This window comes from Arvicanthis niloticus, chromosome 21 (assembly GCF_011762505.2).
Source record: "Arvicanthis niloticus isolate mArvNil1 chromosome 21, mArvNil1.pat.X, whole genome shotgun sequence".
NCBI classification, from domain to species: domain Eukaryota; kingdom Metazoa; phylum Chordata; class Mammalia; order Rodentia; family Muridae; genus Arvicanthis; species Arvicanthis niloticus.
The window spans coordinates 51,785,137-51,856,485 of record NC_047678.1 but is presented as its reverse complement, the minus strand read 5'-3'; the positions used below and the strand labels follow the sequence as shown (position 1 = coordinate 51,856,485).

General features: G+C 43.0%; 2 protein-coding genes across 12 annotated transcripts in view; one reads left to right on the top strand and one right to left on the bottom strand.

The window, feature by feature from the left end:
- Positions 1 to 7,321, bottom strand: part of Rab31 (RAB31, member RAS oncogene family) — a 129,038-nt gene extending 121,717 nt beyond the window's left edge. The window contains exon 1 of one of the 2 annotated variants that reach the window (XR_013105716.1): positions 7,122 to 7,321. Coding sequence is in view for 1 of the 2 variants with exons in the window: in XM_034484175.2 (XP_034340066.1) it covers positions 7,122 to 7,160 (39 nt within the window). In the remaining variant the exon portion in view is untranslated. The remainder of the gene's footprint in view (positions 1 to 7,121) is intronic. The other variant, XM_034484175.2, reaches the window with a different exon arrangement.
- An 8,206-nt stretch (positions 7,322 to 15,527) lies between these two features.
- Ppp4r1 (protein phosphatase 4 regulatory subunit 1) lies at positions 15,528 to 69,870 on the top strand. 10 transcript variants are annotated; one of them, XM_034484034.2, is made up of 20 exons: positions 15,528 to 15,621; positions 16,208 to 16,252; positions 34,963 to 35,047; positions 35,823 to 35,929; positions 41,569 to 41,711; positions 42,987 to 43,133; positions 45,129 to 45,236; positions 45,358 to 45,423; positions 45,952 to 46,110; positions 47,123 to 47,250; positions 54,623 to 55,152; positions 58,884 to 59,056; positions 60,473 to 60,568; positions 62,309 to 62,494; positions 64,158 to 64,319; positions 64,986 to 65,086; positions 66,518 to 66,638; positions 66,726 to 66,860; positions 67,579 to 67,720; positions 68,292 to 69,870. In XM_034484034.2, exons 3-20 carry the CDS (start codon positions 34,989 to 34,991, stop codon positions 68,453 to 68,455), a joined length of 2,727 nt encoding a protein of 908 aa, XP_034339925.1. In that variant the 5' UTR covers positions 15,528 to 15,621; positions 16,208 to 16,252; positions 34,963 to 34,988; the 3' UTR covers positions 68,456 to 69,870. The 10 variants fall into 10 exon arrangements, with proteins under 10 accessions (XP_034339925.1, XP_076774007.1, XP_034339924.1 ...); XM_076917892.1 differs by having other exon boundaries at positions 15,533 to 15,621; positions 34,912 to 35,047; XM_034484033.2 differs by lacking the exon at positions 15,528 to 15,621 and adding an exon at positions 15,628 to 16,033.
- The last annotated feature ends 1,479 nt before the right edge of the window (positions 69,871 to 71,349 follow it).

The window sequence follows — 71,349 nt, the reverse complement described above, 5'->3', positions numbered from 1 at the left end:
ACAAAGCATCACATAAGGCAACAGCCTCAGTTGCAATGGAGACCTCAGGATGTTGGAGCTGCTAAGGCCGGGGAAAGATAACCTAGGACAGCAAAGGGTTATATGTGCAGCCAACCTAAGCCTATGAAATGAGCTATTTATTACACAGATGTCAGAGCTGGAGAGGCAGAATTGCCCAAGCCTTTTGGAGCCAGGTAAGTTCCAGAATCTGAGGTACAGAACATGGATTATGGTTTAGTTTTTTGTTTTGTTTTGTTTTTTGAGACAAGGTATCTCTACATAGCCTTGGCTGTCCTAGAACTCACTATGCAGGCCAGGCTGGCCTCAAATTCAGAGATCCACCTGCCTCTGCCGCTTGAACATTGGGATTAAGGGAATGTGCCACCATAACATGCTTTAGTCTTTTTTTTTTCTCATTGCAGTTTTTTTTTAATTTTATTTTATATTTTATTTACATTTAAGATGCCATCCCCTGCCGGGCGGTGGTGGCACACGCCTTTAATCCCAGCACTTGGGAGGCAGAGGCAGGCGGATTTCTGAGTTCGAGGCCAGCCTGGTCTACAGAGTGAGTTCCAGGACAGCCAGGGCTACACAGAGAAACAGAGAAACCCTGTCTCGAAAAAAACAAACAAACAAAAAAAACAAAACAAAAAAAAACAAAACAAAAAAAAAATGCCATCCCCTTTCCACATTTCCCCTCCCTAGAACACCCCTGTCCCATGCCCCCCCCATTTCCTTTTTGCTTTTATACGATTTTTTAAAAATGTTAATCAAAGGATTTATAAGTTTGGTAATGCTCAATCAGAAGCGTAACCCAATACCCAACCTAGATATAAAAACTATCTTTGACTGGTGGAGACATGTGAACATCTGCTTCCATGACCCCTCTCTCTTTCTCTCTCTCATCACCTAGCTTCTCCTTCATCTTCTCTCCTTGTTCCATCTCTTCCTCTCAGTACTCCTTCCCACTTAGCTTCTCCTACATATCACTCTTCCTGTTAAAGTAAAACTCTTCTCTCAAAATACAATTAGAGCATACTTATTCCTAATTGTACCAGTGAGGTACAAGATAGTCCTAATACCCAGTCCATCATTTTGTTGACTAACCAGAACCTCTGTTATCTCTTCTAACTAAAACACTTACTTTTGATCCTGGCTTTTTTGGCTTTAGAATGAATGTCATCTGAAAACCATCTACTCAGATCTTTTCTCTCAAAGTAAATAGCCAGGATTGGCTATGAGACTATAGGTCTTCAACCCCATCAGAAATCCAGAATGACTGAGTTAACTGAAGTTATGGGAAGCACTAAACATAACTTCTAAAACTTAGCCAATTTATAGAGACCGCTGAACACCTGAAAAGCTCCTATAGTACCGAACGTTGGAGCATCAAATCTTCAGCCTTCTGGCCCAGAATCATCTGCCAGACCTTAGTGATGCAGGATTATTAAGGGCTGATTACTCTGTCTAGGCAGATATAATCAGTCGACTATTCTGCATGTGTGTCCTTTTCTGGACAGTAATTTGTCTGTAGATGGAGAGAGGCAATTCTTGCCTAGTGGCTGTCACCACACAACTGGAGTAACTCCAAGGATGCTCAATTTCTTCTTAGAATCCACGACAGGAAGCTGTCAGGAGCAGACAGGTCTCTAATCAAAATGAACATTAATATATAAATATTTGTAGCATCAGTTCTATGGACTTCTGATGTTTTGAAAATCAACTATCCATGTAAGGTAACCTGGACTGTTGTCTGTTCACTCCTCTCAGCTATTTCTAAATAAAATATGGAAAACACCCTAACAATAAACTCAAAACCATGAATTTGCTATAGTCCCTTAACTCATAGGTTAACCGTCCCAAATCAGTTAAAAAAGTTAAAAAAAAGGGCTGGGTCTAGGCCTTGTATTCCTAAATGTGTTATACAGGCACAATGCCCATGAGCGTATCAATATTCATCTCATTTTTATATTAATAAGAGGCTCGTACTAATGAAAACCTTAAATTTGAAATCAAAGTAAATTTTGTACCATTTAAGAAATTATAACTTCATCTTGATAATAATTATACAGATTTCTACCAATAGGTTATGGCTATGCATTAAGTCCTAGCTAATCCCCCCTGTTCCAACAAAACCACTACTTTTCCCTAGAAAGACAGACCATTATTAACCACCTTAGTCCCCGAGCTCAGGGAATAGGGGCGCTGACTCTTCTTTAACTTCTTCAAGCTGATTAAGGGCGTTGAGATTTTAGAAGAGGGGTGGGGGGAAGAGTAAGTTGATAAGCCTCTGACCCTGTGTCTTCACTGAATCCAGATGGAATTCCAGGACATCAGAGGTTTGGGCAGGTCTGCTCAGTATGCTTGATGAGTAGATACACCAAGGCTGTGTATTCTAAGATACTGCCCGAGTTAGAGCGCCTGGGATCCCCGCTTCCTCTGGGTTCTTGGAGGTTGGGGGCAGAGCTACCACCCAAGATCTGCTGAGTGCTCTGGCCCAGACCGGAAGGGCCATGCTTTAGTCTTAATAGGATTCTTCTTATGCCCTGGTTCTTCCATTTGGGGATAAAAAGTATTGACTTCTTGAGTTTGTTTGTTTTTTTTTTTTCCTCTCTTTCTTCTTCTTTTTATTTTATTTTATTTTATTTTTTCCATTTTACAGGAGCACACAGATTAGAGATTTTGTTTTTTTTTTTTTAAGAGACAATAATGAATTGACCTGCACCCCCCCAATCCCTTTCTTCCCCAAATTGCTTGTATTCTTATCACAGCAACAAAATGGAACTAACACAGGGAGATAAGGAGAGAGGCCAGTAGTAGTGTGTGTGACTCTCTTGTGTGACTCTGCTATGTGTCTGTCGATTATCTCCCTAAACAAGAGGACACATGAAGAATAGGTTGCTTGCTGCGGTCTGTCCTGAGTACCTGTCGAGGCAAACTGCTGCACCAGCTCTACTTGAGGGAGCAGGTAAGATAAAATCTGGCTGCATCCCTGGTAGAGAGGTCCCTCACTAGGCAGCAAGGATAGCTGTGTGCACACAAAGTGGTACTCATAGCTCATACTGATGGTGTGGTGCTGGAATTGTCACCCGATGCACTGAGAAATACGGGGGTTAAGGGAGATACATCAGAGGCTGGGGGGAAAAAAGGAATCTAGACATTCTCTCTGATTGGAAAGGATCTGTTCAAGCTCTTACTAAAAGGCTTTGATAGGAAAGAATAGCGAGTCCACCCCAATGCAACCTCTCTCCCACAGACCATGCCACATGGTTTGTAACCTCTCATCCCTACCTTTTTTACACCAACATTTGATGCACTCAGAGGGCCAGTTTGGTTTGGGGGAACTCTATAGACACCAGAACAATAAACCAGATCTTCTCTGTTTCCCAAAGTAACCAGCCTTGAGTATTTTGTTACATTGAAACAGAAAACAGACTAAGATTGTTGCCTATTCTAACCTATGGTCATATGCATTAACTCCTGGTAACTCCCAACAAATTTGAAGAACCTTATCTGATGCTTTCAATATCAGAGGGCTTGATACCTCTCAGAGCAGTCCACTTGACATCACACGGCTCTCACTGCTGTACTTGGAGGTAGATGGTGTGCACTATGGGTCCTAATGCCCTTGAGATCACAGAGCCCACCCTGTCACAAATATACACTCCCACCGCCTGGATGTCTCACGAAATCCTGGGTGTGTGCATGCTCTTTGGTGAGAAAACATACAGATACTAACAAAGGCCACGGAAAAAGGTTTCTACCACTCCCCAGCAGAAGCAGGGAAGCCCTCAGCTGTACTCTAACTACTGCTTGGCTGCTAAGGAAGTAGCAGAAGTCTCTAAATTGTTGTCAAGACAACCAAAGCACAAACACAAATCTCTTTGGGATCCCATCAGGAAGCAGTTTTTTAGCATACATGCCCAAAATAAATAAGCTACTCCTCCCCCTCCTCTTCTGTCTCCATCGCCTGTTCTTGCCACATGGCGGTGTGTGCTAAAAATGTGTACTGGGAAGCTTTCCACCTTTGAGGTTAAGACAGCTGCTGCAATATTGTTTTTGCTCGTGTTTGAAAATGTACATGGGGTGGTGTTGTTTTTAAGTATCCTGTTTCATAATACTAGTTCAGATTCCATAATGTGATGACCTGGCACATTACTGGCAAAACTGAGACTTACTAGGTATCCACTAACCTCTGCCTGGTGTAGTACAGCATGCTAATTTTCCATGGCTAGCTTCCAATATGCCCACTGACCCCAGGAAGAGAACATTCACAAGGCTGGCTGCACTGTCTCATGTGGCATAAAAAGGAGAAAACCCACACATGTATAACAGGTTAAAACAAACAAAACAAAAGAAAACCTCAATGTTCTTGAGTCCTTGACTTTGCAAGATCACGAAGCTGTAAGGATTGTCCCACAGGACAGTGTTAATTCCATCAAGGAGAGCTCATCAAAAGAAACAGAGTCAGACACACCAAGAACACAGAAGGAGTGCCAAGGTTGTAGGCAAGGTTCATAAGGACAGATAAAGAGACAATGCCATCTGACCCATTCTCACTCTACCTGTCTCAATGACCTTAATGTCAGAAGATAAAGCCTCCAGGCCAAAGGCAGGAACCTGAGACTATAACAAAGAGTCACCAGCAGGGATCCAGCCTAAAAACAGCCTGTACCTTGAGCAGGAAACGTGTCTTCCAACAAGTGACCAAGCACAAAGAAAGACTAGCCACCAAGCCTCTCCAACAAGAATAAGACTTTGGCATGCAGTGAATACACTCTGCCACTTTCTAGGCAATAGATGGTAAAGCTGGCAGGGTATAGATCATACTAAGGCTTCAGGGCTATGTGACATAGCTTTAAAACAAAACAGGAAGCTGAGTGTCAGCTACATGCCCTACTTTACCCAGAGCAGATGTGCCTGACAATGACACAGGGGCCTAGGATAATCCTAAAAGGACCATAGGGTTCATCGTGGACTCCATCATCAGGCCCAGAGGATCTCTCAAATCCAGAGAGTACACCAAGGTCATGGACCTCCTTTAAAAGCTATCTTAAGCATACAGCCAGCTTATGTAAAGAGGTAGCTAAAGATGCACCCTGTCACACTGTCACATCTGGCCCAGAAAAAGAGCAGCCAAGAGAAGCTGGGGAACCTAAGGACTAGTACTCAGTATAGACAAGCTCACTTGCTCTTTGAAATAAAGTATCTTCTGACCTTGGTAACACTAAAATGTGTAGCTACCTTCAAAACAAACTTCTTTCTCTGTTACAGCATCCTCCACTCCCAGTTCAAATTCCTACCTGTAGGGCCATCACAAAGGGACCAAAATCAGAATAAGGCGCCTGCATTACCTCTAGGAAGCCTGTAAAGATTGTTTTGTTTGTGGAGATGGAGAGAAAAAGAAGAGTTTCTCTAGTTACCTCATTTCACCCAGTCTTCTCTAGTGTCACAGACCAGCAGGAAATGGTTACACACACACACACACACACACACACACACACACCCCTACACACCTTAAGAGACCATCGAGTACAGTTCTCTGCCTTCAAAGAGAAGGGCATGATATGTCCAGTCTACAATTAAACCACCTATTCAGCCCTTCCAGGCCCTGGGGCAGAAGACAGGCCAGGACTCCTGACTCCTGGTTCTGAGCCCTTCCCATCCTCATCACTGTCCTGATAGGACATTGAAACTAAAAATTAAAGGTGATGTCAATGGGACTGTGCCTGTGCATCTAGGTGAATTGCAAAGGAGGTGTAACTCACCTCCAAGAGCCAAAAATGTTTCCTGTTTCATCGTTCCCCATAGCTAACTGTTACATGCCCCTCACACCAACGGCTTCCTCTTCTTTAGGGTCTGCCATTTCTTTGAAATCTTCAAAGGCCTTTCTCCAGTCGGATTCCTAGGTCTAGACTATTGGATAGCCCCGCAGACAAGAAGCTTGCTCCTATGACACCAAAAGTTCAAAAGAACAGCATCCTGCCCAGCCTCCTGGGTGAGGAGCCCTGGGGAGGCCTTGCTAGACACTTAGAGGAAAATGGGAAGTGCTGAGGGCAGTGTGGGGGTCAGTTCCCAACACTTCCTTCCACCAAAGGCCCCAGATGAAGCCACAAGCCCCTAGTGCAGTCTATCCTAATCCACAGTCATAGCCTGTACTCACCTCCACATTCATCCTGACAGACCCATTAGCATTTCTTTGAGAAGAATGAATGTGGCCCTGTTCTTTTATTTAGGAAATACTTTTCCTTGCAGGGCCAAATCTGCCAACTTCAAGGGCGGTATGCCCGGTGCTAATGCCAAAGACTACAGAAAACATGGTTTAACATCAGCTCTTATTTGGGAAGACTTCCTGAATTTGATGTGGGTAGCCCCAAGGAAATGACCCCCAAACACTGAATCCCCCGGGGGCAGTTTTCAAGGGACAGCTTAGTGTGGCGGAATATGTCAGTCTGGCCCCCAAGTCTCAGGGTTTGGCTGCTGTTTCTTTGTTTCTGACTGCTTTTATATTTCTTGGGACTAACACTCATTTTGGAAGAGGAAGGATGATAGGGGCGGGTGTTTCTCATCCTGCTTCATTTTCATCCGCTGCACGAAAAGTGTGCTTCCCAGACCAAAACCCCGGTTCTCCCACTCTTGTTTGGAAGGATTGGTTTGTTGGTTTGTTTTCTGAGAGAATAAAGCAACTGCCACCACCACTCCCTACCCACCCCCGCAGGAGGCAGAGGAAAGCCAAGTGCCTCCTCAGAGTAACTTAAACATTCCTCAGTGAGGGAACCGCCAGGGGCAGAGGCAAAAGCCGTAAGGGTCCGGGGGCTGCAGGACCCACTGTTGTCTGATCCTCAACAACCCCCCCCCCCAACCTCCCACCCACCTCCACCCCTCCCTGCTCGACCCGCAGCCTGGAGAGCCCCAAGGTTGCCAGGCGCGCGGCAGTAGATGCAGCGATCGGAGGCGCTCGGGAGCATCTGGAACCAGGCGCATCTGGAACCAGGCGCCAGTGCGGGGCGCGGAATGGAGCGCGCGGAACCCGGGGGAGCGCGCGGGACGCGGGCAGTGGGCAGCGCGGGGACAAAGGCGCGCAGGAGGCGGGATCCCCGTAGGACGGGACCAGGACTCACCCCGAGAAGACACACTTTGAGCTCCCGTATCGCCATCATGTGCTCTGGCTCGGGCCGGGCCGGGACTCAGCAGCATCGTCCGGGCCGCACCGCGCCCAGCCTGCGTCCTGCGGTCTCCCAGAGCTCTCGCTGGCCGCGGGGCGGAACCACCGAGGCGGCTATTTCTGGGCCGCGGCCTCCGCTGTCGGTCACGTGCCGCCGGCCGGCTCCTCCCGACGCGTCTAGTCTAGCCTAGCCACCGGGCTTTAGCTCCGCCCGGGCCCCTGTCCGCTTCGGCCTCCGGTGACCACCCTACATCCGACTTGCGGTCAGCTCTGAGCCCGGTCAGGCACCACTTACCCTGGGAGACCTGGACACAAGACCCGTCGCGTCATAAAGAAACATTCGTACAGTTTATGCTGTTGACTGTGGTCCCAAAGAAACACTTCCAAGTCCCTTGGTAGTCCCACCATAAAGTGACTCTGACCTCTAGATGAAAGAAACAGCGCGAGGGACCGGGATGAGAAAGGTATAACTTGTCCCTTCTAATACCTAGGCTTCAAATCGCTTCCTCCCAACACTTCACTTTACTCTGCGCACATTTTTCTGTATGCAGCAAAGGATGATTCGAGAAGCAGCCAATTGTTTCTGCTTCCAGAACTGAAGCACCAGGGCCTGGGAAAGGAAAGGTGCACTCTGGAGAGGAAGCCCCCTTTCTCCGTGTAGAAAATTCTACAGCTGTGTGGGCAGGAGCCCAGACACAAGTGCAGCCAGAACTCGGGGCTGGCAACCCTTCTGCAGACTCCTCTCCTAGGAAACCCGAGACTACGTGCGGTTTCACACATGCCCTCTGGTCTTTGTATGGCCCAGTGTTTCTCCAGCCTCAGGAATGACTTCATTTGTTGCTGTATAGAAATGACAGCTTTTTGGGAGTAATGTGAATTTACTGGTACTTCTAATTGTAAGCATGTGTTTTAAACAACAAGACTGGATATGGCTCAGTTAGGAGAGTGCTTGCCCAGCATACCTGGGTTTGATCCTCGCCCCCCGCCCCCCGCAGGCATGAATGGCTGTTAGAAACGGATTGATCCAGGCAACCTGGAAATAAAACAGACCATTACAGAAGCAGAACCACCCTTTAATGAGAACAATGAAGAACAGTAGGCTCTCTGGCGGTGGAGGTGAAGTTTTAGCTGACAACTTTATCAGCAGTTCTCATTACCTGGCTTTCTTGTTAGGCAGGTGTTCTTATCAGTATGCTGAGTCTGGAGTTCCTCCTCGGAGTTGAAGTTCCTTGTTTTAGGTCTTTAACCCTTGAGAGGCATGTGCCCATAATTCTCAATTCTCAGCAGGAGGAGGATCAGAGGTTCAGGATTACCCTGAGCTACCTAGAAAGTTCCAGGCCAGTCTGGATTACATGACACCTTATCTAAAAAAAAAAAAAAAAAAAAAAAAAACAAAAAACCGCCAGTTTAAAGATGTGATTTGTTTATGGGTTTCAAGTATATGGATATTTTGTTTGCATGTACATCTGCACACCAGAAGAGGGCATTGGTGAGCTACAGTTGAGAGCTGCCACGTGGGGGGGGAGGGGGAGAAGTGGGGAAGAGGCAGGGAGGGGGGGTGTGGGGGGCGGGGGGAGGGCGCAGATATGGGACCTGGGATCTGAACTCAGCATCTCTGGAAAATCAGCCAGGGGTCTTAACTGCAGAGCCATGTCTCCAGACCACAAAAGCAAGTTTTAACAATTTTGCATTTCCAAGTTCTCTAGCCTCTCTCATAACTTGTCACTTCTGATCAAAGGCTCTTGCCAATTTTCCCAGCAGACCGTGGTTTTCTGGCAAGCCAGATAGAAAGTCCTCAGGCCTGAAGTGGCCTCTCATGGTGGGAAATTCCAAAGTAAGGTCCACAAAAAAGAACTCTAGAACCCTGAAGTCAAAACAGGGCCGAGGACAAACTTGCAATCAAAATTCCCCAATGTAGCAGGAATTTTGTGTCAAGGTACGGGTTCATAGAAGTCTACTTGTCTGGACTGAATTGATCAAAAAGTAGCCATGTGAATGCAGGTTTTATTCAAGATCTCTTTTGTGACAGTATCTCTCCTTGATTCGGCATCCAAGGACAGCCAGTTCTGTGTGGGCAGATTGAAGACAGGCTACCCAACATTGCCCAGGCCCGGCACAATACCTCCTCTATGCTTGGGTTTGCTTAGCTGACAACTGTTAGACACAGTTACAGACACCTTGGCCAAGGCTTCTTCCTGCCTTCACTGGTACCTACACGTTCCACAACAAGTAGGATTTGACCCTCCATATTAAAGTGTGACCCTTATAAAGCTGAGGTTGTTTTCCTTTTATTACTTCCTGTGGACTTGAGGGTGACTCATAGAACTGTGGTGCCTGCTGACGAGTGTGGACTATGCCCAGAAGGATATGTACAGACAAAATGACCTCCTGTTCCCTTCATCTTTCCAGCACTCCTCTTGTTCTAGTCTCTCCTCCACTACTCTGAGTGTCTGAAATATGTGTGTGGTTTATGTGTGAAATATGTAAAAGGTCCTCTGCCCAAGCTGGGGGCCTCACTGAGAATCACTCCAGCATGTTTGTCTTCTCAACTCCTGGACCCACTAAAAACTACTTCCATCCTAACTCACCTTAGTCAAGCTTCTTGGGGGTTGGGAGTATTGTTTGGAGTTTGTTTGGTTTTGTTGTTGTTGTTGCAGCTGCTGCTGTTTGTTTGGGACACAGAATCTTGAGTAGTCAAGGGTGGCCTCAAATTCACTGTGTAACTGAAACTGGTCTTGAGCTTTGATTGTCTTGACTCAGCTCCTCAGGTACTAGAATGGCAGCATGTGCCATACCTGGCTTCCTTGTGATAAAGTCTTGCTTTCTGCTTTCTGTGGCAACACTAGTCTGTCAGTCAAACATGTTCATGGGTTTACTCTCTTCCTTAGCAGGATCTTCCCATGAACACATTGCCATGGCCTCATAAAAACCAGAGATTCCTGAGATCCAGCCAAGGACATGCGCAAAGCTGTAACCGGAAGGAGGACAGATGACTGTGGGGAAACAGTTTTAGGACATTTTAGGAATGACCAATGTTAAAGAGCTTCCAGGTTTTTAAGAGCACAATGTACTCTATTGTGCTCTGTTTACTTTAATGACAGGTTCATGTTTTGTCACTGAGGTACCCAGACCTTATAAAAAGAGGTTTGTTTAGCTCTTAGTTTAAAAAGCTTAAAAGTCTGGAGCTGGCCGGACAGTGGTGGCGCACGCCTTTAATCCCAGCACTTGGGAGGCAGAGGCAGGCGGATTTCTGAGTTCGAGGCCAGCCTGGTCTACAGAGTGAGTTCCAGGACAGCCAGGGCTACACAGAGAAACCCTGTCTTGAAAAAAACAAAACAAACAAACAAACAAAAACAAAAAAACAAAAACAAAAACAAAATCAAAAAAAATAATTTAAGCAGGGATTTAAAAAAAAAGCAGTGGTATTTTAGTTGGGGTTTTGTTGGACATTGGTTCTAATGTTTGATTCGATTGAGAATCTACGTGTTCAAAACACTAAAGGTCTTTGTCCCCAATTGGTTTTTGATTGATCACTAAAGATGCTAGTGGCTAATGGCTGAGCAAAGGGAGACAGGGCAGGACCCTTAGAGTTGTGTGAGTAAAGACACAGCAGGGAGGAGACAGAGGATCACCATGATTCAGTGGGAGATGGAAGACATTGAGAGCTGCAGGAGAGAGCCAAGGAGCCTTGCAAGAATTCAGGTAAGTAGATACTGGCCACTTCCCCTAATGGGCCTGGAGTAGCAGGGAAGGTTTAGGAGTGCCCAGCCTTTGAGGTAGCCAAAGCATTTTAAAATTAACGTGTGTGTGTGTGTGTGTGTGTGTGTGTGTGTGTGTGTGTCTTCCATTCAAGAATCCAAAGAGTTCCTGGGCAGGTGGCTGGAAGCACAAGACCTGCCACACATAAAGCCGAGTAGCTAAAACTCTTGCTACAGGGTTTCATTGCTGTGAAGAGATATCATGGCCACACCAACTCTTATCAAGGGAGACATTTAATTGGGGCTGTCTTACAGTTTCAGCTGTTTACTCCATTTTCATCATTGTGGGAAACATGGCAGCCTGCAGGCACACATGGTGCTTGAGGTTCTCAGAGTTCTACATCTGGATCAGCAGGTAGCAAGGAGAGACTGTGTTCCACACCAGGTGTAGCTTAAACACAGGAGACCTCAAAAACCCATCCCCACAATGACATAATTCCTCCAATGAGGCCACCCACCAAACAAAGCCACACCTACTCGAACAAGGCCACACCTCCTAATAGTGCAATAGTGCCCTCCCTGGGCCAAGCAGCCAAGCATTCTTTTTTTTTTTTTTTTTTTTTTTTTTTTTTTTGGTTTTTCGAGACAGGGTTTCTCTGTGTAGCCCTGGCTGTCCTGGAACTCACTCTGTAGACCAGGCTGGCCTCGAACTCAGAAATCCGCCTGCCTCTGCCTCCCAAGTGCTGGGATTAAAGGCGTTTGCCACCACCACCTGGCTGGCGGGGCCAAGCATTCAAACTGAGGTCAAGCCTAAACAACCCACCACTGACAATGTGCCCAACAGTGGATCACAGCATGCAAAGTACTTTGTAAAATGAAAAGTCACTGTGTTAAAAATAGATTTCATTTCTGTGCTGCTTCAAGGTCTCTGGACCTTGCCCCGCAAGGCTTTCCTCCCTGATCGGAGCTGTTTTCATAGGACTTAGACACAGATAACCAGGCTCGGGTTTTAGTAGCTTCCTCACAAGCTTGCAGCATCTTCCTCAGTCTCCACGAGTGCAGAGGGCTTAACAGACCCCTTAGGGGACAACTGTGAGCCATGTGCGGTCTGCCATCTTTCTGGACACTAAGCACAGATGAACCTAAGGGCACATAAGCAGATCTTGCCAAGCACAGACCTCAATGCTGAGAGCAAAGACAGGGCAAACCGTGAACAACAACAACAACAAAAAAATCTGGTACTGTATACAACAGCCACATTACACCAGTATAGGAACACCAAGCAGACTGTAAACATGCTATAATAAATAGCCTTCCATCCTGGGAACCCTTTGCTTGGTTGGCACTGCTTGCTTCTTGATGACTTCTAGTTCATATTGGGCTGACTGGGTGACCTTCTACAGGGTGAAATCTAAACTTCCTGACAGGCTTATCAATGCCCTCATGCTAGAAGTCTCAGCCCAGCAGGTAAAGCCCAGAGCTACTCAGATTTAATCTCCACCACAAAGCCTTTGCTCATAACTCAGGATGAAGAAGTCTGTGTTCAGTGAACCTAGGGCTGAACAGACACATGTGTAATCATCTGACCATATGAGAAATTGAAAGACCTCTGTTTCAGAGGTTTTTAAATGATCTGATACATTTTGAAGAGACTCCTCCTGTGTATAGCTTGTACAGGCCTTGTTTTTCACCCAGAACCTTCATACACTTTATGATGATGTCCAAACAACACTGAGGTTCCATAGCTCTGGAGGGTTCAGGAGATCAGAGCTTAGTTTTCATAGTATGGCATCAGAATTAGGAGCTGTTTGTATGGCAGGGCTATTGAGTCTTCTAAGCCATGGAAGAGAATTTATCTCAGAAGATCCTGTGTGGGAATTTGTTCCAGCAGGAAAGAGTAACTGACCAGGTCTTTACTACTAAAGAGAAAAGTTTCTTTCATTGTCTCAAAGCTGATAAGAGGCAGTAAAACCCACAAAGCTGATCCTTTTTCTTAATTCAAGAAATTCTAGTTTGGACCATAACAGACCAGAGTGAACAATAAAGCTGTCTGTTGGGACCACTGAAGTGGCAAAACAGGTAAAGGGTTTGCTGCTAGATTTGATAACCTGAATTTGATTCCTGGAATTCACATGGTGGAGGGAAAGAAATGACTCCTGTAAGATGTCCTCTGACTTCCATATGCACACCGTAGCATGTATACGTGCTTGAGCACAGGCATACACACACATGCACACACACACACACTTGCTCATACATACACACATACTAAATGTAAAAATACTAAAGCACATCTGTTTGTGCAAAACTACATACACATAAAAATATTTTAGTGAAGCTGTTGCAGTGGGGTCTTGCTCACACTGGAGCATACCAGGAAGTGGAGAAAAGAGGGAACTGCTAGTGCTTAGCTCCGGATGGAGGAATGGCACTGCCCACATTTAGGGCAGGCCTTCATTTCTGATAATCCAGCTCCTATAATAGGAGAAAGAACATCCTGAAAGTTAGCAGGACTAATCCTGGGCAGAACTCTGTTCTCTGCTTTTGTCTTCTCTTTTCTGCTGCTTCCCGGCTCTGTCTTCATTTGTTGCAGTATGGAGGGCAGAATCCAGGGCCCCAGGCCTCCGGCATTTCACTTTCTGATTAAAAAAATAATTAAAAAATGATGTTTTCATAAATATGTATTATATACTCTGCTCATGTCCACTTGTTAACTGTTTTGAATTATTTTTTTAATCAGAAAGTGAAAAGTACATGATAAAAATGCTTTTTAAAACAATCTCAGGGCTGGAGAGATGGCCCAACGGTTAGGAGCACTGACTGTTCTTCCAGAGGTCCTGAGTTCAATTCCCAGCAACCACATGGTATCTCACAAACCATCTGTAATGGGATCGGATGCCCTCTTCTGCTGTGTCTGAAGGCAGCTATAGTACTCATATACATAAAATAAATCTTAAAAAAAAAAGAAAACATCATACCAATTTGTATAATAAATATACACTAATAAAACTTTTTAAAAGGAGGGCCAGGCATAGTGGTGTACTCCTTTAATCCCAAGTACTTTGAGACAGATGAAAGCTAACCTGAGTTCTAGGCCAGCCAGAGCAATGTATTGGGTCCTTATCTCAAAACAAAACACCCCCTGAAAGAAATCAAGGTCTGAGGAGACAGATCAGTTGGTGATGTGTTTGCTTTGCCTTATGAGGTCATAAATTTAGTCCCTTAAACTAGTTTTCAATTCCAGTGCTGGGGAGGCAAATCCTGGGGCTTTTTTGTTGTTTTTGTTTTTGGGGAAAGAAATGCATGTGCAAGTTTGGTCCTGATCTTGTATTTGGGAAATTAGACAGGTTTTGGAGCTACAGGATTTGATTTTCTTAATCTCTTAGAATTTCAGTTCATATTATACAATCTGTGTTTTATCTGTTAAGTAATATCTAACAGGGCAAGGTGTTGGACTAACTGTGGATATCTCATTTCCCTAAGCAGATGTATGCATTCCCAAGGATCTGATTACTTGGTGTAGTGAGACTTTGGTTTCTTTGAAAAACACAGAAATTTTTTTATGGGAATATGTGTTTGTTTTAATCCCAGGTGTCAGATATGGGGCTGCTGCAGATTGTCCACAGAAGCTGACTGTGGTTTGCCTTGTGGTCTAACAGGGGCATGATTTTGCCAGCTGCAAAGAGTTTCTGACATTTGGAATTCTGGAGACTTTCCAGGGGGTATATAAATACTAGGGCCGGAGAGGTGGGGTTGTTGGTTGCAGTTTGTTAAATAGTTATGAGCAAAGAAACAGGAAGAAGAAATTAGATATACCTGATAACGAAGATCAAACTTGCTCCAAGAAGCTAGGTACTCCTAATCAGTAGGAAGTAGTTCCATAATAATGATGGCCCCTTCCACCCCTACCCTTTTTCTCTATTTAGTATTAGGGAGCTGAAAGGGTCAAAGAAGAGAGGTGGAGAAGGGTGGAAGAAAGAACACACAAAGTAGCCAAAGATCACCTACAACTTCTTCTGATCCCCCATGTTTTAAAATGCCAATGTGTTGTCTTGAGTTAGGACTATGATGCAGAAAGGAACAAGCTGAGCCTTTAAAATTCTCCTTTTTCCTATCAGACTCGAAAACTGACATCATGTACCAGACTCGATTTAGGGGATGACCATTCTGGAGACCTCACTGGTGTTGGATCTAGACTTGAAGCTCATAGAAATGGGACAACGACCTGGAGTCAGATAATCTGGATTTTGCTCAACTTTGACTTGGGAACCTACGAGAATCACTTAACTCTCTTCAAACAAAGGGAACAGTAAAATGTGTGACAGTTCACTTGAGAAAAGCGCTGCCAATCCCAGGCACCCGGCAACCGGACTCCCGAGGTAGCTGGATTCCTGACAATCTGCCATTCCCCCGAGAGGCTGAGGGGGCAGGTATCCTCGGCGATCCTCCCCGCGGTCACAAGGCTAAGAACCGCGGAGTGACTGGACTCGGCCTGGCCCGCGCGCCCGAGCCGCTCAGGGTCAGCTTGGGCGGGCGCCCGGGGGCGCGCGGGCTCGGAAGCCGGTGCCGCGGCTTTAACGTGCCGCACGGGAAGGCCGGCTGGCTGGGCCGGCGTAACTTTTGTCACTCAACTGTCGTCCGGCTGGGGCCTGGGCTTTGTTCAGTCACTCGCGAGGCCTGAGCGCGCGGGCGGAGGCGGCGCTTCCTCCACACGGAGGCGGGAGGCTCGGCCGCGGACCGTCGGCGACGCACGAGCAGGTCTGGGAGGGGCGCGGGCGACGAGCGGCGCGCGGCGGAGCGGGCGGCGGCTGGCGGTGGGCGAGGCCGGTGACCCAACAGAGCTGCGGGCCGTGGGGACCCCGCCCGCCGGGCTCGGGCACACGCTGCAGGTCCCCGGCGGGCAGCTCGCGCCGCGCTCCGCACGCTCGGCGCCAGGGCGCCTATAGCCGCGGGTGGGAGCGCGCCTCGGGGCCGGGCCGTCCGGGCGCGGGAGGCGGGCGGCGGGCGGCGCGCGGGGCGGGCGTACGGGAGCCGCCGCCGCAGGCCCGGGCCTCGGCCCGCCCCGCGCGCGCCCCCGTCGGCCCGCGCGCGCCCACCGGCTCCCGGCTCGCGCGGCTCGCGGAGCGGGATCCCGGGAGACGAGGAGGCGGGGGCGAGCACAAGATGGCGGGTACGTGGCCCCAGTTCCCCGGGCGGCGGCGGCGGCGACGGCGGCGGCTCCCCGCGCTCGGCAGCGCCCGGGAGAGGCCGGCGCGGGGAGGCGCCGCCGGGCGGGCGGCGGGCGGCTGGGGCGCGGCGCCGGCCCGGGACGCTGACCCGGCCTTTCTTCTCTCCCTCGGCGCAGACCTCTCGCTGCTCCAGGAGGACCTGCCGGAGGACGCGGACGGACGTGAGTGGCGGGCGGCCGGGCAGCGCCGGAGGGCGGCGGGCGAGCGGGTGGACTCGGGACCCCGCCGCGCCGGGGGCGCCCGCGTGGCCCGACCTCGGCCGCCGCCCGCAGGCTCGGCCGCGGGGCGGCTGTTGGGGAAGCAGAAGCCCGTGGGGCGGAGGCCGGAGAGGACATGGGTGTGTTTTTCCTGAGTGTCTTCCGCACCCTCGCCCCGAGGAAGGAGGCGGCGGGCGCCGGGAAGTGTTTCCGCAACGCTCGGGGACTGCGCGGCGGCGGTGCGGTGCTCGGCCCGCCCTCTGGGGTTCCCTCGCCCCAGTGTGTGCAGATTACATACCTGTGTTTTACTTGAGCTCTGAGCCTTTGGGTCCCCACCACCACTACTCACACATTTGATTTCCGATTTTCGGGGAGGTTAGAAGGTGTGGCCTTGTCAGGATGCAGTGCAGAGAGCACCTTTTTAAAATTGGGAGTGTTCAAAGCTCATTCTCATGCTAAAATTGCAGGTTTCCGTTGAGATACTAAAGTTTTTAAAGAGTTGATTCTTTTTGTACATTAAAAAAAACCTGCTCAACTTGGGGACATTGTTTCCATGTGGTGAAGGAAATGAATTATTTAGAAAGATGTCTTTCATTTTGAGTGTGTTTGTGTTTTTCTAATCTTCAGAAAATAATATGGGTTGGAGACAGAAAAGACTATGACTTTAGCTAAGTTTATATGGGAAGAAATTGTAAATTACACTTAAGTAGAAATGATTTCTACTCCTGTTAATATTTCCAGATACAGTGACCAGTGAAAAATCAATTCAGTAGATTCTGAAATGCATTTTAGGAATAAAGTGTGCACAAAATGTATTAAGTGTAGATCATGGGAGGCTTAAGGAGACCAAGTAATATGCAGAGTTGAGCTGACTATCATGATAACCAGATGTCTGGTTAGAGGAGAGCCTACCCAGACTGGGGAGTGTGATTTCATACCTGCCCAGGTAATTCAGAGATGCCATCGTTGAAATGCTCTTCCAGATACTATGCAGATAATCAGTAGCATTGTCTGATGTGATTATCTTTACTCCATTTAAATACCTGTTCTGAGCAAAGGGAGTTATTGGGTTGAGAAAGTATCTTAGTCAGCACTTCTGTTGGTATGATGAAACAAGGTGACAAAGGCAGCTTGAGAAGGAGAGGTTTGTCTCCCTATTCTTATTACAGTTCGTCATCATCAAGGCAGTCTGAGCAGGAGTTCACACAGGGCAGGAACCTGGAAACAGAAGCCGATGCAGAGGCCATGAGGGGCGCTGCTTACTGTTTTGTTCCTCCTGGCTTGCTCAGCCAGCTTTCTCAAAGCACCCAGGATTCAGAGATGGCACTGCCAACAACAGGCTGGGCCCTCCCACATGGATCCCTAAGAAAATGCCCTCTAGGCTTGCCTAGTGCCAGATAAAGAGGTTTTCTCCTCTCAGGCAACATGACCTGTGTTAACTTGATATAACACAAACCAGCACAGAAGGCTTCTCTAAAGAGTATTTTTAAAGCAAGTCATATCAGACCTACCTGTTGCTAACTCAATCTGCATGAGGACAAGGGTGCTCTTCTTAAGTAGTTGTCTTAAGGGAGCAATACATACAGTAAAACACAGCTTCTGCATTTAGTTTTTTCTCCCCTTTGGTCCCTTAATGGCTTAGTAGTGTGTAATCAAAGCACCTGTTGGTTTACATCTCTCCCAAAGTTAGGATTGGAGATGTTGCCCTGATTGTAATTTTGAGGCCCGAGTCTTTGAGTCTGGCAGTGCACCCCGGAAGAAGGTGCAGTGCAGTCTCTGCTTGGCTCTTGGGGAGCACAGTCTGGAAGGAAGTGTTTCACAGTTAGCTGGGGTAGGCTGGGTCTGAAAGGCAGCATAGACCCAGTCACAGTTCGAGCCCTCTAAGTGGTTCTATGGCAGCTCTCAAGAGTGCTGTCGGGAAGGTGTCAGCTGCCTTGTTGCGAGTTTTGGCAAAGGGCACTTTGTATCAACTAGGATAGCTCCCTTAGCTCTGTCATGCCTCTGTCTTGTCACTGAGACAGGTATAAAAAACCCCTACTTTATGTCATCATTCCTATCCTAACATGAATTGGTGTGTGTGAACAGTGCTGCTATGAGTCATGAGCAAAGGTGGCTTCAAGAAGCAGGGCATTGACATTATGGAGTCTGTACTTAGAAAGGTTGCTAAATGCTTGCAATTTACCTTTAAGGTTTAATTCTCTGTTCAATTTATGTTAAAACATTTGAAGGCGTGAATAGTTTATAATTTGGTTGAAGACATTCTTAGAATAATTGCTGGTTTTTCTCAGTTGCTGAAGTTTAACAGGTTAATACCTTTACCAGAAGTGTTCAAAATACAGAGTATCGTTGACTACTTTGATCTCTCGTGAAAGGAGAAAGAATGAGGAGAGAATCTAACTGTAGTGTCCACATGGAAAGCACGAAGGTTGGTAAGGAGGTGCAAAGGCTGTTCATACCCTAGAGCAATGGTTCTCACAACCTTCCTAAGGCTGCCACCCTTAACACAGCCCCCAACCACAACCTAATTTTTGTTGCTACTTCATAACTGCAGTTTTGCTATTGTTATGAATTGGAATACAAATATCTTTGTTTCCTGGTGATCTTAGGATCTTAGATCACTCCTGTAAAAGGGTCATTCAATCCCAAAGGGATCGTGACCCACAGGTTAAGAAACCTTGTTCTAGAGATAAGGGATAGTAGAGGGCCTGGGGACTGTGGAACACAGAACTCCGGCTGCCCTTACAAATGAACTTACCAGTTTGTGAGGGTGACTTTCTCTTTTATGGAAGGCAGCCAGAGTTTACCCAGAGTCCTCCCTGTACCAGCTGTGTGCCCTCATGATAGGGAGAAAATGATTTTGTGGTCAGGCCCTAGAATCTTGGTTGTCTTTTCTAGATAAATTGCCAAGGCTATGTTGGAAGGGAGGGTAATTTCCTCTGTGCCCAGGGAGACAGAGGGCACAGTGGGAACCAGATCTTGACGAGGGTATTACAAGGTCTGATAATTGGTTTTAAGTCCCAAAGGCCACAAAGGTAAATATAGAAGTACTAAAATTATTTATTTATTTATTTATTGGTTTTTCGAGACAGGGTTTCTCTGTGTAGTCCTGGCTGTCCTGGAACTCACTCTGTAGACCAGGCTGGCCTCGAACTCAGAAATCCAGCTGCCTCTGCCTCCCAATTGCTGGGATTAAAGGCATGCGCCACCACCGCCCAGCAGAAGTACTAAAATTAACTTTAGGAAAGTAATAAAATATTTTGAAATTTTTCAGTACTGTATTGTGTAAAACATTTTAAATTTCAAAGTGAAGGCAAATAAATGACTCCATTTGAATAGCTGTCTCAGCAGATTTCAGAGTAAAAACCCTTTGCAATTTTGATTATCTCGACTAATGGAGTTAATACAGATTTTTTAGAGAAATGCTTCAGCATTGTATTGTCAGTTTTCCAAAGCTACAATTCAATGTTGTAGAGTTTCTGGAATGGATGAGCTAGGACTGACTTACGGATACAGTAAGAATAGTTTGTCTGTAGAACTTCTCTGTGGGTATTTGAGTAGAACTTAAACTTATTAAAGTAACACACTGCAGATCTTACTTGAAGAGTGGGTCCCAGTAGCTCAGAAACACATGTTCTTCCACTGTGCTATGGCTGTCTACTTCTGTCCACCTTAACCACAGAATTCCCTTAGTGCAGGTGGAACTTGAAGTACGCCTCTTTTTTTTAAATATTGTAGCTGGGCAGTGGTGGCGCATGCCTTTAATCCCAGCACTTGGGAGGCAGAGGCAGGCAGATTTCTGAGGCCGTCCTGGTCTACAGAGTGAGTTCCAGGACAGCCAGGACTATACAGAGAAACCCTGTCTTGAAAAAAAAAACCTAAACAAACAAACAAATAAATAAATAATGTATTTTGGGCTGGAGAAGTGGCTCCGAAGTTAAAAGCATCCTGCTCTTGCAGAGGACCCAGGTTCAATTCTCAGCATCCACTTAATGACTCTGAATTGGCTGTAAGTCCAGTTCCAGGGAATACAAAACCACCTTCAGACCTTCATGGCCACCTGGCATGCTGTACAAAGACATACATCCAGACAAAACACTTAGACACATAAATTCAAATAAATAAAATACTGTGATTTAGATTTTGTCTTCTAAATTGCCTAGTTTACAACATAATAGCTGTATAAGCAATCTGTTGGATGCCATGCTTGAAACTCTTTTGAAAGTTAATCTAGATGACACCTTGGATTATTTTTTGGGGGGTGTCCTGCCTCAGTGTTTGTTTGTTCTTGTTTTAACAGTGACAAAGTATGATGCTGAGCTTCGGAAGCTGGTTGTGTTGTATACCATTTCCCAGTTTCCATTCCTAAGGTTTTAGAGTCCTGCCACATGACTGGGGGCTTGTGGGGGACTGTTAAAGCAGAGGACACAAATGCTGGTCTAGGAGCTGAGCTTGACAGCTGAGGCTATATCCCTTTCAGACTCCATTTCCACTGGCTGTCTTTTTTTTTTTTTTAAATAATTTTTTATTGTTAGGTTTCATATATGTGTGTGTGGATGTGTTTATGGGTGCAAGTACCCATAGAGGCCAAAGGCCTCATCTCTCCTGCAGCACTTCTGCTTTTGAAAACCAACCCTTAGGAGGTTCGTCAAAGGGAGGTGTAGCAAATAGTTAGACAGTGGGGCTCTATCTAGTAACATTCAGGGAGTCTGTGGGTAGGACCTCAGAAGGAGTATTTAAGTGTTGTTTTATGAGCTTTGGCTGGTTTAGTAGGAGCTGGAGAGGTGGGTGAGCAGTTGAGAATGCTTACTGCTATTGCAGAGACCTGGGTTCAGTTTTCAGCACCCAGGTTGTGGTTCCCAGCCACTTGTATGTAACTCCAGTTCCAGGGAATCCAGCATCAGGCCTCCAAGAGCTCTGTACTATACATGTGGTACACATAAATCCACACAGACTCACTTTGTCTTTTCAAAACAAAGAATTTATATTTGCTTATTGAGCAGTTGTATCTTAATATTTTCTCATTTTGAAGTAAAAATATTTTTCTCCTCCTTCAGTAAGCCTTTTTTTGCCGTCAGCTACCTGGCAAAGTTAGAAGCCCCTAAAATTGAAGTTAGAGTTTGTTTTGTTTTTGCCTTGTGTCTGAGAATAAATCTAAGTTAACATCTAGGGTACAAGAGTAGGTGATACTCCTTTGGGAGTTTGACCTTGGGGATGAAAGCTTGGTGGAGTGTGAGACTTTAAGGGTGGACGGGCTTTGAGTGGTCACCTCAGGCGCACTTTCCAAATCCATCAAATCCATCATGGCTCTTAGGTGCCTTAGTTCCTTCCCTCCCTGGAGCCTCTGAGCAGGTTGGCATTCAGCAGTTACCACACAGACTCTTTAAGTATCCCTTGTATAGGAAGATACACCAGGGCTTCTAAGCTGTTAGGCCCACCTCTACTCTTGATAGTCTCCATCAAGATCCTGGACTTTTCTTACCAGTTTGTAAGCCGGCTTTCCAGTTTCACATAAGTCTCTTGACCACCTTTTTCCTGAGTTTTCTTACTGAGCTCTGAGGATCCCTTCATTATGTATTATAGATGTATAATTAATATATATATATATATGTATATATATATTATATGTATAATGTATGGATATAGATCCTTTTTCAGATGATGGTTGCAGCTGTATTTCCTATCTGGTCTATCTTGTCTTGTCATTATCCCCACATTGTATTTGGAAGAGGAAAATTTTGAATTTTGGTGTTTATTATTCTCTCACAGATAACCCTATATCAGGTGAAAGTTTCTGAAGTTTGTTAAGAGTTTTTTGGAAACTAGAAATAAGTGTTAGATTTTTGTCACATAATAAGATTCTCACTATGATTTGTTGATTTTTTTTTTTAAACCACTATTTTAGGGTGAAAATGTGAACTTACACAAAAGCAGATGAATTCTCATGTCCCTTTGTCAAGTCACCTAGCTATAGGTCTCACTCACTCTCTGCTGTGTGCTCTCCTGAGGGAAAGGAAGGGAGGCAGGACGTGTGTAAGTCCTCCATTACAAATGTTACTACTGAGGGAGAGGAGGCAGGCAGGGCCTGTGTAAGTCAGCCATTGCAAATGTTACTGCTGGAGCTGGAGAGGTGGCTCAGTGGTTAAGAGCACTGAGTGCTCCTCCAGAGGTCCTGAGTTCAATTCCCAGCCACCACATGGTGGCTCATGCACTCTTCTGGTGTTTCTGAAGAAAGTGACAGTGTACTCACATAAAACAAATAAATAAATCTTTAAAAAACCAACCAAACAACAACAAAAACATGTTACTGCTGAAGGAGAGGAGGTAGGCAGGGCCTGTGTAAGTCAGCCATTACAGATGTTATTGCTGAGCTGCACCTTTATAGTCACAGTCTGATTTTAATATAGACATTTTTACATGCAAATACGTCAAGTTTGTTTTGGTAGAAATAACTGATTTGTTTAACACTTGACTTCCTGGGAATTGATGGTAATATGGACTGGGTTTGTTCACATTTTTTATTTTAACTACCCATGGAAAACTGATTAGTATACAAAGTAATTAGGTTAATAAGACTGTGGGGGGATGTCTTCTCACTGAGAGAAAGCAATGGAGACCCATTCCCTGGGAGAACTTTTTGGGAGCTATGTGTTTCTCTGTCCAGCAACAGTTACAAAGTGTGGTCATGGTGAGACAGGGTTTCTCTGTGTTGTCCTGGCTGTCCTGGAACTCACTTTGTAGACCAGGCTGGCCTCGAGCTAAGAAATCCGCCTGCCTCTGCCTCCCAAGTGCTGGGATTAAAGGCGTGCGACACCACTGCTCGGCAGGAGTGACTCACTTTCTGACTTAGTTTTCAGTATTTCTAGGGAATTGGTTCCAGAACCGCAGTACCAAATACTGCTTGGCATATGAGGGAGTCCCTTTACTAAACAGCATCTTTGCTTATAACTTATGCATACCAAATGCTCTCTATATTTCTTATATTATCTAATACAGATAGTCGTGTGTTATTTAGGGAATAATTACCAAAAAGTATGTATGTGTTCAGTATAGAAGCAAGCTCCTCTCTCACATTTAGTTATATTCAAGGATGCCAAATCTGTGGCCCTGGAAGGTCCATTAAGCCATAGGCGAGGGCTGGAAGGTAATGAGTTTGAGGCAAATTCTAGACCTAGGCTTTGTCTTAGAAACCAGAAATATGGTTTATCTCTGCTGAGATAAATCAGTGGTAAAGACCATTAAGCCTGGCGACATGAGGTAATCTCCAGGACCCACTTGGTAGAAGGAGAGAATCAATTTCTACAAGTTACCCTCTGACCACCAGACTCTCATGTGCATATACATATAAAAAAATAAATGAATAAATGTAGAAAAGCTTTTAAAAATCCAGAATTACAGAAGTCTTGCCTCTGTGAGCTGTGCTATAGGACGTTATGTCAATTCCTCATAAATCCATTCTACAGGACAACCTGTCAGTTACAAGTCATTGGATAGGGCAGTGTGTCAGTTACAAAGCCATTCTACAGGACATTGTGTCAGTTACAAAGTCATTCTATAGGGCAATGTGTCAGTTACTCGGAAACACTCAATGACTTGGTGCTTCAGTGACTTGAATGTGTTCTAGTAACTCCTTACATGCTATTGCAGAGCACACATTCAAACTTGGCTTCTCTGTTGCTGAGGATATGTGTAATGATTGAATTATGTGCTTTTCAGATTTGCCTTTTTATAGTATTGGGTTAGGCAATGGTAGAACACTTGCTTAGCATTTGCAAGTGTTCTGGTTCCATCCCCAGCACACACATGCAGGTAGGTACACACATGCACACCCCCCCCTGCCCCCACAAATGTACTCCAGGCATGATAGTGCACACTTTTAATCCCTACACAGAGGCAAGTGGATCTTTCTAGAGTTTGAGGCCAGCCTGGTCTACATAAGAGTTCTATGACAGCCTGAGCTAAATAATAGAGTATCTCAAATATAGATAAATGAGTATTTTTCTTCCCCAAAGTGGCTTAATTATGTCTTTGCTACAGCACTAGGCTAGTCATTGGAAACTTCTATAATGGATCAGATGGTATAAGCAGTAGGTTTTGTTAGCTTGTAACTGCTTTTGTACCTGCCCAGATCTTCCAATGAAATAATAAATATGTATTAACATATGTATTTTTCAATAAAATTTTATTTATATAAGTTGAAGATAGAACTGTTTTGGCTTGCTGGCTGTAAAAATTCAAGGTCTGACACATTTTTATTTTTACCCATAGTTAGTTTCTAGCACATAGTAGGCCTTTGATACCTTTGACAAATATACTGAGATGGACCTTTACTTTTCTGAGCAAGTTAAATTAGGCCAAAATCCTAATTTGTTTTATATGATTTAATTTAAAATTAAACTTAGTAGTTTTAAGTCTTCACTCGCACACAAAAGTAGCAAAAATATCGTGACTTTCTGGACTGAAACTCCATTGCTAACATTCTTCCAGTTGGCTCTGCCTTGTATGTAATTATACAAATATAGACAAAATACAGTATGTTTTAATCTTAATTTCTACAGTGAGCCTTTTGAGGATAAATTGTTACATTTAGCCCTTGTGTCCTAAGAGCAAAGGTATTCTTTACTAGATATAGTCACTTCACTCTGAACAATTTAGCTAGTAAAACTCTGTTGTGTATGTGTAGTGTGTACTGAAACATCTTCAGGTGTCCAGTACTACCCATCCTCCATGGGAAGAACTGTCTTGGCTAATTGAAATTCACACATTTTACTTGTCATGTCTCTGTTTTCCCCAAATTTACCTCCTGTGATGCTACATATGCTTTATTCTCAGTGTAGTATACCTGGTTTATTTTAGACAGGGTTTTCTATATAGTGTAAGCTGGCCAGAACTTAAGTAAGTAGCCCAGGTTGACCTCGAACTTGCAATCTTCCAGTCTTTGGTTCTAGAGTACCTTATTGCAGGCAGGTAAGCACTGTGCCCAGAGACATGTTTTAGAAGGGTGTGCTGGTTGTTTCCTTTTGACTTCTTTCTAGTTTATTTTTTGCTTTTTTGGCAGGTCAGTGGTATGTTAATCTTGCTTCTCAGCACTGTTGCCCTAAAGGCAGCCTCTCTGTTTCTCTGGTGGTGAAATAATGCCTGCCAGATTTCATACTGTAAAGATGCAGGTTTCTTCCTGTAAAGAGTAAAGGGGTAGCGGGGCAGTGGTGGCGCACGCCTTTTAATCCCATCACTTGGGAGGCAGAGGCAGAGGCAGGCAGATTTCTGAGTTCAAGGCCAGCCTACAGAGTGAGTTCCAGGACAGCCAGGGCTATACAGAGAAACCATGTCTCGAAAAACAAAACAAACAAACAAAAGAGTGAAGGGGTGGCACTTTCCTGTCCCAGGGCTGACTTTACCCTAGCATTATAGAGTAGACTGACTGTACTGAGTCCACTCAGGTGTACTGGTCATAGTAACTATCTGGCACTCTGCTCTGCAGAGAGCTCAACTGCCTGTTCCATTTAAGGTGTGTTTGTTAAAATATGTTAAAGCCCCATCTTTTTTATAATTTCATACATGTTAGAGTTCTCTAGAGGAATAGAACTGAGAGAAAAAATATATATTATATATATATAATATACATATTATATATAATACATATATGTGTGGGGTGTGTGTGTGTGTGTATGTGTGTGTATGATTTATTAGAGTGGCTTACAGGTTGTGATCATCCAGCTAGTCCAACAATGGCTGTTTACCAATGGAAGGGCTAAGAATTTAAAAGTTCACTCCATGAAGCTGGATGCCTCAGCTGGTCTTTAGTAGATACACTGGAATTCCAAAAAAATATGTTTCAGTGCCAATAAAGGTACAGATTTGTCAGTAAGAGTGAGAGCAAGCAGGCAGAGAGCAAGCTCCTTCCTCATTTTTTATCTAGGATGCCAGCAGAAGGTGTGGTCTAGATTATAGGTAGATCGTTCCACCTCAAAAGGTCTGGAATAAAAGTGGGTCTTGCCACTCAAAATGATTTAATTAAGAAAAATCCTTCAAATGTGTGCACCCAGCCGATTGGAGTTTAAGTAGTTCCAGATGCAGTCAAGTTGGTTACCAAGCCTAGCCAGCATGCATGTGTGCAGTGTATTTGATGATCGACATCTGGTTCTCTGTCACTCCTCTCCCTTCACCTTTCTCTTAGTAACCAGTCCTCTTTCTTTAATATGCCTTTGGGGGCAATACCACATTGAATTCAGGGCTGCTTATATGAACAAGGGTAAGGGGTTATTTACAGGTCTCTGGAGCTCTTACCATGGCTACAGTTCTGTAAAGAAGCCTGCTCCTCCCCCACGCTTCCCATCCCCTAGTGACCATTAACTGCCAGTAGTTTCTTAGGTGGGCTGAGGCTCTCTTGAGATAGACTCTCACCCCCTAGCAACTGTTAATTACCTCTAAAATCCTTAGGGAAGGGTGTGGCCTTGTAAACTCCTTCCCTCCATAACAGTGCTGATAGGCCCAGGCCTGTGTTGATGTGGTCACACCTGCTTTTGAGTTTGAGTGAAATGGCCATGTCTTGTCTGGAGGACAGCATTCCACTACACTCCTCCCTCCCCTTCACTAAACCAGAAAAGGGCCTCATGATGGCTATTCCTGGTTGTCAACTTGACTACATCTGGAATGAGCTACAATCCAGAAATGGAGGGCACTTGATGTTGAGGTATAGTGGCCCATGAAAAGCTTAGGTCCAGGCAAGGTAGTAGGTGCCTTAAATTCCAGGAGACAGGCTAGCAGATCTGAGTTCAAGGCCAGCCTGAGACTGAGCAAATTCCAAGATAAGATTTGGTCTGGTGGCATAGTGGTACACACCTTTAATCTGAGCCACACCTTCTGCTGGAGGGCAATGGGAAAGTGAAGAGTTCATTCTTTACCTGCTTGCACTTACTTGCCAGCACATCTGTTGGAACCTATTTCTACAGAAGACCAGCTGAAACACCCAGCCTTGTGGGACAGAGCAACTACTAGATTTTTGCTTTCCATTCACAGCTGCCCATTGTTGGGTTAGTTGGACTGCAGTCTGTAAGTCATCACAGCAAATTCTCTTAATATGTAGAGATGTTCCATAAGTTTTGTGACTCTAGAGAACCCTGAGTAATACATCCCGACTGGAGTTAAAGATGGCTGTCCTTCACTTGATGCTGGGAACTGAATTTGGGTCTCTAGAAGAGAAAAAGTATTCTTTACTGCTTATCTCTTTCTCTAGTTCAGGTTCTGTATTCTTACTACTGCTCTTTTGGTCTTCAAATGTCAGCAATTGCTAATAAAGTGTTCCACACCTCATCATACCCTCAGCCCTGTCAGGGAAACTAATTAGGTTTTCAGAGTTCCTTCCCTCTTCTCAGTTGACTCTAGTTTCTGTCATGTTGACAAAAACTGTTGCTTTTTCTTAAGTTGTTGTTGTTTAAGATTTATTTTAGTTATGTGAGTATACTGTAGCTGTCTTCAGATACCAGAAAAGGACATCAGATCTCATTACAGATGGTTGTGAGCTACCATATGGTTACTGGGAATTGCACTTAGTGCTCTTAACCACTAAGCCATCTCTCCAGCCCCTTGCTTTTTTTTTTTTTTTTAAGATTTTTTTAAAAAATTTTTTTAAAGATTTTTTTTCATTGCCTTTTCAATAGAAAATTATTTACTGTTTGTAATGGCCAACATTATTAAGAGCAATAATGAAAACTAAAACATTTTAAGTTGTGTGTGTGTGTATTGGTATTATATGTATGTTTGTGCATGTGTTCAAGTGTGTGGGGATTTTTTTTCTGAGGTGAGAGTTCCTGCTGAACCTGGATCTCACTGTTGAACGACGACAGCCGCCTCCTTCAGTGCCCTGGTGACAGCACTGGCTTTGTGTGAGTGCTAGGGAATCTCAGCTTGGCAAGCAGGGCGCCGAGTGTTCTCCCCAGCCTGGAACTTCACATTTTAGGCTTCTCTTTGTTACCAAGAAACAAAATCTTTTTTTTTTTTTTTTTTTTTGTTTTTCGAGACAGGGTTTCTCTGTATAGTCCTGGCTGTCCTGGAACTCTGTAGACCAGGCTGGCCTTGAACTCAGAGATCCGCCTGCCTCTGCCTCCCAAGTGCTGGGATTAAAGGCGTGTGCCACCACCGCCCGGCTAAGAAACAAAATCTTAAGCATAAAAGCATACTGTGACAAGATTCTGTAGTAAAAATGGAAAGTGATCAGGAAGAAAAAAGAAACTATGTAAAATTGCCTGATGAGTGGATTTCTGTATTACTTTGTTTACACAAGTGAGAATCTCTCACTTCTGTGCTGACAACACTGCAGGTCTGACATCTGAAATAGAGAGGGCTAACGGTGTTGGTGGTCTGGGTTTCTACATAGTATCCTGGAACTCACTAGACCAGGCTGGCCTCCACCTACCTCTGCCTCACTGTCTGGGTTTAAAAGTGAGCACCACCTTTAGAATTTTTTGCTTAGAATGTCTCTGTTCTGTTTCTCTTTTTTTGTTTGTTTGTTTGTTTGTTTCGAGACAGGGTTTCTCTGTGTAGTCCTGGCTGTCCTGGAACTCACTCTGTAGACCAGGCCGGCCTTGAACTCAGAAATCCACCTGCCTCTGCCTCCGAAGTGCTGGGATTAAAGGCCTGCGCTACCACCGCCTGGTGTCTGTTCTGTTTCTCAGGCTCCAATCACATCTTCCCCCAAGAAAGGGCTTCATTTCCTTACCAAGCCTTCTAAAAGTAGAATGTGTGGGTACCTAGGTGCACACATGCATTCTTAGATGTATACTTCCTCAGGTATGCCTTTTTGCCTAGTTTTTAAAAATCATTTGGTCCCTACTATATAGTGTAGGTGCTATTATACTTGCTGGTTTCATAAGATGAATGAAAACTTAAGACACAGAGGGAACATTGAAATTTAAATCTCTAGAAACAGTTTGAAATGCAGAGTTGTGGAGTGGGAAGGTCTATTTATGGGCTCTATCAGAAACTTTATAGACAGCGTCATTGTTGGTGCCTGAAAGTCTTGATGGCAGCTCAGTGTGGTGGTGCACACCTGTATTCCCAGCATCGGGGGCAGAAGCAGGAGGATCATTGTAAGTACAAGACACAGTTGGGCCACTTTGTAGATGATAAAGTCTACTCTAATTAAATAATCGGTCTAGTCGAACTAGACTAAGCACCAGAGCCTGAGTCTGAGAGCTGAACTTAGACCTGGTTTAGATTTTCCACTTCTTTCTAATTTTTGAACTTTTATAATTTAGATAATACTTTCTCTTAAAAAGCTGAAGGTTCAGATGTTTTCAACTACTTTGTATTTCTTTTATGTGCAGGGAGGTGGGGGTTAGAAAAGGGTGCTGTTTGTACTGATTCTTGGGGTGATTTTTGTAACTTTGTGTTTTTATACAGAGAAGTATACTATTAACAGAAATATTCTTACTGTTACTCTTGTAATTTTTCCTGAGTTTTAAGATAAAACAGTGTCTCTCGTGATCCAGAATTAGAAGGATGTATGTGCTTAGTTTAATTTACAGTGGGCACAGTTTTCAATGGGCTTTGAGATAGGAATGGTTAGGTTTTTATAAGGATTCCATTGGCCTCAAACTCAACCTTCCTGCCTCAGCCTCCCAAGTGCTGGAATCTCCAGGGCTACATGTACATACTAAGTTTGAGGCCAGGCTAGCTTACACAGCGAGATGCTCTCAAAAAAGAAAAAGGAAAGAAAGAGGTTCTGGTTAACGGACAGTAGTTCAGTACTGCCCTTGCCTGGTAATCTATTCTTTTAACTAAAATACTCCATTTTTAGGTGGGATAATTGTTTGGTTGGACTTAGAGCTGGTATTTTTCTGTTTGTTTCATTACTTTTTGCTTACTCCTTTCCTTTCAGATTAAGTATTTTCTGATAATTCTATTTTTATTCCTATATTTTTCTCTGGTTATACCTTTTTGTATGTTTCAGAGATTATTCCCAGAATTGTAATTTTGTCTTTAATTTGTGTTACCCTCAATTGAGTGGTAAGGTACTAGGCTGGGTATAGCTTAGTGGTTGCCTCCTGTGATTGAGGTCTTGGACTTCTTTTTTTTTGTTTTTTGTTTTTTTGTTTTTTTGTTTTTTTGTTTTTGTTTTTTGAGACAGGGTTTCTCTGAGTAGCCCTGGCTGTCCTAGAACTCACTCTGTAGACCAGGCTGGCCTTGAACTCAGAAATCTGCCTGCCTCTGCCTCTGCCTCCCAAGTGCTGGGATTAAAGGCGTGTGCCACCACCGCCCAGCGAGGTCTTGGACTTCTGGCACTGCAAACAAAATGGTCAGAGGGCTTCTCAGTAACAGTGCTTCCCGACGCCCTGAGTCCCATCCAGAACCTATGTGGTGGAAGGAGAGAACTGACTTTTATCACACATGCCATGACATCTTCATACATACCCACAGGCACACACCCCTACACATAATAGTAAACAAACGCTGAAACTTTAGTGTACTACTTCAATAAGCTGTAGAAACCTGGTAGCAAACCTAACCTTTGTGTTTACATAACACCTTGATGCTGTTTTATTTAAAGATACCATTTGTTATGTATATATGGTGTGTGTGTGTGTGTGTGTGTGTGTGTGTGTGTGTGTGTGTAGACACGTACAGGGATTGTTTTTCAGAGTAGTGATAGGTTTTAAACAATTTTAGTGACACTTCATGTGTGTATTACATATAGTATATATGTATGTATCATATACATATATATATATGTATATGTCATTGTTCTGCTTGTATTATGATAGGCTTTTTTTGAATTTCTGTTTTTGTTTTTTGAGACAAGGTTTCTCTCTCTCTCTGTATACCTCTGCTGTGTTGTAGAGCAGGCAGGCTAGCCTTGACTAAATTTCTCGTTATAACCTGTGGCAGGCATTTGAAGTGTAGGCTGGGTAAGATTTAAGCCAATTTTAGTCATCTGTAGTTATGGCCTCCATTAAGATGAAATCTACTGTCAAGAACAGATGAAGAAGCGGGTGTGGTATAACATGCTTAGAATTCCAGTATTTAGAATGCTGAGCCAGGAGGCTGGGTTCATAGTGAGATCCTGTTTGAAAAGTTGAGTGGGGGGGGGGGGTAGGGGTGTGGATCTTTAAATTGACTAGAGAGGATAACTCAGGCAGAGTAACTCCATGAACCCTTGCTGGGGCCGCAATACTAGATGTAGAAGTGAGCCTGCCATCAGTGTCTGTGCCAGAGGGGAGGGAGCATCCTTTTTATGTACACATGTGTATTGATAGAAAGATGACTAGAGCCAGGCGGTGGTGGCGCACGCCTTTAATCCCAGCACTTGGGAGGCAGAGGCAGGCGAATTTCTGAGTTCGAGGCCAGCCTGGTCTACAGAGTGAGTTCCAGGACAGCCAGAGCTACACAGAGAAACCCTGTCTCAAAAAAAAACAAAAAAAAAAAAAAAAGAAAGAAAGATGACTAGATAAGGCTTTGTAATCCTCTAAGGGTGTCCTTTTCAGATAGATATGGCTGTCAATGTATGTCTACATTTTTTAAAAATGAGGATATTTATCAAAACATGTTTATAGGCCTTATTCTAGACTTGCATAATCAATATCTGAGTATATTATCTAGGAATGTGCATTTTAGATAACTCTCCATTTTGGTCTTAAGCGCAGTGATGTTTGACAATAGCTGCTAGCAGAGTCTTCCCTGCTCTTCCCACCTTTTATGAATCAGAATCATGTTTATCTGTGAACCCATGTGAGACTCTGATGAAACAGTTTGGTCATAGTCATAGAATTCTAGAGCCTGCATAAAGGTGCCTGACAAGACCATGCCAGCTCAGCAGCCTGACATTATGAAGGAGAAAACTGATGGCAAATAAGTGTCCAGTGGCTTTTACAGTTCCTTAGTTCACAATGAATAAGGTATTTTATGAATTATAGATCAGAAATGATGTGAACATTTTCTGCACTAAGTAATTATTTTATGTAGTTTAGTGTTAGTTTTTAAACCCAGTTTGAAGTCTGTCTTTTAATAGACATATTTAGGCCATTTACAATTAGTTCCTAATTATAATATAGTTGGGTTTAAATTCTTCTCTGGCTCTTCTACCTGTGGGTTCTATCTCTATTTTACTCCTTTTACCTTTCCCCCCTTCTTTCATTTGAGTTACTTATGGGCTTTATTATTTATTTATTCATCTTTGATTTTTAAATATAATGGTTGTTTTCAGGTTTATAATTTGGTGTTTTAATTCCAGCTGGGACCTTGGCCTCACTAGTGTGTCTTCATGCAGCAGTGTCCCTTATGCTGTGCTGTCTTGGGAGTGCCGTGTGTTAGGTGTGTTGTATATGCACTATATGTTCATGCAACAGTGTACCTTATGCTGTGCTGATGTGGTAGTGCCATGTGTTAGATGTGTCTGTGTATACACTATTACACTACTAGTTACACCCCACATATTTTTGCTTTACTTTTCAGACCTAGTACCTTTGTTTACTATCCACTGTTTCTGATAACCTTTGTTCCGTCGTGTAGACATAGATCTCATCCTTTTAGTATTTCTACTACTGAATGTCTGCATGCCAATGTCAGCATTTGCATGTCTGGAAAAGCCTTAGTTGAAAGGTTTCTGCCTGTTGAGTATAGAGTGGTAGGCTGATCTTGTTTTCTTTCTTTTTAAAAATTGAGCTGTGTATATAAGTGTCTAGTCTGCATGTATGTGCACCGCATGCATGCAGTGTTGGCAGAGTCCAGAGGAGGGTGTCAGATTCTCTGTAACTGCAGTTAGTCACTAACCTGAGTGCTCTGTGAGAGCAGCAAGTGCTCTTAAATAAACATGGGGTCATTTTTTCAGCCCTCCACCCCCATCTTTTTCAGGACTTTAAGGTTGTTGCTTTATTGTCTTCTAGACTATATGTCTTAATTATTTTGTTTTATACATAAAATGAGTCATCTCTAGTTTAAAAGACTCTGACTAGTGTTAAGCAGTTTCATTCATTATATTGTAGATAAGTGTATTTTTTGTTATAGTTTTTGCTAATGGGATTCTTTGAGCCTATGGATTAATAGTTTTCATTAAATTTGGATTTTTCTAGGGTTTATTATTTCTTCAAATATTCTTAAATTTCCCCCCTTTCCTTTGGAGACATCACACATATGCATATTAGAATGCCTGACATTTTCCTATGGTTGAATGATACTCTAGTCTGATATGTTTATTTTGTTCCATTTTTTAAATGCTATTATTTGAAGTTTCCCATTCATTTCTTTTATATTATCTGTTGATCTGACCTAATGTGGTTTTCTTCAAATTGTTTTTTTCCCTTTACTAGGAAGTCAGGAATTTTTGAATATTTGTGTTTCTTTCCTCCCTGTGCCCTTCCCACGTGTTGTGTTTGTGGGTGTGCTTAGGTTGCTTGTGGGTGTGCTTAGGTTGCTTGTGGGTGTGCACTGCATGTCTAGCCCATGCTACTCTCCATATACGGGACGCAGTTAGATCGTTTCTGTGTCCTTGTCTACTGATTCTGTCTTTGTTGTGAGTCTATTGCTGTTGTTGAGTTTTTCTATTTGTGGTTTGCTCTTTTTTTTTTTTTTTTTTTTAAACTGGCTTTTCCATGTCTAGTTGTTGCTTTGTTGTTGTATACTAGCACTGATGATTTGACTGTTGAGTGTCAGATGTCTTTGCAATCACTTAGTACTCTGGGAATCTTGCCTTAAAGCCTGTTAGTTTCCTGAGTAGCCTGATCTTTGTGTGCTTACTTGTGAAGCCCTGGAGCAGTCTCTTGTTAGGTGGCCTAAGTAGTACCCAGTGTGAAAGAGACTTAGTGAACATAGTGGGTGGGAATCCTTGATTCTTTCTCTTCCTCTCTTGATCAGTACTGTTTAGTCCTGCCTCTACCCTTTAGCTCTCAGCTTGGTTTAGTCAGTTCCCTCCCACAGCTGCTGTAGATCTGCCTTAGGTGTGGACAGATGTACAACTGTAGTGATTGTTTTAACATGGACTTTTCTCAGCAGAATATTAACTCTTAACATGACTTGTTTTCCTAACATAAGCCTAGTAGTTAACAGAAGGAACATTTAATATTTGTCTAATGAATATAAATACTAATTAGTTTTTAGTTCTTTTCCAGTAAATAAAGCCAAATACTTTTCAGCTTTAATGTCTTTATTATAGAATTGTCTAAGTCAGTGTTTGCCTTTCTGTGTTTTTTTTTTTTTTTAAACAAACTGTTAGTGTTCTCTGTGAGCATGAATTTTTGGTTGTTTTTGTTTTTGAGATAGCAGGGTTTCTCTGTGTAGCTCTGGCTGCCCCAAACTTATTCTGTAGACCAGGCTGGTTTCAAATTTATAGAGATCCAGAAATCCACCTGCCTCTGCCTCCTGAATGCTGAGTTTAAAGCTGTGAGCCACCGCTGCCCAGCTGAAGACTAGTCACTGTATGCTTTTGTGCTGAGTTTCTGTAGCCTCTGATTCTATGCTGCTTAGAGGCCAATAAGACTGTGGGTTCAAAAAGGAGGAGGACTATCCTCGAGGTAGCACTGGGGTGATTTTAAGGTATTTCTTTGTACTGCTCCAGAAGCATGCACTGCCTCAGCAGGCAAGGGGCACTTGGAGTTTCAGAGTTTTATAAGGAGTATTTCTGATGTCTCTGCTAGTTGGTGTGGATGACTACAGCTCAGAGTCTGATGTGATTATTATACCTTCAGCCCTGGACTTCGTCTCACAAGATGAAATGTTGACACCCTTGGGGAGGCTGGACAAGTATGCTGCAAGTGAGAACGTATTTAACAGGTATGTGTGTTCTCTTCATTAACATGAAGGAATCTCAGTAGGGATACAGAGTGATCCACCCCAGAGGAGGTATCAGGTACAGTCAGGTCCTGGGTTTATAGCCTGATCTGTATTCTATTCATCCTTCACGATTCTTGTTGGTTGTTGGGCTAATTGGTTACCATTTAATCGCTTATTGGGAGTATATTATTCTTCTACCAGCTAACATAACATACATCCTGTCATTTCTTCTGGAATCTCAAGTCTTTGTTGAATTTTTTTGATTGTAGATAATAAAGCTCATACTAGTAAATATGACATTTAACATAATAAAGAGTGAATATGTTTTACCATTCCTGTGGTGAGAGGATAATTGAAGTGAAAATTGGGTGACTAAAATTTCCATAATTATTTGGATAAAGATAAAAAAAAATGATAATAATCTTATCAGTAAAATCATTGCCTACTTTTGCTTCTTGGAAATTATAAGTTTAGTATGTGACTTGCAATAAGAAAAATTGTCTTGCCGGGCGGTGGTGGCGCACACCTTTAATCCCAGCACTTGGGAGGCAGAGGCAGGTGGATTTCTGAGTTCAAGGCCATCCTGGTCTACAGAGTGAGTTCCAGGACAGCCAGAGCTACACAGAGAAACCCTGTCTCAAAAAAAAAAAAAAAAAAAAAAAAGAAAGAAAGAAAGATAGATTGATTGTCTTTATGAAACAAAAGGATTCTGTATTTTGACATTCTAAATAACAGGTACTAGAGGCACTAAATACCATTTGATTTTCTCTTGTAGACAAATGGTGGCCCGGAGTTTGCTGGATACTCTGAGGGAAGTCTGCGATGATGAGAGAGACTGCATTGCTGTCTTGGAAAGAATTAGCCGATTAGCTGATGACTCAGGTAGATATTTACAAATAAACACATTGTTTCTAGAAAGGCTTCTTTCACTAAATCTGTATTTCTAAACCTATTGTAGAGATAAGATTTAAGATTTCCCAAGGGTTTGGCAAATAATCTCACCTCTAATCCCAGTGCTTTGGAAGAGCTTGTGTTCAAAGCTATTCCATTACTACACAGAGACCCTTCCCCCCTGCCCCTGGCAAAAAAAAATTTTTTAAGGAAAATATTAACCTACTACTAGTCATAAGTGGAAATATGTCTATGTACTTAATTTTAGAAATTCCTCATCAATATAAACCTAAGAAATTAGATTACTTCTGTGATCTATGTAAACATTTTAGGGTCAATAACAATTTTTAAGTTATTTAGAGTAAATTGGAAGAAGTGGAAAAGGGCTGTAAATGTTTGTGGGTAAATACTTCTTGTCTTGATTTACATGGAAAACATTGTTCATTTTTGGTTTTGCTCTTGAGACAGAGTGTCTGTGTAGCCCTAGCTGTTCTGGAACTCCCTATATAGACCAAGCTGGTCTTGAACTCACAGAGAACCCCCTGCCTCTCCCTCCTGTGTGCTGGGATTTAAGTGGCATGCCACTGTGCCTGTAAAGTGAAAATTAGCCTATTGTTAAATAAAGACAGGAGAGTTTTCTTAAGAACAAGGTAAATTTAAACCTGGCATGGTCGTTCATGTTGGTAATCTTAACTCTTAGGAGGCCAAAGTGGGAAGATTACTCTAGTTTGAAAATAGACTGGGCTACAAAGTAAATTGCAGCTAGTCTGGGTTATAGAATAAGACCCTATCAAGAGAGGTAGGGAGTGAACTTGATTTGAAAATTAGACAGTAATAATGTGATATATATTAAGATGTGTTTTTTGTTGTGGTAAAATAAACATAATACAGACTACGACATTTTAAGGCATGTTGTATATGTGGTATGTGCTTTGCATGTACATGCATGCAGAGGTCAGAGGAGGGGATTGGTCAGGTTCTGCCGTACGACTGCCTTATTCCCTAGGAAATAATTTCCTACTGGACCTAGAGCTTGCTGTTGGGGAGGAATAATGCCCAACAAGTTCCCAGGGTCTGCCTGTTGCCTCTGTCTCTCAGTGCTGGGCCACAGGGGTCACCTCCACTTCCACATGAGTGTCGATGATCAGAGCTCAGCTGTTGTGGTTCAAACTCCTCTCCAAGATGACTGTTACCCATATATATTCATATTCTCTCTCTCTCTCTTTCTCTCTCTCTCTCTCTCTCTCTCTCTCTCTCTCTCTCCTCCTGTCCTCCTCTTCTCTCCCCTCTCATCTCCTCTCTCCCTGTCTTGCCCTCCTTCTCTTGAGACATGGGCATATCGTATTCTGTCAAGTCTTTCTGATTTGTTACTTTGCCACTCAATCACTCAATTAGACATAACTTTTTCAAACATGGATGCTTTCTTCTCCAAACTAACTTTACCTTCATTGTTTAGGATTAAAGGTGTGAGCTAAGGATGTGCCTGTATTCTGGCTGGAGGAATTAAATGAATGCATATGCTGAGGCTGAGCCACAGTACAACTAGAAACAGCTTTTTTTTTTTTTTCGTTCAGTAAATAGCACAGACTCGGGGGTTACAGTGTGACGAAATACCCTGCAACATTTGAGGGTTTATTCTGTTAGAAAAATTCAGCCATTGATTTTTTGAATATTGTTTTACCCCTGTCTTAAAATCTTTTTTTGAAGTTTAGTTTTGGTTGTATGTCTGTATGTGTGAGATAGGATTCCTGTAGTCCAATTGGCCTTGAACTTGCTATGTAACTGAGAATAATCTTGATCTTGAAAAAACCATACAGCTTTTTAAAAATTGGCTTGAGCTTGAATTTCTTGTGATCCTTCTACCATCACATCCCAGGTGTTGGGATCACAGCCATATTATGCAGTGCTGAGCATAGAACCCAGGGCTTGATGCTGGGTGGGCATTCTAACATCCCTGGCTGAGTAGATTTTTTTTTAAATGGTTGAGAATGTAGAGCTGTTAAACAAGTAACAATAGTAAAAATAATTAATAATAAAAGGCCCCATGGATTTACACTGACTTTATTTTTCAGTCCTTTATAGTCCATGGGCATTTTGATGGTTTTTCTCAGCAAAGTGCCTGAGTGCTGGGAAAGTCCAGCCTGCCTCCTGAGCACTGAGGGGTTTTGTTGCTGGTAATGATACCTTTTTTCAGAAGCTTCAAATTCTATTTTCATGTTGTCTTGCTTTTCTTGTCCTGTTGTGTTCTTTCCTTGGTTGTGTCTCCTGATACTGTCTCTTAAAAGTAGAACGTTTGAAGAGATTTAGACCTCTCTGGTTGTTGAAGACTTGGTGTGATAATCCTGCCCTTGTGTCTTATCTGTTTCTGTCAAGAAAACAGATTTTTCGTGTCCCTTAGAAACTGTGAGTTCATTTAGTGGGTCCTCAGGAATTTTGTATTTGCTTCTGTCTTGACCATGAGGGTCCTACAGTGGCTTAGAGTTGTTAGCAAGTAGCAGAGGTTTCATGCCAATGTCATAGTATGTTGAGTGTGGGTGTATATTGTGAGTGTAGGGAGAGGCCCTGAGCTCTACTCAGTCCAGGTATTTATTTACCATATTTCAGAAATATATGGAGCAGATTTTTTTTGTTGTTGCTATTTTAATACTGAGTATAACAGACTGCCACAGCGCATGAGTAAATGTACAACTGTACCACATTTTATACAGTGAGGACTTAGGACTCAGATCAAAAGAAATAGAATTAGCACTCTAGATTAGAATCATCCCTCTCCCCCAAAGCAAGCTTCATTTTGATCCAAATAGCTGGCCTCTACAAACTTTGTATAGAATTTTTTGGTTTTTTCGAGACAGGGTTTCTCCGTGTAGCCCTGGCTGCCCTGGAACTCACTCTGTAGACCAGGCTGGCCTGGAACTCCGCCTGCCTCTGCCTCCCAAGTGCTGGGATTAAAGGCCAGCCACCACTGCCTGGCATATAGAATTATTTTTAATGTAGTCATTTTGTCTGATACAGTATGCTATATCACATGGTGTGCTGCACCTGACTCACTGCTTCAGGCTAGTAAGGCTGCTGTTAGCAGCCATGCAGTCATGTGGAACACAAGCTCCCACGTTTTTCTGGGTGCGTGCTTAGAGAAGAGTCATGAGGTCATAGGACAAATATTTGTTATCCATGATAGGTAAGGTATTGCATTTTCCATTCTCATAAGCAGTGTGTGTGAGTTACTATAATACACACCTCTAGAGACATGTCCTTTATACTTTACCATGGAGGAATGGATGGATTTGTAGTGGTATGGCTTGTGGAACTAATTTAGTGATCCAGTGATCTGTGAAATGAACCAGGTTGTACACTCATTGGCTACTTGGATTTAAAAATATTTGTTCAAATCTCTCCCTTTTAAATTGTCAGGCTTTTTAGAGTTTTTTCATAAGGAGTCTTTTATTCTAATACAAGCCTGTTGTGGTTGACGTTTCAGAGGTATGTTCTGTTCCGCCATGCCTTTGCATCTGTGTACTAGTTAGTACCTCTGACAGAGCTTTGCTTTGCACTGTCTCACTGGAACTTGCCATGTAGCCCAGACTGGCCTTCAACTCACAGAAATCCACCTACATCTGCCTCCTGATGGCTCAGATAAGGGTGTGCACTTATGTGCACAGTGCCTAGCTGGGCCTCTTCTTTTACGGGCAGTACTGTTTGTATCTTCTTTGAGAAATTTTCTCCACCTCAAAGTCATAATTATTTTTCATGCATTATCTAATAGACCCTTTGTTTTTGCTTTTATGTTTATATAACTTAAACTTGACAAGTAAAGGTTCTATATATGTATGTGTATATATGTATATATGTGCATATATACACATACATATATATACATACATATATATATAGGTTCTATATATGTATGTGTGTGTATATGCATATATATATATATGCATATACACACACATACATATATTACAAGATGTTCCTAAAACTATTTCTTACATTTGCTTAAGGATACATATGTGCCTGAGTGTATGTATGTGTACCATACATTTGTATGTGTACAAATGTTAGAAGAAAGTGTTGGATCCTCTGGAACTGGAGTTACAGACAGTTACAAGCTGCCATATGAATGCTGGGAACCAAACCCAGGTCCTCTGGAAGAGCAGTAAGAACTCTGAACTGCTGAGCCATTTTTCCAGCTTTCCTTGTATTTTAATGGTAGCCAGTTAACAGCAGCATTTATTGAAAAGGCTATTTCTCCTTTGCACCTGTAATGACTATATGTACATTGTCTGTCTCTGGAGTTTACTGCTGCTTTTCTCTGTTTGCCTAAGCAGAGCTCTAAAGGAAGAAAAGTTCCTTATTCCATTCTTTCTGAAACTGCAACAGTGATCCTTTTTGCTTTATAAATAAATAAATGGAGATAAATCATTGTTAACTTAATAACTGGAGCCTATGAAGTATATATACTTGTTTTTAAAATTGAATTTTTTTTATTCAAGAAAAGTCATCTCACATTACACAACAATATAATAAAATTCCAAATGTGGTTTGTTGCTAGGACTCTTAGCTTTGTAAAATGCCAGTGCACTTTCTACTGAAGGCTGGATTAATTTTTCTTTTTTGAGATTTGGAATTTCACTGGATACATTCGTGTATATTTATGTTAAGGTGACTAGAAACATAGCCATTCATTCATAGGTGCCAGAGGTCTCTTGAGGCCTGGTATGATTGATGACTGCTTAACTAGTAATCCTCACGTCTGATATAATTGGTTACTGGTAATCCTCATGTCTGCTGTGATGACTGGTTATTATTATGCTAGTGTCTTTCAGCCACTTGCTTATTTTTGAATTCACTTGTTTGTTTTTTTCCTTCTATTCCTTTAGCAGTGGTATGAATATACTTAACTTAATATTTATTGTCGCCTATGCTGTTTTACCTTTTTTTTTTTTTTTAAAGATTTTTTTTTAAATTTATTTATTTATTTTGTGTAAGTACACTGTAGCTGTCTTCAGACACCCATATGAGGGCATCAGATCTCATTATGGATGGTTGTGAGCCACCATGTGGTTGCTGGGATTTGAACTCATGACCTCTGGAAGAGCAGTCAGTGCTCTTAACCACTGAGCCATCTCACCAGCCTGCTGTTTTACCTTTTAACTAATATGGTACCCACTGACTTTAATGTTTTTATAAAGAGAAATTAGTTGGTTTAAGTCTAGTTATAATCTTTCAGAGATGATACTGAGAGGAGGAGCCACTGGCCTTACAACTTTTCCTAGGTGGTTCTTACATCATGGGGTCTGCAGATGGCATCCTATTGTAGTGCTGGCATCATTTACAATACTATCCTGCCACAGACTGATAGGAATGCCAGATTATTTAACCCCCAGTTCAGTGTGGCTCATTGTAGATGCCTGGTCAGTGTATTCATTGTAAGAAGTTACCCAGTGCATACTGAGCCAAGGTATGTGTGGGTTGGGAGTGACTTCCTCCTCTCATTTAAGGAAAGAAGTGTTGGGTTATCGAACATTGTGAGTTCTTACCATGCTGGTTCCTAAGTAGCCTCAAGCCCAGATGAAGGAAGGCAGCTGTCTGGTGAGAGGATGTGCTTGTTCATGTTGCTGTTGTTTCACTAGAACCAACTGTGAGAGCGGAGCTGATGGAACAAGTGCCGCACATTGCACTGTTTTGTCAAGAGAACCGGCCTTCGATACCATATGCATTTTCCAAGTACTTACTACCAATTGTGGTTCGATACCTTGCAGACCAGAATAACCAGGTAAGAGTTGCACTTATTTGTTCTTCTTCTTTTTTTTTTTTTTTTTTTGTTTTGTTTTTTGTTTTTTGTTTTTTTCGAGACAGGGTTTTTCTCTGTGTAGTTCTGGCTGTCCTGGAACTCACTCTGTAGACCAGGCTGGCCTCGAACTCAGAAATCCACCTGCCTCTGCCTCCCAAGTGCTGGGATTAAAGGCGTGCGCCACCACCGCCCGGCGCACTTATTTGTTCTTAAAGGTCTTTTATATAGCATAGTACATGTAGAATGGCCCAACTCAAGTGATATAATTTGAATGTTTTTCAGGTCTAACTTCATTATTGTATTTTCCATTAGTGACTTCTTATCTTAGATTAAGGTGTGTTGAGTTTACATTTATTAGAACCTTTGATCCCATTATAAAGGGTGCCCACTTACCAGTCTTTCCAGTACCCTCAGTGACTCTGTCTGCCAGGCTCTGTCTCTGTAAGGACTGAAGGGGGTACCCACAAATAACTGCTAGGTTTTGCAAGTTACAGGTTTCTACATTAGAAGTGTTCCCATCCGAAAACATGTAGAGAATTTGTTTGGTTTTGGTTTGGATTTTTTTGAAATAGCTTTCTCTGGCTGTTCTGGAACTCACCAGACCACTCTGGCCTCTGTAGCAGGAGGTATTAGAAAAAAGGTGCATCCTGCTAGCTCTCGGCCTGGCTGCCATGTTCCTGATCTAAGCTCTCCAGCAGGACCGGAGCTCCTGAGCTGGTTCCACTGGGCTGCTCTCTCTAACTTAACCCCGTAGCAACCAGTTGCTGTACTTCCAGCTCTGGTTTGCTTGTTCCTGGAGCCACTAGTTTCTTCACAGCCATAACCACCCGGTTGTCGGTGGACCCACCTTCCAGTAACCCAGTAAATCAAAACTCTAAAGCTTAAGATTTGCCAGTGGATTTATATATTAGCAAATACTCAATATACAAGATGCCCACACAATTAGAATTGGTGTCCCAATTATCTTACCTTGATATGAATAACTACCTGAGTAACATCTGCCCCCATCTCACCTCTCCTCTTCGTCCTTCCTCTCTCTTACCCACTCCCATCTCCGCCTCCTTCTTTCCTGTCCAATGACAGGGCTCTCGCTGCAAATACATTGGGCAGGAATTTTCTGCCATAGGCCTCAGATTCAGAGATCCACCTACCTCTGCCTCCCAAGTGTTAGAATTAAAGGTGCGCGCTGCCACCACCTGGTTATTGTAGAATTTTATATATTTGTACTTTTTTATACTATGGTGTTTTTCTTGGTAGGTGAGGAAAACCAGTCAGGCAGCTTTGCTGGCTCTCCTGGAGCAGGAGCTGATTGAGCGATTTGACGTGGAGACCAAGGTGTGCCCTGTTCTCATAGACCTGACTGCCCCAGACAGCAATGACGATGTGAAGACAGAGGCTGTGGCTGTAAGTCTGATACCCTCCTTTGTGCTGATATGTGTTGTCACTCCTATCCTTGGTTCCCAAGCTGAGACAGGAGGATAGAAAAATACTAAATAAACCTGATTGGATACGGAGCATTTACTCTTTATACCTCTAACATTGATCTTTTGTTGATATAAAAAATGGTAACAGAAATTGTGAGTGATTCCAAGTCATCTGTGAGAACAGTGATGATCCTCTAGTTTTCTGTCCCTTGAAAATTCCCTTTTCATTATTTCTTACATAGTAGATATCAGTTAACAAAAATTTAGATTTTTTTTTCTTAACAGTTTTCATTGTTGTGAAACTCATAAAATTAGCCATTTAAAGTATAGTGTTCAGTGTCACAACTGTCTTAGGGTTTTACTGCTGTGAACAGATACCACGACCAAGGCAACTCTTATAAGAACAACATTTAACTGGGGCTGGCTTACAGGTTCAGAGGTTCAATCTGTTATCAAGGTGGGAACATGGCAGCATCCAGGCAGACATGGTGTAGGAAGAGCTGAGAGTTCTACATCTTCATCTAAAGGCTGCTAGCAGAATACTGACTTCCAGGCAGCTAGGACAAGGGTATTAAAACCCACACCCACAAGGCCACACCTCCTAACAGTGCTACTCCCTGGGCCAAGCAAATATAAATCATCACAACAACCTATAGTTGTCACCCCTACCTAGCTCCAAACAATCACATTTTAATTTCAGAAATTCTTCAATAAAGAAAACCGGCTTTGGTAAACTTTTGGTTATATTAAGGGAAGGGGAGCCTAGTCTAAAAACATAATGTTCAGGATTGAAGGAAAGCTTATGATTCTCCCATATTTGATTTATATTTGTTTTAGGAAAAAATTAAATCTAATATGTTACCTATTAGACAGAGCTTCAAATTTCAGCATTGCTTCTTTGAAACACAAAGCTGTCTGTGGGAGTTGGGAGCTGCAGGTTTTATCCTGTTCAGTGATGTAGGGGTTGTAGATAGGAATTGTTGAACCTGCAGATCATCTGAGGAGAGTTGCCAGCCTAGCAGCCCATGAGCATGATACACCTTGAAGGGATTTACTTACACAACTGTGTATTTGATTACACAGTTATGTTTTGTAGCTTTGAACAGAAAGATCTTACTTTTTGTTGGATTTCACATTTTAACATTATAAATGATGGATTTTTAAAGCTCTCCAGTTCATTGTTAGTTTATAGAAATATAAGCCTTTTTTATTCTGATGCAGATATCCTGCAGCTCTCTTAAATCTATTCTTTACTAGAATAGCTAATTTATTGGTAGTTTCTTTATTAGACCCATTGGAGTTTGCTATGTAGGCAGTGATGTACATAATTGAGAGTTTCTTTCCCATCTGTGTTTCTTTTACTTCTTGTCATTTTTGCACTATCTTGGAATAGATGTATTTGGGAAATGCTGACAGGCAGCCATCAGGTTTCCTTTTGTATTAAGTATGGGAATGGACTTGAGCTAGTTGTTAGGGAAGGAAACTCTTTGTTATTTGGTAGCTGGAACAAATATTTATTGGGACTGTGTCTATGCAAAGGCAGGCGTGGCTCCCCCATTCAAAAGCTGGCATGGCTTCTGTGGAGTTTTTCCTCAGAGACACAGCTATGCTCAGCAGTCTTGCCTTTTGAACAGGCACTCCCTTTGTTGCTGCTGCTGCTGGTAGGTTTTTGAGACATGGCCCTGGCTGTTCTGGAACTCAATTGTAGACCAGTCTGGCCTTGAACTCATAGCCCACCTGCTTCTACTTCTTAAGTGCTAAGTTTCAAGGTGGAATTTTCTTTTTTTCTCTTTTTCCTATTTTTTTCTTTCATAGTTACTGGCAAAATGATTGTTATTAACTAATAGAAATAATTTTTCTCCTAGAATTAGTACATTTTCTGTATGTTGGTTAATATGTATTTCTTTAAATTATTAAATTTAACTTAAAAGGCCTTAGATGTTTTTGATATGAATTTTTTTCTCACTTGTTTCAGATAATGTGCAAGATGGCCCCCATGGTTGGGAAGGATATTACAGAGCGTCTCATCCTCCCTAGGTTTTGCGAGATGTGCTGTGATTGTAGAATGTTTCATGTCCGAAAGGTATGTCTGCATCTGTTTTTGGTCTCCATGTTTAAGAATACATGGTGTATGTGGAATGTAATGATTGTTTTTAAGGAACTCCATATGTGATATCGAAATGTTAGTGATGGTTCTCTTATAGGTTTGTGCTGCCAATTTTGGAGATATTTGCAGTGTAGTTGGCCAGCAAGCTACAGAAGAAATGTTGGTAAGTATCTAAGGTATTAAAGAATAAGCAATACAAAGAAGTAGAGAGTTTATTAGCGTGGCCCCATGACAGCAAACCAGAATGATGTTTGTAAGTTTGGAACTGCAAGTTGGCATTAGAACAGTGTGTGAAAAACAGTGATATGCTGTTAGCATGCCACTTGTACATAGCGACTCAGTCCTGACTCATTCAACTGAATCTGTAATCTTACTAGAGTACTCACTTTGGCGGCACTTAAATCTTGTAGCAGAAGAGTTAAATTATGACATGCATATGCCCAATGTACAAGTTCATATACTTAGAATATCTATACATCCATTTGCAAAATGAGCTCAGGTGTAAGCTCTTAGATGACATCCAGCTGTGTTTGTTGGTGCTTTGCCTTTCTAGAGTAAGTTATAAATTAGATGTGATGCATTAGAATGTTTGAGTTCCAGTATTAAATACATTGTATATGTTTTAAGAGTATCCACCATTTAAGACAGAAAATGACAGGGAAGTGACTGGCCTCCTTGTGTGTCCTCACAGCTTCCCAGGTTCTTCCAGCTGTGTTCTGATAATGTATGGGGTGTCCGGAAGGCCTGTGCTGAGTGCTTCATGGCTGTCTCCTGTGCAACATGTCAAGAAATCCGACGGACAAAGTTATCAGCACTATTTATTAACTTGATCAGTGATCCTTCACGTTGGGTAACATTGCTTTTTTAAAACATGTTGAGTTTAAAGTAAATGTGATTTTTAAAAAATTTTTGTTTTAATATTTTATTTGTTTTATGTCTGTGGGTGCTTTGCCTGTATGCATGCATGCATGTATGTATGTATGTATGTATGTATACCACATGCATATCTGGGATCCACTGAAACCAAAAGAGGGTATTAGTCCCTGAAACAGGAGTAGTAGGAAATTGTGAGTTACCATGTGGGTGCTGGGAACTGAACCCAGGGTTTTTGAAAGAGCTGTATTCTTAACTGCTGAGCCATTTCTCTAGCTCAATGATTTCAAATTTAAAAAATAATTTACTCCAAGTGGAAGTGGCTCTTGCCATTCATCTCAGTACTTGGGAGACAGAGGAATCTGGATCTGTGTGAGGCCAGCCTAGTTTACAGAGTGAGTTCCAAGATAGAGCTACCTAGGGAACTCCTGTCTTGAACACCCTCCTCCAAAAGAAAGAATTTATAATTATGTTTTTATATATATATATGACTAGTCAGTCAGTAGATTATTAAAGGTTGTCTTTTTGTTACCTGGAAAGTATTTTTTTTTTAAATCATGTTTTTAATTTAGCTTGCTGTTTAATGGTTGTTGGCTTGTTGAGTTTTTCTTTTTTGTGTTTTTTGTTTTTTAATATGTATTTTTACCAAGTATTGAGGATGTGTATCTTTAATCCTAGTATTCAGGAGGTAGAGGCAGGAGGCAGGTAGGTGGAGGTCAGCCTGGCTACACAGTTAGTTCTTGTTTTTGAAGTGTACAGGAAGCCTTTGTACCATTTTGTTTGTTCTGTCTTTGTGTTATTTAGTATATGCCACTCAGCTCTTATTGTCTGAATAGCCAAGTCAAGGAAAAAAAGAGTCAGGTTTCTGTTACAAGGCTTTTCTGATATCCTGAACATACTTTGGCTTTCGTATATGCAGAGTAAATTGTGTGCAGTAGACTATGTATACCTCTTTATGCATATGTTTATTATTGTCCTTTTCTTCTTAGGTTCGCCAAGCAGCCTTTCAGTCTCTGGGGCCTTTCATATCTACATTTGCTAATCCATCAAGCTCAGGCCAGTGTTTTAAAGATGAGAGCAAGAGCTCGGAAGACTCAGTGGCAGAAGACAAAGACAGGTGTGATGGTAAAACTTTGTATATTTGTAACAGCATTCCCACTGTGTTACCATGTATATTGTTTAGTGAATGTTTTATAGTTTCTTTTTAATACATACATTGTCTCTTCAGTTAGTTACATATTGACTGAGAAAATGCATGTAACACACAGCTTGATGCCTCACACAGAGAATGACAAATCTGACTTTCTGAGTATTTAATGAATTATTTGCCTAGGAAACTATTAGTGCTTACACAATATATTGAAAGCTTTTGTCTTAAAAAGCTACTTGAATATTTGCTTCTGTATATAGTCTACTCTGACTCTTTATTTTTCCTTACAGTCAGTTTAACGTGGATCTTGGATTCTCTGTACAAAGAGATCATTATAATCCCGCAACTGAGGGAAGATTTTTTTTTTTTTTAAAGAATGATTTATATTATTTTTATGAGTACACTGTGGTTGTCTTCAGACACAACAGAAGAGGGCATCGGATCCCATTACAGATGGTTCTGAGCCACCAAGTGGTTGCTGGGAATTGAACTCAGGACCTCTGGAAGAGCAGTCAGTGTTCTTAACTACTGAGCCATCTCTCCAGCCCTAAGGGAAGCATTTTAATGATTAGCCCTAAATTAATAAGCTTATTAAATAGAAGAACAACTTTAAGATAACCAGAGTTTAATAGAGGTTGATTTTCAGATTTCTAGACTTAAAGAATTTCCATTGACACTTTTAGTTCTTAGCATTTGCTCTTAGGATTTATTATAGTTCTGTAGAGAACTCCATGGGCCAGGCAGTGCATGGGAAGGGTGTGTAAGCCTCTGCAGTTGCATACATGTTGTTGACACATAGCCCCTTGCCGTGATGCTAATGACCATTCTCTTCTATAGGTCTTGGTACTGTGGTATTTGCTTTCTTGGTGTTTTGATTTGACAGTTCTTCCTTTCTTCTCTGCTGCCTTGTTTTACCTTTTTGCCTGTTCTCCTACTGTCCTGCCAAACACACCTGAGGTACTGTTTTTTTTGTAAAGGAAGAGAATCTCTTTATTCGGTCTTCCTAGCCAGCACAGTCTGAGTTCTTTTGAGAGCAGTGCTGAAGGGATTTGATAAGATCGTCGGGGTGGGAATGTTGCCTTCTTTGCATTTGTGAAGTCTGCTTACATTCTTTTTAAAGATTTATTCATTTATTTTATGTATATGAGTACCCTAGTTGTATGTTACAACTGCATGCCAGAATCAAAAATCCAAGCCATCATATGGCTGCTGGGAATTGAACTCAAGACCTCTGGGAGTAGTCCCTTAACCGCTGAGCCATCTCTCTAGCCCTAACACTTACATTTCTTAAATGATCAATTTAAGTGTATTTAAGTGGCACATAACTGTTGTTAAATTTGCAAAGAGTCTAATAAGTGAATGTGTAAATGTATAGGGAAGTGTATAAGACAGCATTTTCAGTAGAAGCAGATAGTAAACATTGCATTCTCTGTCACAAATGCAGACTCTGCTCCTGTAGTACAAAGCACTGTCAGCACAGTGTGAGCAGCCTTGCTGTGTTAATCTATAGTGAGATGTAATAGGAACAGTTGTGGGCTGTTGGGCTGGACTGGATAGCTGCGGGTATGTGGCTTTATGGAATAGCTAACAATAGTTTGGCTTCTTGATTGACTCGTACTATAATGTGAGATGTGTCTTAATAGCAAGTCTATTATTTGTAGCACTGGATTATCTGTAGTTGCCACTGACTTGTGTTAATGATTTAGTAAAGGAAAGAGCATACCTGCATAAAGGATGATTTGTTTTAAATACTGTAAAAGTTGGGCATACTTGCACATCATTCTTGTATTGCTGCCTCAGAAAGTGATTTGACTGCCTTGTCTTAAACAGCACTGGCGTGTTTTCCAGTTAGTGTAAGAACCCAGTATGAAACCTAGAATTTGGTGTCTGTGGTCAGGGTTGTCTTAGTTCCCTAGATTTCATACTTGTCATTGTCAGACATTTTTATTTTTATGATGTGTGTGTGTGTGATAATGTAAGTGTGGGTATGCATGCATGTTTTGTATGCGTACATGAGAGTATTGCATGTGATATCTGCTGGTGCCCATAGAAGCTAAAGGAGATGAGGTCTTCTGGAGTAGTTATAGGCTGCTGTGAGTCAACCAGTGTGGCTTCCCAAGAACCAAGCTTGTGTCCTCAGCATGAGCATTGTCCTCTGCATGGCTGAGCCATTTCTGCAGCCCTCTGAGGAAAGTTTTGCTGCCAGGTTTCCACTACTGCTGATTTTGTGTGTAGTGTTTGATCTGTTCTGAAACGTTTACTGACACTTAATATTCCTAGAATTTATTGATTACAGACATATGGCTTTATCAGATCTATCAGGCTATTAATACTAGTTTGAAGATGCTAACAAAGGCTACATATAGACATCATAAAGCACTGAGATTTGCTTTGTAAAGTTATGCAGTTTAAAGTAGCGAGATCGAGGACTGTAGCTCAGTGGTGGGACACTTGCCTAGCACAGCAAAGTCGTTATGCAAATGGACACTCATTTGCTGAAAGTGTTCCATTGCTGCCTGGATGCTTGTGCTGTTCTGCATGTACTTGTTCGTTGGGCTCTCTTTTGGAAAGGTACATTTTTTGTGTGTTGTCTGTTAACAAAACACCTGTCAGTGCCCATAGCTCCCAGGATAAGAGCCTGATTGAGTAGCACTTGTTTTAAACCGTGTCTTTTGAAATGATGGGTTTGCTTTCATCATGCTTAGACTAAGTACTAGCATATTCATTGCAGCTGTCTGGTCTTTATCTTTGTTTATGCTAACACCTTCACTAGACCTGACTCATAGTGGGTGTGTGTTTTAGATTATCATTCTATGGAAAGTTCATACCTTTATACAGGTAGGTCGCCCACTGCAGTTCTTTAGGCCTCATTTGCCTTCCTCCCAACTTGCGTTGTTTTTTCCTTCTTCTGAATATTTTAAGACAGGGACTCTATGTAGCCTTGGCTGTCCTGGGATTAAAAGAATGTGCTACCACATCTGAATTTTTCCCCTTTAATTAATAACCCCCATAAATAAAAATCTTGACTGAATTATTCTAAGAATCTATAGGTTTGATCTTCAAAATCCTAAGTATCTGAACAATAAAATTGATTGTTATTGCGTCAATAATTTGGACAGCTTCATTTAATTACTTCATAGTGTAATTATGAATTTAGCTTGGAAGTAGTGCCCTGTTGTTTACTTTGTTTTTGCTTGATTATCTTTAACCAGATATTTTGTGAGTCATTTTGTCCTTGAAGTAATTGTACTAGGTTTGCCAGGCTCCATGGGCTCTGTTAGGGAAGTCTGAGGGTATTGGAGACTAACTTGTATGGGAATCAGAAGCTGAGACAGGATCCCATGAAGTGAAGGCTGGCCTTGAACTCCTGATCTTCCTGCTCCTGCCTGCCTAGTACTAGGATTATAGGCTGGCCCATCATACCCAGCTTACTCAGGGTTCTTCTTGAGAAAAACTTGTAAGCTACCTCTGCTGCTCTTCTATGCATTTGTTTTAGATGTGACTATAATTCTTCCATCCAGAAGCAGACTCCTCAACTCCCTCTGTTCAAAACTACAGTTGTCCTGTACCATAGCATTGAGATGCCATCAGCAACAAGCTACATGCTTGTCAGGACACAAGCAGCTCCAGGAGGTGATGGAATTTAGGGAATTTATACTTTGGGCAGTCAAAGTCACACACATCTCCTAGGCCTAATACTAGAGCAAACGTTCTCATTTCTTATAATTTTATGTTTTAAAAAACAAACATAGGGGCTGGAGAGATGGCTCAGTGGTTAAGAGCACTGGCTGTTCCTCCACAGGACCCAGGTTCAGTTCCCATCACCCACATCGAAGCTCACAACTGTCTGTAACTCCAGTTTCAGGGTATCCATTAGCATTACACAGACACATAAGTAGGCAAAATACCAGTACTCATAAAAATAAATCATTTTTAAAAACGAAAACTTAGTGTTTTAACTTTCAACGGACTAATTGATTTACGTTTGCTAGAAAGGAAGAAATGGCTCCATTAGACTGTCAGGGCCGATGCTAAAGTTAACATGAAGGTGAGCCGATACCCAGTCCTTGGAGTATTTTTGTCCTGAATGACTGCTACTTAGATTTTTTTGTGGGTACCTTAAATTTGTCAGATGATAGATAAAGCCTAAGGTTTACCTTGCCCCTCCAGAATATTGAGTTACTATAATTTTAAATTTTTATGTAGAATGATTCTGGAAAATAAAGAATACCACAGTCTCTCCTTCACCCAAACATTCCAGCACAGCTTTGCCATGTTTGCTTGCCTATGTAGATTTCCCCCCTGACCCTTTGAGAAGTTTTAGACATTTTTTCTTACTTTTTTCTCATATATTAACTTAAAAATTTCAAATGTAGAATCAGTGCACAGCTGTCATCCAGTTCCTGACACCAAGAAATGATTCTGTGCTATGGTTAACAGGACAGAGCGCTCAGAAATGTATACTTCATACACACTGGGGATGAACACTTTCCACAGGAGCACTGGCCACAAGCTGTTGGAAGAGTATCTCAGTTCAGTGAATCAGGAGCAAGGCAGAGCCCACCTTTAGGTGGCTCCTCCCATGCTGCTCCAGTGCCTCACATTTGACACACAGGTGCAATGTGTGCATTTTATGTGTTTATAGTTGTGGAAGATAAGTGCCAGGTATATACTATATGCCATGTTTTCAGACAACATGTGTGTATAAAATTTTAATTTGTATCTTAAATTTTAAAAAGCACGTGTTTTTAGAAATGCTTCTGAAAATGGTGAGCATTACAAATGGAGCTCGGTGCTTTCATGAAAACCTACACTGGGACTGGAGAATCAGCCCAGTGGTCGGCACACTGGCTGCTGCTCCAGAGGGTCTGGAGTCAATTCCCAGCACCCACCCAGTGGCTCAGAACTGTTTCTAATTTCAGTTCCAGGGGATCTGGCTCCATACATGTAGGCGAACTCACACACACACACTCACGCATACCATACACACACACACAGAGTAAACTGATGCCATACATGAATGTTGCAGCACCCTTATTTTTTACACTCCCCTTAAATTTCTAGTTTGATATTTTATTCTGATGCTGAGAAGTTTCAGACAGTTTTTAAACCTCTCAGATGCTTTGTATTTCTTTTCAAGTACACTGTGCACTTAAAGGCACATGGTGCTTTGTGAGAGAGCTTGCTTTTCTTTATCATATTCAAGTTACAGATTCACATGCATCTCCATTCACCCTGATTTGTCCCTTTACTTTCTGTGCAACTCAAGTCATGTGAGCCTCGATTGTCTTCTTAGACGTTGTTACTTCAGTGGCTCCATTCTCTCACCCCTGTCTGTTCTTCTTCCATCTGGCTTCTGATTACCTTGTCTTTCAGTGTTAGTATTTCTTGCCTCCTACACTGCTCAACCCTGTTTGTGCACTTGTGAGTCTGTCTGTCAATTGCTCAGACAGCACTACCTGGCACTTAGTGGATGCCTGATCCACCTGGCCAGGTGGATGCCTGAACTTGTAAACCTGTGGAAACTGCTCTTGTGTTGTTAGCCTCTAGTTAGTGCTGTGGGCATCGATTCAGTTGTCCTAGCCAGACTCTGGGTTTCCACCAGGCTCTGCATGAAGTAAGTGGACACCATCTTGATCTCTGATGGACACCACCTGTGCTTACACATCATCATCTCTGGTGCTGACATTGACATTCCTGCAGCCTGGTTTCTCTCCAGCTTGTTTTCTGCATTCCTTGTACTAGGGTCTTGGGAAAAGAAGATGTCTGATAGGTTTTATAGTTGTTTCATTATTTGTGATGGTTGTAGGTTAAACTCAGAAGTGTGTCCGGGCTTTGCTCCATCCCTGTCAGCCATGTTGTAGTCACCTTAGCTGCAGGAGGGTGGCCTGTGCTTTGACTGCTGCCTATCCTCTCAGCATTGGCCTGTGTGCACCTGTCTCTTCTTGGGATGTTTTTCTTTTTTTTGCTTCATTATAATTATATGTAATTATAATCTCAGCTTGCTCATTTTAGCTATGTAGGGCCAGGCTCCTTTTAAATTCTTGATTCTCCACCCTCAACAGGTGTGCACCACCACACCAAGCTTGGCTTCCTGTGTTCATTTTTATTTGTCTATGCTAAAGGTGATTGTGCTGGAGTGAGCATGTATGCGCATGTACATGCATGCCTGTGTGAGTCTGAGGTGTGTGTGTAAGGGTCGATTCAGTCATCTTTCTCAGTTGCTTTCCACCCTATTTGTTGAGACAGGGTCTCCTCCTGAACCTGGAGCTTGCCAGTTCACCCAGACTAGCAGACCAGCAAGCCCCAGAGATCTTTTGCTTCCATCTCCCCAGCACTGGGACTCTAGGTGTGTAGCTCCTCCGGCTTATTTATATTGGTGCTGGGGATTGGATTTGGGTCCTTACATTTGTACAGTTCACCTAGACCTACGTACCAGATCCTGAACCCTGGTTTATTCCTGGTTCCCAGTAGGTGTCCAGTAACTACTTGTATAACAGACAGGAGAGAATCAGTAGCATCAAAGGTTGCCATTGAGAGGACAATGGTCAGTGATCCTCGGTCTCCACATGCTCCCACAGCCCGTCTTTGGAAAAACCTGTTCTTGAAGTAGCACTGAGTAGCTTTTAATACATTGTCTGAGAGTTAGTGTCTTCTCTACTGCCCTCTAGAGTTGGTTTTTTTCTTTATCCCTCTTTTATAAGCAAAAATGTTTTGACTCAGCTTTCACTGTGTCATTGGAACTGAGTAGAATACAAATAATCCCTGAATAAATAATTTAAAATTTGTGTGTATCTTAGAATCCACTGTATTGATTTCTTCTTCCTGCTTTTACTAATATTAGTAGTATTGTAATATCCAGGATTTTTAAAAATCATTTTTTAAAACTTATTTATCTTAATCTTATGTGCATTGCTGTTTTGCCTTCATGTATGTATATGTGAGAGTGGCAGATCTTGGATTTACAGAGAGTTGTGAGCTGCCATGTGGCTGCTGGGATTTGAAGCTGAGTCCTTTGGGAAGAGCAGTCAGTGCCCTTAACTGTTGAGCCATCTCTTCTGTCCCCAGCATCCCAGGATTCTTAAGTGTCACCTTCTCCAGCTGTTAATAATGCCTGACTGTTTAGACAAGTTTGACAGGTGTCTCACCTCTCTGCTGAACAACTGATGGAAAAGGAGTGAGTGTAACATGCAGGACTGTTGAGTTCCTGTGGGTAATCTGTACTAAGTACTTAGCTAGTCTGAATGCTATGTCATGCTTGTCACTGACCTTTTCCCCCCAGTAATTATGTCTGTACTTCCATGTTTCTTTTTCTCTCCCCTAAATGAAACAATGAAAGGATCAGAGATGATGGTGTCATAGAAGAAGAGCAGTGCAGGCCAGAAGATGTTCCTTCAGACCTCAGTGCTCCGCACTCCAGTGCCAGGCTGGAGAGCACCCTCGAAGGCTGTGCTGCCGAGACACCTGGGGACTCTGCAGGTGACAGGCATGTTCCAGTGGACAGCTCCTTACTCTGTACTTTGTCCTCAGAGTCTTCTCAGGAAGCAGCTAGCGATGAGAGTGGTAAAAAGCCTGACACCAACAGCAAGTCTGCATCCCAGCCAGACGTTGGCACCAGCTCCCCAGAGTCCACTCCCTTAGATCAGGAAATGTTCAACTCCTTCCATTTCTGGAGGACTCCTCTACCCAAAATAGATCTTGATAAAGAGCTCCAACAGGACCCTGAGGAGAGACTCAGCCCAGAGAGAACAGGAGATACACCTGCAGTCCCTGTACCAGGTTCTCCCAATATCACCATGGCTACCCGGAAGGAGCTAGAAGAAATGATAGAAAACCTAGAACCACACATGGATGACCCAGATGTTAAAGGTATGAAAGAGTCCATTGTACTATTTATTTAAAGGTGATTTTAAAAATGCCCTTTCAGACAACATTGCCGGTCTGATTTGTATGGCTGATAGATGGCTCTTCTCTGCTGTTTGTTGAATAAATGTGTTCCCTCAGAAATCACTTTTTACAATTATTCGGTGTTTAACATTTATAATTTTTAAGTTTTAAGTTCTGCTGTATTCATTTTGCTCTAGGTCTCATTTTTTTTTTAAAGAAGTGCCATAGTCCATATGGTGGACATAGATTTTTGGTTTTTCACGTGTATGATGTTTTAGGCTTGCTGGGCATTGGTGGCGCATACCTTTAATCCCAGCACTTGGGAGGCAGAGGCGGGCAGATTTCTGAGTTCCAGGCCAGCCTGGTCTACAGAGTGAGTTCCAGGACAGCCAGGGCTACACAGAGAAACCCTGTCTTGAAAAACCAAAAAAAAAAAAAAAAAAAAAAAAAAGCTGTAGACCTTTACAAGAATAATTTCTTTTTGAAATTTGTATTTTGGGGTTGGGGAACATTACACATCTATGACCCATGTCCTCCGCTGTGAACAGCTGAACTGGTTGTTCAATCCTAAAGAAAGCATTGCCTCTTCTCAAGTAGAGTATGTATTAAGTCCTTAAAAGTGGGACATGAGATGTTGTAAGGCTCTCCAGGCTCTGCCTCCTGGAGCTTAGGAACAGTGTGAAGAGCAGAGCCAGAACACAGTCAGATGGTGCTCAAATGTTTTTAAGACTAGGTATGATGATGCACACCTTTAATCTCAGCACTCAGGAGGCAAAGACAGACAGATTTCTGTGAGTTCTAGGACAGCCTTGCCTATATAGAAAGTTCCAGGACAGCCAGGTCTACATAAGAATTTATCTCTAAGAAAAAAACAAAACAAATGTCGTTGCCTGTTCCGAACTGCAGAAAGGAGTGACATGACACGCGATTCTTCCCAACACAGCTTTACTCAGGAACCTTTCTTACAATCTCTCTGGAAGCCCCTGATCCCAGTTCCACTTTCCCTTTTATCCCCATGCCTGGTCACTCAGAGCCTGCCACGTGGGCACACACCATTGACACACGTCAAATGGCCTGATACTACGTGGCAGCGAGTCTGCGCAGTGTAAGCTGGCGGTGGAGTGTGAGGAAGTCAGGCGCCATTCATAAAATTAGGCAGGTGCCATTCATAAGCTTTGGCCATTCATAAGCTTAGGCACCATTTTAGCAGGCCGCAGCACCCGCTCCCCACAAAGAAAAACCTTTTAAATGCTATAACTGCACATTTTTGCAGATCTTCAGATCTAATACCACATTCTGGATGGTTTTTAACCCTTTTTGTTCCCAAAGCAAAAATTTCTAAACTGTCAGTTTGCTCAGTTTTGAGAAATACCCATTTTTAAGCAAATAAAGTAAAATCTTAAGTAATCCTTTTAAAACAGAAACCTTTTCTTTTGGTTTCTTTGTTTGTGGGGAAGATAAGATCTTATTCTGTAGCTCAGGCTGGCCTCAAGTCTTCCTGCCACATTCTCTTGAGAGCTAGGATTGTTATGGTGTAACACCATACCCAACTAAAACCTTGTGTAAATCTTGAACAGTGGTCTGTGTAGTAAGTTAGCTACCATCTGCACTTGTTTCATTTTCTATGATTTTTAGAGATTTCCTGTTGTAATTTTATACCTGAAAAGCATTAAATTTTATTACATCCCTGATCCCTAATATTACTTTAATTTAACTGAAATTTGATTTAAAAATATTTACCTGTACAAATGGGAGGAAAGGAAAATTATTGGCTACTCTAAAGGAGTTAGTTTTGCTGTACACATCAAGCTACAGCTGTTCTTGTAAGGCAGCATTGCTGAATTCAGTCTCAGCCCTCCTGTGATCATTGATGTTCTTTTTTCTCCTGTGATTTTTAATAATGAATTTAAACTGTTTTCATTAGACTACAATAGGGAAAGGAAGGGGAAATCCCTTTCTTAGCTGTGAACACAGTAGGCTCTCATAAAAAGCTCAACAGAACAGATCCTACATAGGGAAACACAGAGATGGTAGAGAGGTCCCCTTTGTAAGAGATGGTCTGCTGGATCTGGGGAGCTGCACTCAGAGCTGACCTGCGGCACATGGCCAGCAGCTCATAGGCTGGACACGCATGGATGGAAGCAAGTCCACAGGAGACAAGGACATGCCCATCAGACAAGCTCTCCCTTTGTTCTCAAGCAGCACCTACACATCTGACATCCCATCCACACATGCACTTCTGGGACAGTATATTTTGTATAGTCAGATTTGAGCACACGTCTGCTTTTGCTTTAGAAACTTGAAAGACTCCAAAGAGAGCTAAAATGATTGTCATGATAACTACAAATTATAGCTGAAATCCGAGAACAGTGAAAATCACCAGAATGTCCCATGAATAAGCACTATTATTTGCTTTATTTAGGTAATGATGACTCAACTGAATTAGAAGTCCTTAGGCACTCGTCTTGTATGTCCATGGTCAGGTGCTTAAATACATTTAGAGAAGCCCCCACCCCCACTGCCACAGCTGCCTCAGAAATAGAAATATACTTTCTTACGAAAGAAGGAACAGTCCCAAGAACGAGAGTGGGGCTAGTGAACTGGGAACAGCTGTACTCAGGAGCACTCCTCAGTCTTAGACTCTCCACCCTTTCAAGGTCCTTTGCATAGCACCTGCTTTTGGCAGTTTCATACGCACATGCCCGTGCTCCTACTACCCTTTTAATTTTCCTCTGTACCCTGTCTTCCAACACCTCATCTTTAGCAGCCATTAACAGCTCCTCAGGAGAGGTATGGCCTCATGAGCACCCTCTGTCCATGATGGGATGTTGTAGAACCCTACTCTGTATTCACAGTCACAGTGGCCATGTTATCTCCATGCAGCACTTCATAGACCCCTCCCTATCCTTTGCTTCTAACAATCCTGCCTCGGTGCAGGGAGAGTTAGCATAGATCAGTGTAAAGTTAAGAGTCTGCATTGACCTCTGCAAAAAGAAGCTTCTCCGTCCAAGGCAGGAAATTCTACAGATGCTACCACATATGCATAGGTTGTCTTGAGCAGTAGATTTGAATTTTATATGTGTAAGGGGAATGTTAGCTTGCACCCCTCTCCCCAAATATATTTTTTCTAAATTACTCATTTATTTGGTGGGGTAGAGAATTCCTCTTTCTTAGTTTGAATTTTCTGTATAAGGAAGGTAGTGTTAGTAACTAGTGCCTGGAAGTTAAGTTGTTTTGGATTTGGGCAAGCAAGACTGTATTCTTGGGATCCCAACTGTTTGGAACAAACTGTAGTAGTTTCAGTATCAAAAAAGAATAGTGGTGAAATAGAGATGTTTCAGTGTTGCTGCCAAGAAGACTCTGCAACTGCCATTGTTTCATGTTCGCAGGTTTGTGTAAGTGCCTTTCTGCTAGAATAGCTTAGTGAGACTTAACAGCTTGACCTATAGACTTCTGAAATTGAGCCCTGTAATAACCTAAAGGTACCTCCAGCAACTAGACAGCATAATCTGGACAGCATAATCTAGATAGCACAATGAACATTTGTGTTCCATTTGGTCTCTTGAAGGACTAATGATTTCGCCACAGTAGAGAATTGTTTCCAGCTCCCGCATGGCAATGTCAGAAACACACATTGTACTGGTAGCAGCTTGGGGAGAGAAGGACTTGGCGGGTATTGCGGTTGCTCCGTTCACTGTCTTCTTTGCTCACAGCACAGGTGGAAGTGCTGTCGGCTGCCCTGCGAGCTTCCAGCCTGGATGCTCACGAAGAGACCGGTGGTGTGGAGCAGCGGAGTGAGCTACAAGATGAAGTGGGTGTCAGTGAGCTTCCAGACTGTAACATAAATCAAGACACTTCTGTGCCTTTGATCAGCGCTGCTGAGGAGGTAATAAGCTCAGTGGTGTTTACCAAGTGAGAGCTCTGTGAGCAGTCTCCATGGGGACAGTGTGGCCAGCACTCTAGTCAGCGCACATTGCTGTTCATTCTCTAGCTCTTCCTTTTTCATAAAGTAAAATAATTATTCTCACTTCATCCATCCTTGTGACTTTAGCATCTTACTAAAGGCTCAAAAAAAGTCAATCCTGTCTATATGACTATTTAGATGGGTGGATGTTGATGTAGCTCACTGCAGTGAAATAGTCTAACTGGAAACAAAGCCCTTTATCAAGAATAATTAACTCTTCCCTTTTCTTTTTGGAGAGGTGCTTTGTTTCTGATCGGACCATTTCACTGCAGCAAGCAACACAGTACTCTGAGCAGAAGACCGGGACTTGAGGCCATGCTGCGGAGGGCTGTGGCATTGTCTGGACTCAAGTGTGAGGGTGGGTACTGCTCCTAGTATCATCTTTGCTGCATCCATGTAGCTGTTCACATGATCCTACCCTGGTTTTCTACTGCGTTCCCCTCAAGCCAGAGTCATGTAGCATCTGTTTCTTCTCTCTTGCTGACAGAGAAGGACACCACTTGCCAGAGTGCAGTGTGTAGACCAACCCTAGCAGCTTCAGGGAAGTGCCAGGCAATAGGGGTGGCAACAGCATCATGCTTAGTGCTTTGGTGTGGTCGAGCTTCTGTGGATGGTGTCTGATGCCATGGGAATATGTGTAGTACTTGTGCTTGGGAGTGGAGCCTTGACTGCTGTGATACATACACACTACAGAGCGGACTTTGTGTGTGTTTGTGTTCTGGAAGTGTGGCTGTTAAAGCAGCTACTGTTAAAATCACTTATTAAAACGGCGAGTAGGAATAATACAAAACTACAGGACACCCATTGGCTTCTACAGTAGTTGACTGGAAGAGTCCTCCTGGTAGTTTATGAATGAGCTAATACTTTTTTCCCTTATTAAATTGGTTGTTACAGATTTATTTAATGTGTTTTGCCTACTTGTTTCTCTGTGGACCATGTACATGCAGTGCCCACAGAGGTCAGAACAGGGCATCAGAGCTCCTAGAACTGGAGTCTAGAGAGTTGTGAGTCACCATGGAGGTGCTCAGGATTCATCCCAGTCAGTCCCTCTGCAAGAGCAAGTGCTCCTAACCATTGAGCCATCCACCCAGCCCCATAAACTAATTTTTCTTAGACTCGTTTTAATACATTTCATAGTCATTCCACAATGACTTGGTTTAAAGCAGGGGAACATTCTTAGGAGGCCTTAAGCATGTTTATAAACATTTACAGTCCTAAAAGCTTCTCTGTCTGCATCTCTTGATAGTGGTGAATGGTAAGTAAACCAGTCCGAGAGATTAATGAGGGAGGACAGCTTCTAGGCCAGGCAGTTCTTGAAGTACATTTTTCTCCTGACAGAATATGGAGGCCACTTCTGACTATGTCCATGGAGGTGCAGATGTAAGCCCCAGCAGTGGCTTCAGCCCGGATGAAGAGAGGAGACCCAAAGTCCAGGTGAGTGACCCGGATGTTGTGTCTGAGTTCATAATCCTTCCTCCAAAGCCTGTGTGTGACCGCAGTAATCTCCCTTTGTAATCGCTGGTTTAAAAATTAACATAGTTCATCATGTGTGTGAAAAGAAAATTTAAGCCAGTAGCAAACCCAACACAAGCACATACTTTTCCCACACATTCTGCTGTGTCCAGGGTTCCTGTGGGTGTGCATGGAGATGGGTGCCCTTTTGACCTTTGGTGAGGGTCATCTCGTGCTGCTTAGGTGTTCCCTCTATCTACATATACTCAGTTGCATCCCAGTTTGTTAGAGATTTTTATTGGCCTTCTTGTGTTGTTTTTGTTCTTTAGTCAGGGTCTCACTGTATAGCCCAGGCCACCCTCAGACTTGCTGTGTCACTAGACAACTCATGGGTCACAGCAGTCCTCTTAACAGCTGTGCACCACCAGACCTGGTCACAGATTTTTGAATTCAGGCTTATCTTTGTCTTTCATTTCCTTTGTGAAATGGAAGCCTAGTCTCTGTAAGGTACCTGGGGGTCACCGAAGACCACCCCCTTCCAGCAGTTTCTGTTACACGTCTCTGTGTTGTTTGCCTCTGAGGATGTCATTAGAAGTAGACTCCTAAGTCACACAGTCCATGGTTATAGTTGTGTTTCTTATGTAAAGTAGAATCATTGTGCATGCTGTTTTAAAACATACTTTTCTGTTATATTGCAAAACAATTTTAAGTCAGTGCACATAAATTTGTCATCTTCAACAAATTACATGTTCACATCTAATATAGCTAAAAAGGAAAGGCAGTGAATTTTTTCTCCACTCACCAGCTTACATTCTCAGAGGCCTCCCGTCTTTTAAAACTCTCCTTCCAAAAGTACACTGCGCATTCATTAGCAAGTGTGCACATTTTTTCTCATGTATTCCAAACACATGTGTACACTTTGATTTTCTACATTTTTATAGAGGGGGATGTGGCTTTAACTATTTGGTTTGTTTTCTTGAAATAGTGTCTCACTGTGTAGCTCTGGCTTGCCCAGATATCCACCTGCCTGCCTCTACTTTCTGAGGTTAAAAATGTGTACTGCCATGCCCAGCTCTAATGTAAGCTTGAAAATTACCATAGAAGGAATGCGGCTTTAACTTTTTCTTTATTTGGACATACTTCTGGTACAATATATAGTCCAAGCTGGCTTCAGAATTGATCTTCCTGCCTCAGCCTCCCAAGTGCTGGAAGCACAGGGCACACGGTCATGCTTGCTAGGAAGCATGTTGGTAATGATCCGGTCATGGCAGAAACTCAAGGAGACCTGCCACAGCCTCCTTTGTCATGTACTTTTCAATTTAGTGACAACAATTCTGACCTGTTTTAAGAGGCTTTTTATTTATATATGTGTATGTATGCACACATACATACATTTGCTTAATACATGCTATTTTTTAGTGTATGTTTTTGACGTGTGTGTGCATATGTGTGCGTGAGTGTGTGGAGGCTAGAGGTTGATTTTGGATGTCTTCCTCAACCACTCCTTACTTTGAGTCAAGGTCTTTTGCTGATCCTGGAGTGCACCAATCTGGCTAAACTAGGTGGCCAGCAAGCCCCACTAATCCCTTCTCAGTCACTAGATATGTCAGTTTTGGAATTAGTATTGCTATATTTTAAAATTTAATTAGTCACATTTATGTCTGACCGGCTGAAAGTTTATTTAAGTGTTCAAATGTACTGTGTCCTTTCTTTTTTGGTTAGGATGTTGTACCACAAGCGTTATTAGATCAGTACTTGTCAATGACCGACCCTTCTCGAGCACAGACAGTTGACACTGAGATCGCCAAGCACTGTGCATACAGTCTGCCAGGTGTGGCCCTAACTCTTGGCAGACAGAACTGGCACTGCTTGAGAGAGACTTACGAGACCCTAGCGTCGGACATGCAGGTGAGTGAGCAGCAGTGTCTGGAAGGCAGCATATGCTTGGTTTTCACATCTGAGGACGTCTGTGTCCCAGCAAGTGGTTGGTGTTACAGAGAACTGTGACAACTTAGAGCAGTACCAGAAAGCACTTGTCATGTAGACGTGTGTTGTCCAGGTTTATCATAGATGATGCTAGAGACTAAAAGATGGCAGCTCCCTGACAGCCCTGCCGTAGGTGCTCGGTTTCTCACATGCTAACAGAGCTGTGTATTGGTCCTGAGGTTTGGTGCCTGAGTGCCCAGAGCTTTGAAATGCACACATCCCTTGAAAGCACACAGAGTAAAGGTAGGGGCTGTGTGGACATCCAGCTTTTATGTCTTCTTTCTAGGCTTTGACTTCATTACACCATGTTCAGTTTGATTCTTGTGTGCCAGAGTTTGACTTTTTTTTTTTTTTTTTGGTTTTTCAAGACAGGGTTTCTCTGTGTAGCCCTGGCTGTCCTGGAACTCTGTAGACCAGGCTGGCCTTGAACTCAGAAATCCGCCTGCCTCTGCCTCCCAAGTGCTGGGATTAAAGGCGTGCGCCACCACTGCCCGGCCAGAGTTTGACTCTCTTGTCCCCTACCTATCCAAGAAATAAGCCCAAACAAAAAGCCAATAATAAAAACCATTCTTTCAGTTATTAACTTGTTATTAAGAGAGCAGTCATTGGGACTGGTTTTTCAGGGCACAAAGGGCTGTTGATTCAGCTTCCTGTGGAAAAGGCCCTTCTAGCTTCCTGACTGTGGCTATAGGCAGGGAAGGAAGCCCAGGGCCCAGTTCTGTCTCCTGTCAGCAGGTCTCAGGTTCTCTGCATTCTAGGCCTTCACATGCCTTGTCTTTGTACTCCTTCCTCTAGGACATGTCTGCCTTTGTCTCTCTCATGAGTTACAATGCACAGGTTTACTGTTGTATGTGTGCTATATGCACAGAGATCTCTTTATTTTTGTGTTTCTTAAATTATTAGTTCTGCACAACTAAGTTTTGGGTTTTCTCCAAGATAACACAGTACAAGACTCTGAAGGGAAGCGTCGTGTGGGTGGCACAGGGTACTGTTTAATACAAGTGGGCAGGAGCAGATACTAGTGTAGTGATTCCCAAACATGTTTCTTCATAAGGGAGAAGAAAACTGTGTACCATAGAGGGATTTGAAATTTTATCACAACTTTTGACATGTGGTAGAATTTTAAACTTTAAAATTTAAACTGTTACTTCTAATCTGATGTGATTTTTTGGTTTTGTTTGGAGATGAGGTCTCAACTCTGTAGCCCTGGTTGACCTGGGACTATGTATATACATAGGTCAGGCTGGTCTCAAACTCAACAAAAGTCCAACTGCCTCTGCCTCCCAAAGTTCTGGGATTAAAGGCATGATGTAATCTTTTTTTTTTTTTTTTATGTGTATCCATGCATGTGGGTGCCAGTAAATGTGGGAGTTGTGGGGGAGATGCAGGTATGAGAACCTTTGATGAGTTCAGGTCTTCCTGCCGACTGTGGGACTGGTGGATTGAGCGCAGCTGCTCTCGAGTGTGCACAGGTGCATCCACCTGCTGAGCCATCTCACTGGTTCTGGTTGAACATTTGAGACTGATAATGTTCAGAGTACATAGCACTTTGTGTTTAGATTTCTTACAGTTTCTATTTCTACAGTGGAAAGTTCGAAGAACTCTAGCCTTCTCCATCCATGAGCTTGCAGTGATTCTTGGAGACCAGCTGACAGCTGCAGACCTGGTTCCAATTTTTAATGGATTTTTAAAAGACCTTGATGAAGTCAGGATAGGTGTTCTTAAACACTTGCATGACTTCCTGAAGGTAACCTCTAAATCCTTTTGCATAAATACATATTAAAAGTCTACTCTAAGCCTAAATTCTGATTTATTTTCCTTTTCTTTTTGATTTTATTGTGCTAGCAGTGTTTCTTATTAAGGAAATACAGCTGTAAGTTTTAGTTAGCTGTGGTGTGACACACTTTTTCAAGGGTGTTGCACCTTGAGGATAATATGATGTTGACACCTTTAATATGATGTTGACACCTTCCATTGTGGTATTAAGTTTGATAGTTTGATCACCTTCGTATGGGGTCTGCTTGATTTCCTTGAACAAAGCCATTCCTCATGGTTGTTAGTAAGAAACTAGAAAGACAAAGCTTTGAGTTCTATGGATTTCCTAGTCTCAGCCTGTATACACACCAGTAATGTGTGTGCATGGTGTTTGTGTGTGTGTGCCTTTAACCCAGTGATGGGCACTAAAGATGGGCAGATAGCAGGAGGTAATTGGCCAGCTAGCCAAAAAAGGCAGGTCCAGTGAAAGACCTTGTCTCAGGAATAAACTTAGCACCACTGCTAACTCACCATGTTCTCTTCTGGCTTCTACGTGTGTGCACACAAATGCTCACAGTAAAATAGAGCTGCCATGTGTCTTTAGGATAATTACCACATTTTTTCACTCTAATGGAAGCATTTTGTTTTGTTACTTCAGCTTCTTCACATTGATAAAAGAAGAGAATACCTTTATCAGCTCCAGGAGTTTTTGGTGACAGACAACAGTAGAAATTGGCGCTTTCGAGCTGAACTGGCAGAGTAAGTTGTAACATCTTATTGGGACTGTCTGCAGGTTTATCTCATTTCTTTTGATGTTTCCTCCTGGCCTCATGTCCCCCACATTCTGTGGTTTCATCTTTCTCATCATGCCTGCCTTGCTGCCCTGGCTTCCATGGAGTTGGGTATTGATTTTAATTGTCTACTTGCATCCATTGACAGGGTGCGGTCTATGTATTGTGGCCTGACACTGTCACTCGGGGTGGTACTGCCTTTGCTGAGGTGGGCTGGGGTGCCCATTGGCCTTTTCTGGTGCTCTGTCCCATCCTCAGCTCCCAACTGTCCTTGTGCTCATGTACCGGCATGTGCCTGTGTACTGGGGAGTCTCCCCTCTGGCTCTGCCTTAATCCTTGGCAGGTCTTTGGCTACTGGGCTTTTTCAGAGGTTGTGCCCTCCCACTGGCATCCAGCTGTAGCTGCCTGTGGCCAGTCTTCTGCGTGAACAGGCCTGCCTCCTCTCCCTAGCAATAGGGTGTGTTGACTTGTCTCAGTCTCAATATCCATTCTTAACCTTACGTATGTTGGTGTTTTTGTTTTCCTGTTATCTGTGTACCACATGTGCCTGGAGTCTGTAGGCATCTGAAAAGGGGTGTCACCCTCTGGAACTGGAGTTACAGGTGGTTGTCAGCTGTCTGGTTGCTGACTTCAACTCAGCTGGGTTTTTTATCACATTTTGGAAAGTACTTCATGCACACACTATCCCTCAAGTGACATAGTTTGTGTCCCCATGGGGTTTGCTTCTTTGAGATTTAATGTCAGGAGAGGACTCATGTCAGAGGAGGGAACTAATCCTGTTACCCAAACGCCCCGCTGGAGTCTTGAGCATTGAATGCTTGGAAGGGTCCTGCTGCATTCTATAGCTTTCTACTGAGCTCATTTGTGCCTCTGTGGAGTCTTACTGCCTTCTGAGCCAATGTCGGAGGGAGCCCATGCATGATGTTCCAGTGAACAGACAAGGAAACATTTTGCTGTTTCCATTCCTGAATGCTTTCAGTTTATTTTGCTGGTTCTGGGTAATAGAGAAACTGCTTATTAGCTTAAGATGCTAGTGACTGGAAGTGGAAGTCATCTGGTTCTGCTGCTGTCCCAACACAGAAGAGAAAGAAGCAGGGAAGTACCTGTCTGTGCTCACAACACTGAAATGCACACATGCACACACATCACCTCTCAGTACAATCACAATGGGAACAAACCATGTCCACACCCCAGCCCTCCAGTGTTCCTCAAGGAACTAGCATGTCTTGAACTCACAAGTATGGAAGTCCCCTTCTATGTATTCCAGCCTAGAGGAATACAAAAGTATGCTTGGTTATAAGAACTTGGTGCCTTGTTACAAAGTATCTAAATGATTAACCTGATGCCTCATTTTTTAAACCTTGGTTGAATGTTACTTTTGTTGTTTGTATCTTTGTAGACAGCTGATTTTACTTCTAGAATTATATAGTCCCAGAGATGTTTATGATTACTTACGTCCCATTGCTCTGAATCTGTGTGCAGACAAAGTTTCTTCAGTACGTTGGATTTCCTACAAGTTGGTATGTTTGTGCTTGTTGGCCTTTCTATCTGTGATGTGTCCTCTCAGAGGACAGGAGACAATAGCCTCACCTTATGCTTCCTTCTAGGTCAGTGAAATGGTGAAGAAACTCCACATGGCAACACCACCAACATTCGGAGTAGATCTCATCAATGAGCTGGTGGAGAATTTTGGCAGGTGTCCAAAATGGTCTGGTCGACAAGCCTTTGTCTTTGTCTGCCAGGTAGGAAAGGCCTAGGCACACCTGCAAGTCAAACTTCTCCCAGTCCTCCCTTTCTGAATGTTTTTCTATACTGAGGAACTGAAGTTACTCTCTGGCTGTCTTTCATGAGGTTGCATGGTTCTCCAAGTTAGGTGTCTGTTTGCTTCATTCAGCCAGCACATCCTCAGGCTGGCATACCCAAGTACCATATGTACATATTCATGTGTGCCACAACACTGCATTCATACAGCACAGTGCCCATAGAATGCAGGTTTGAAATAAAGGTATGCACTGGCTGCCCTGGGGCTCTGTAGAGATGTTTAAAACTAACTGAAGCCTAGCATGCTAGGGTGTACCTGGATTCTCAGCATTTGAAAAGTGGACAGAGAGGATCCCTAGTTCAAAGCCAGCCCCAGCCTAAATGGAATGGGGGAAGACAGTTGAAATTTACCTGGTGATAACCCTAAGACTCAAAGATAAAAGAAAAGCTTCCAACTGCTTTAACCACCACCAAGGGCAGGGGCACCATTTCTAGTAGAAACAAAACCAATTTACTCTGATGGAACATCATAGAACATACTGGAGTATCATATGGTGGTGTTTGGGTTCTTATGCATCTGGAAGTCCTGTGTGGACACCAAATTCCATGCCACTCAGGTTATCACTCAGGGTCCCATCTTCTGTGTGATGGTTGGGCTCTGGCCTGGGAGCTGACAAACACACTTGTTTTTCCCACCAGACCGTCATTGAGGATGACTGCCTCCCCATGGAGCAGTTTGCTGTGCACCTGATGCCACACTTGCTGACCTTGGCAAATGACAGGGTCCCCAATGTTAGAGTGCTGCTGGCGAAGACCCTTCGTCAGACCCTGCTGGAGAAAGGTGCGTGGTGGGACAGTTTGGAGGGTCACAGCAGCCAGGCAGGCATGGCACACGCAAGGCAGAGACAAGAGGCAGGTGGATTTTTGTGAGTTTGAGGCTAACCTGATCTACAGAGTAAGTTCTAGTACAGCTAAGGCTACACGAAGAAACCCTGTCTTGAAAAACGGGTCGGGTGGAGTGGGGTAGGGAGGGTATTTTAATGAAGCTACTGTGTTTGGGTGAAAACCTTTTATCCTGGACATAAAGCTTAAGTCTTACAATTTTGTGATACAGTGTTTGGGGTAGATGGTTCAATTTGTAAAGTGTTTGCTCTGCAGGCATGAGGATGAGGATCTGCATTTGATCCCAAGAACCTGTGTAAGTAAACATGGGGGATGTGGTAGTGTGTATCTGCCTGTGTTGGAAGGCAGTCAGGCAGATCTCTCGAACTCAGTGGCTATTCAGACTGCAAAGTCCACGTGCTATCTTTACTCTCAGAACTGTATTTTGTATGCAGTGAGCTTTTTACACCTGTACTTGACTAAACTCCCAAATGCCAAGACTAATGTTGTGTACTGTACTTCGTTTCCAGAATACTTCTTAGCCTCTGCTAGCTGTCATCAGGAGGCTGTGGAGCAGACAATCATGGCCCTGCAGATGGATCGAGACAGTGACGTCAAGTACTTTGCAAGCATCCACCCCTCCAGTACCAAACTCTCTGAAGATGCAATGAGCACAGCTTCCTCCACCTACTGACCCCTGACCCACGGTGTCCTTCCTGCATCCGCAAGAGCCTGGCCACGACTGCCTGCACCACTCAGGACAGCTGTGGTGGGGGCCATCCTCCTGCCAGCTCATTCGCAGGTGCAAGTTGCCTACTCCCAATACCAGTGGTTTTAAGAGTCAAGAGAAAGTACAGTAAACACTATTATCTTATCTTGACTTAAGGGAAAGTAAATCTCAGAGGATTATAATTGTCACCAAAGCCTTAACTCGTTACTTCACCTTCCTGACTGAATGACTTGAATTGGCAGAGCATTTTCCCCTCGGGAAGGATGAGGTTCCCAGAGACCTGCATTGCTTTCTTCTGGTTTTATTTAACGGCTGATAAATGACATTCTTACGGCCAGAAGGTGGATGTGCACCGGACAGGAAAGGCCTTCAGTATTAGCCTAAGCATTTCTTCCAGGTGCGGAGCCTGTTCAGCTCCTTGGCTGCCCTGCCCAGCCCAGCCCAGCCCTAAGTGTGAATAGTTCTTGGCGTGTATAAATGACAAAGGAGTTTTTCCTCTCCTAAGGGCTTGATGTTAACACTAAATAGAATCTGATTGTGACTCCTGATGCAGCACACTGCTGTACATTTACAGAATGTTTGCAGAATCTCTCCTGATTTTTTTCATGCTGGTCATGACCTGAAGGGAATTTCTTAGCACGAATATTGTGTCAGGTGTTTTTAACTTGATCATGGTCAGCTCTGAGGTGCAACTTTTTCTTCCCATGCTGCACCCCTGTGACCACTCTGGGGCGTGCAGCCTTAATCATGCTGTTAGAACTGTTGTGGTACAAGTTCCGAATAAAATTTATTAATAGGATCTATAAAGACACCACCCACTCTGTCTTCTAATGTCTACAAATAAATGCAGTATGTAACCTGTATTAGCAAAAGATGGGGGAAAGGTTAAAGTATGTGTCTTTAACTAGCTCAGTGTTCACCTGTCAGCCTACTCTTGGCAACAGCAGCAGCCTGAAGACCAGAATACTATGAACAGCAACCTTGTCTTGAAGCTCCTGAAGTACAGAAAAGCACCTTCGAGCCTTGGTTTCCTCACCTGTAAGGCGGGAGCTAGTAAAACCCTATCTCCCACAGGGTTGGTGTGCAGCTGCATGAGGGCCTCTGGGAAGGCCCCAAGTGCTGCACATTCAGATTCCAGTTACTTCTGTATGAAGTCCGCACCAGAGTCCGTGAGCTGCTTTGTGAGTACTGGCTTACTTACTCTACTGGGAACTCAAGAATAAGTCAGAATTAAAGTTCTAAAATAAAACCTGGTGTGGCTGTTGGAAGACATAGGTTGTTTCCCATGTAAACTTCCACAGACAAGCCTGTGTAATAAAAATGTGTGGAGAATTCCACTGTCAGGTGTTGAAGTGGATAAAATAAATAAGAAAAAAGTCTCTATTGCTATGATAGACACCATGAACAAAAACATCTTGGGAAGGAAAAAACTTTTGGCTTACACTTCCTAATCACAGTCCATCATCGAAGGAAGTCAGCAAGGGCAGGAACTTCCTTAGGTTTACTTCAGGACCCTGACCCTACCCTACCTTAGGATGCTAAGCCTTGGTTTCTCTCCTCGACCCCTTCAGTCCTGGAGCTTCCACAAGATACACCCCGCACCTTCACAAGTGGCCTCCTGACCTCTGCAGGGGCTCCAATCCAGGTAGGTGGTTCCAGTCCTCCTCCAGTCCCTGTGACTTACCCTCTCACACCTTTCAAAACCAGGACCACAAGGAAGAGCTACCAAACTTGAGATGTAGCTTTGCCCACCCTGGACCACACCTTGTATGTGCTGACCCTGAGTAAATAGACTTCCCAGAAGAGACTTGACCCCAATGATGCTGGTCTCACTAGGCATAGCTGGTTTTCAGCCTCCGGTGCCTAGCATCAATTGTCTCAGTAAAGCCAAAGGCTTCACTCAATCTTGTCACTCACAGCTCATTTTTCAGCCCTAGCTGAACAAGATTCTTTATTCAAAATGCCACACAAATAGTCTTCAAGGACTCTCCAACTTCACAAGTCAGGCCCCCACAGTTGGCATTTCTCTCAGTATTTTTCATGTTCCCACAAAACAGCTCACTGAGCTCTGAGCCTCAACAGCTTTTCCAGACCAGAGTTCCTAGCACATCTTTAACTCTCCCCAAACAGCATCGTCTTTCCTGGCAGGGCTCTATCCAGAAGCAGCTGCCTTCCTAGTTTGTTTTCCACAGCTGTGATAAACACCATGATCAACAGCAACCTGGGAAGGAAAGGGTTTATTTCTGCTGACAGGGAAGCCAGGGCAGAAGCCTAGGGTGGGAACTGAAGCATAGACTGGAGTAGCAAAACTTACTGGCTCAGCTGTTTACACACCTCAGGCCCACACTGGGCTGGGCATTCCCATATCACTCATCAATCCAAAAGGAGATCCAATCTGATAGAGACAGTTGTTAACTGACATTCCCAATTTCTAGACAAAGCTAGTATTTTGTCCAGTAGTCAAAACTGAGCACAGGAAAGAGATGGCTGATGGGCTTACATGTCTTTATCCCAGTCCATTGAGGGAAGTCAGGGCAGGAACTGATAGGAACCCTGGAGGGTCACTGCTGACTAGATTGCTCCCCATGGCTTATTCAGCCTGGTGCAATTCAGGACCACCTGCCCGGGGTGACAGCCTCAACACCAATCACTGATCAAGAAAATGTCCCACAGGCAACTCTGATAGAGGCAATCCCTCAATGTAGGCTACTTTTCTCCTAATGACTCGTTTGTGCCAAGCTGACCAAAAGTAACCAGCACACTGTAGCTCCTCAGTAGCTGCCATGGCAACAATGTTCAGAAACAGCCCGGAGGTGCCAGAATGACCACCTGCAGGGAGATGAAAGAGCTGCAAAGTC

Bases quoted from the DNA above. Each gene is read 5' to 3' on its own strand.
- Ppp4r1 (XM_034484031.2), top strand. The intron at 16,253-34,911 runs GTGAGTGGCGGG...TGTCTCTGCTAG, and splicing joins GCCGGAGGACGCGGACGGAC to TTGGTGTGGATGACTACAGC. The intron at 59,057-60,472 runs GTAATAAGCTCA...TTCTCCTGACAG, and splicing joins TGATCAGCGCTGCTGAGGAG to AATATGGAGGCCACTTCTGA.